Source organism: Carassius auratus, chromosome 50 (genome assembly GCF_003368295.1).
Source record: "Carassius auratus strain Wakin chromosome 50, ASM336829v1, whole genome shotgun sequence".
Taxonomy (NCBI): Eukaryota; Metazoa; Chordata; class Actinopteri; order Cypriniformes; family Cyprinidae; genus Carassius; species Carassius auratus.
The window spans coordinates 13713420-13766478 of NC_039292.1; the positions used below are offsets into that span (position 1 = coordinate 13713420).

At 37.0% G+C, this 53059-nt stretch overlaps 2 protein-coding genes across 11 annotated transcripts; both read right to left on the reverse strand.

Moving 5' to 3' along the window:
- Window positions 1–731: 731 nt before the first annotated feature.
- On the reverse strand, window positions 732–50890 carry LOC113067093 (MOB kinase activator 2-like). Of its 10 annotated transcripts, none has more exons than XM_026239334.1 (7): window positions 27431–27570; window positions 26994–27107; window positions 13389–13472; window positions 7864–8027; window positions 6520–6613; window positions 3469–3593; window positions 732–2054 (listed from the first exon to the last, which is right to left on the reverse strand). In XM_026239334.1, exons 2-7 carry the CDS (start codon window positions 27029–27031, stop codon window positions 1783–1785), a joined length of 777 nt encoding a protein of 258 aa, XP_026095119.1. In that variant the 5' UTR covers window positions 27032–27107; window positions 27431–27570; the 3' UTR covers window positions 732–1782. The 10 variants fall into 10 exon arrangements, with proteins under 10 accessions (XP_026095119.1, XP_026095120.1, XP_026095121.1 ...); XM_026239335.1 differs by having other exon boundaries at window positions 26994–27110; window positions 27431–27511; XM_026239336.1 differs by having other exon boundaries at window positions 27437–27453.
- Window positions 42766–49883, reverse strand: LOC113067092 (uncharacterized). Its single transcript, XM_026239333.1, has one exon. It carries the CDS (start codon window positions 47413–47415, stop codon window positions 43369–43371), a length of 4047 nt encoding a protein of 1348 aa, XP_026095118.1. The 5' UTR covers window positions 47416–49883; the 3' UTR covers window positions 42766–43368.
- Window positions 50891–53059: the final 2169 nt, after the last annotated feature.

Genomic DNA, 53059 nt, shown 5'->3' on the forward strand with positions numbered 1-53059 from the left:
CACACTGAGGGGTGACCCGGCCGCACCGTACCTAATTCAAAACGTTATATAAAACTATTATAAGTATAGTCTTCATCTCATGTGCGTGTAGCTGTAGGCTACACCATTCTACAGAAGCCCGTTTCCGCCACGGAATAAAAATGAAGCTAATTGCACATATTTTCTCCCTCGCTTTTATTCCACGACTGAAACAGGCTTCCATTCTATTAAGGTGATGCTGCACAAAAACACAGCATATTTATTCATGTGTAAAACATTTAAAATGACTACAAACGACTACTAGCTTATGTTACCTTTAAATTTGTAAGTCTGAACTAAGTTTCTAATGATGTCAAAACATTAATGACCTTGGTTGCATCCAAATCGAATACTCTCATGAATAGGTACTTATTCTGAATTTGTAATTACTCCGTGAATGAAACGAGTATGTTCTGCGTCGTATAAATGCGTGTAGTGTGAACGTATTGTCACGTGACCTACCAGCGCCAGTTGCGTCACATCATTGCCATTCATAAATCCTCTTCTGTGTCCACCGAATGCACACTTCAGAATCACGCCAGAGGTACGTCATCCGGGTACTTTGAGACTCCGCTTTTATGATAACTGTGAATCCGAACACATTTCTTTTTCTTCATGTTCACACTTTTTTTTTTTTTTTTTGCTTTCATTTCCTTTAAATTATTTCATAACATTTCATGTCTCAGTAATAAAGTAAACACAACACACCGAGGTAACGTGGCATTTCTTGTTTTAATCTGATTATATTTTGCAGAGCTTAAAATATCAGGTGGCTTTTAACTTAGATAATTAAAATACATAAAAAGAAAGCAAGAACTGAGGAACTCTGCAAATAGATTAAAAAAGAAAAAAATAAATAAAACGAGGAGGAGAGATGCTCTCTCGCTAAAGGCAATTATTGTGATTTCTTATACAGGTACAATCTGTTTCTTGGGAAAATTAATGTGCATCTTATACACACATGGGCTGCCACAATATTCATGACCTCTGATAACTTAAGAATAAAAACGTGAAATAAAAAATAAAGGTTGCGACTTGCGACGCTGGAGGATGTGCTCATCAATGCAACACAGCAAGTCATCTGCCATGCAACAGTGCAGCTTCTCTCGGAGCGAGCAGACATCCAGATCTCACTAACATCCTTGTCGGAAACCTACAAAGCACCATTCAAACCAGCAAACCCTTTATACATCATCTTAAAAAGCTAATAAGTACATACAGAACCATTGTAAATGATTTAAAGAACATAAAGCAATGAGTAATGATGGCTAGAATACGAAAAGGAGAGATTTTGCACTAGTTCGGTACAGTTTGATGTGAAATAAGGCTGCAGCGATCATAAACAGTGGTCGGTGGGTGACGTCACTCCCTCCACAAGGGGGAGCCAGAGGTCAAAGATAACTTTCTAAACATTGTTGCATATAAACAGATAATACCTTAGCTATAAATCTAAGGCACTGATGAGAGCCGAGCTGAAACACCATTCCCTAAAAGATGACGAAAACCTCAGAGCGCATGCGCAAAAACGCTAATAAAAATGCTAATTAAAATCTAAATTGTTCCTGTATCAATGAGAATGCAGACAGATTGTTTCGTCCTGTAGGAAACATTCACACCAATCTGTGCTGCTGCTAGGAGAATTGCAGACCACCGGCCCTCACCGTTATCTTTTGATCAGTTCTCATGAAGACGGTGAGAAACGGTGATAGAAGGGCCCTTCCAAGGAGGCCTTGCACGTTTTGTGGTCTTCCTGGAGTTGGAGGCTCATCTCTCGGTCACGTGGTTGTGTGAATGGGGCGGCAGGGGGGCGCACAGCACCTCCGACAGGTCGTCCATGATGCAGGTCTCCTTGGGCTCCACCAAATTGAACTCTCTGACGAAGACGATGAAATGTGCGTACAGTGTGTTCAAGTGTCCCTGCAGCTCCAGAGCCACGGTCTCTTTAAAGTGAGCCCAGTAGATGTGAGCCAAGACGTGAAACAGATACCGGCAGACCTTCTTCACCAGAGACTCGAACGAGTTGGGGAAGTCTTTGCCTGGAAGGAAAGAGAGAGATTTAGCATTCAGCATTCATCACTGACTGTTATTTAAAATAAAAAATAAAAGTAAATAAAAATGATGAATTAGTAAAATCACTTTAATGAAATGAACATTATAACAACATGCTAGGATTACCCCCTAAAATCTTAATAAAAGGTATTTATAGTATTTTGCAGGCCTTTTCAAACGCTGCAAACAAATGTGGAAAAGTAAAATTACAATAAATTAAAAAATCAAGTTGTTCATTATTTGTCATTCATTGCATTTATTGAATTAAGTAAATCAAAAATAAAATTAAATTAAAAAATCAGGTTTAAATAGGAGATTTATTGCTTGTAATTAAATCGATTGTTAACTGATTTTCTTTTTTAATCATCAAATATCTTGGATTACAAATTATATATATATATATAAAATTATTAGTGATTTTTAGTTTTATTAATATAATATTAAAGTTTCATTAATATTTTGAATTACATTAAATGTTTATATTTTCAGTTTTCAATTTAATATGAAAGTTTTAGTCATTTTGTTAAGTGTTTGTTTTTAATATTTTTATTCTGTAGTTTTTATTAAGGTTTAATTTATTTAGATTGAGTTATTTTAGTAATAAAATATTTTATTTTGGTAAAGGAAAACATTTTTTGTGGTTTTAGTCTTTTGAATACATAACACCTATAATTGTGTTTATATTTGTTGTTCGGGTAATCCGATACCGATACCAGTGAATGTTTTTCAATGTTTTTTTATTATTATTTAAATAAATGTAGCATTTATCTCTCTCGTGTGTGGAACTGATAATCATTCTTTCATAATCTACTGAATACAGACTACTTCATTATAAAGAAAAATAAACAAATATAAAAAAATATATGTAATATTCATAATCTGATAAAAATATATAAAACTAGGTTAGTGGATAATTCGACAGCAAAAGTTATAAAAAAAATCCAGACATTTAGTGAAAAAACTATATTTTGTGGGCAACAGATAAAAGTGTTGCACTAAATATGGTAAAATGTTTCACATTGCTATTTGTATTTTAAAATCCATTAATGAAAATCATTCATGAATGTATTTATATATAAGTATATACTATAAAATGAAAATACATGTCTTTAAAATGTATAGCATATTTTTAATAAAGTAACCACATAAGATAGATTCAATAGTGACAAACAAATACAGTGCAGCACGAAGCACAAAGGGAAGAGAAATTGATGTGTGGTGTATTATATCTGTGCAACAGTTATTGAAACCAGAAGAATTTCTATTCCCAAAACTCATTTTCCTCTAAAACCACTAGAGGGCGACACTAATCTAAGGAGTTAACTTCACACTTCTCTTGACTCCTTGAATGTAAACTCTTGTCCTTTATTATGGCTGCTAGACACCAGTGATTATACACACCGTATTTTGTGGGGAAGATATCTTCGTCCGTCACTAATTTCTGCACGAAAGTCATAACAAGGTCGACATACTGAGGTGCGGTGCACTTCGTCTTCTTCCCCCTCTCGTCGTACCAGTAGTATATCCTGTAAAAGTCAAAGACAGAGTCAAAATTAACTTATTCACATTTCAGAACAAGGTGTACAATTTACTGTTAAAACATGTACAGCTCCTATCAGCATTTTAAGGAGGACTGGCCATCGTGACATTGAGTTTGGGAGGGGAGCGTGGGTTCGAGGGGCTGTAGACATTACAAATCTCTAGGAATGCAAACTGAACGCATAACTGAACATAACTGACCAACGCTGATCATTCAACAGAAGAGCAGCCCACACATGAAACCAAATGGGACGAATTAAAGATCGCATGAACTGAAATAACCCTCACGGTAAACTAAAGCACTATTAGTAGTTAAACACAGATGCTACAGACGAATAATATCGGACAACCTTAAAACATCTGCAAACTACACAGAGTTACAGATCTGAGGGGAAACTTCGGATGAAGTCCAACCGGCGGCAGTTTAGTTCACAAACACTTGAATCTACCGCATAAAACTCTTCAACAAGCGTGAAATATTCAGATTAGACGGCCTACTAATCTAAAACATGGTTATGCATATTCATGAGCGAGTGTTTTACTCCAATATGTACAATAGAAACAAGTGGGTTTGTTGTTGTCAAAAAAAAAAAAATTTTTTTTTCATCCTTTAAGTTTTCAAACATTTCTACATTTTTATTAATTGTTTGTTTCGTTCACTCTTTTAACAAGAATCTGGTTTAAAAGACTGAAAATTCAAACAATGAAACATTTTGGGAATAAAATGCGAAAAATCTTTTTGTTTTCAAAAGGTTACAATTCTCCCAACACAAAATATGATGTGATGTTTACCTTGATTCTTTTCCCCCTCGTCACAAATCAAAAGTCTCATAATAAGCTTTTAAAATGGTTTTCTTACTAGTTAAAATGTACACATTCATATTTCGGTCCTGGCGTAAATGACGACATGATGAGGTCATAATTTGTCGAAAAAGGGATATAAATATTTACTAAATTAGTACTGAATATTTAACTTTTACTTCAAATTACAATAGTTTTATTCATTTATTTTTTTAAGTTTTCATAGTTTAATATAGAAAATCTATAAAGGCTAAGATGATAACATTTTGATAGCTTGGAAAAGACGTAAATCAAACGTAAATTCAATGAACGTCAACCCGTAGGAAACGGACGTGTGTGTATTTCAAGAAACACCATCATACTACGCACAGGCAATACCTCAACATATGACCCCATACAGAACATCAGGACTATGTGTGCGTCGCTGTCCCTCCCTTTAGGTCTTTTCATCAGAAATGGTTTCTCAATGGACCGAGCGCACCCATCCTCGTCCTGCGTGTTATTGTTAGTGTTGTGTGTTGGTAATTCACGTCCTTGAACGTTTGTCATGTTTCTGGTTCTACAGGGTCAGTCTGTAGAGATTCACGCCCAGGCTTCACTCCGGCCAAACAGGGCGGACGAGTCGAGCAACGTGAACAGATGGAGGCACGTATTTCTGTTGGACTTGTAGAAGGGTGATTTCTGCAATAACGGGCATTTTTCAAATGTTTGAAATCTGAAAATGAAACTTCAAACCGTTTCATGTTAACTTTTATGAACAGCCTTCGAGTGCGTTTTGGTATCAGGGTGGATTATTAATTTTGTGTGCGATGATAATAAAATTGTTCACTTATTTGGAGAAAATGTTTAACAAGACAGACACACTTTGTGAATATTTACTCAAATACTGAGTGTTTAACAAAAATTACAGTACTTCTTATGTTGTAATCAAATACAACACAATTGAGATGAAACTGTTTTATAGAAATTCAGTTCTCTAATGCTTAGTATGGTGCGAACAAATTTGTTATAAAAGAAAAATGATTGAAAAATGATTATAAAATAATTATAGTAAAATGTAATAAATACATAAATGTACATAGATTTTTTTATTTATTAGATATATTCATATATATATTATTTAATAACAATATATTATGTTTTTGTTTTACATTTAAATCATTAAAAACTTATTTCTAACAACACAAAAACAGTTTATTATATATGCATATTATACATTTAAATAATTTTTATAATAATAATAAATTATTATTATGAATTATACATTTATATTATTATTATTACTATTATTGTTTTTTAAGATATTAGGCAAAAATACAACATTTTCTGGATACTTTTCTGGTTTCAGTAGGGGAATGTGCACAATTGACATTCTGTGAAATTGAAATGTCACAATACTCTTAAAAATGAGTTTTTTAAGATATTAGGCAAAAATACAACATTTTCTGGATACTTTTCTGGTTTCAGTAGGGGAATGTGCACAATTGACATTCTGTGAAATTGAAATGTCACAATACTCTTAAAAATGAGTTTTTTAAGATATTAGGCAAAAATACAACATTTTCTGGATACTTTTCTGGTTTCAGTAGGGGAATGTGCACAATTGACATTCTGTGAAATTGAAATGTCACAACACTCTTAAAAATGAGTAAAAATAATGAGTGCTGGTCAAGGGACTAAAGCTGTAAGGTAAATGTTGTGATAAGTAACTCTAGAACTGATCTCTTTCGTCTCAAGTTCGGGCCTCAGCTCTGATCTTCCCAAACAGCTTGAGAGAAGATTCAACTCTAGGCCTTTAAGGTCATTTAACTGGATCCACCACAAACAAACTGATTCTGAGAATAGTTCAAAACAACATCTGAAAGCCAAACAAGCACTGGTTTCTGTAAGATGTGTGTCAGCTTTTATTCCAGTCATGCATTAACCCAATCAGACCCACAAACCCAGATTCATACAGAGCAACTGTGCTGATCAGGGATCTGACCTTAAAATGGAAAAATATTGTGAATAATGAGAAATATTTGATCTAGAAGCAGTTCTCTTGAAAAGAGGGGTTGTGGTTCTCACCCCAGGACATGTCTAGAGCAAGAAAGACAGACAAGGGAAACTTACGTGTTGCAGGCCGTCATGGCTTGACATGTGTCCCCTGTGCAAAACTCAGAGATTGTGCTATACTGCAGATTTATGAGATTGAAGAAGGTTGTTGCTGTAAGGGACAAAAAATAAATCAAATTAAATTTTAAAAAGGTGACATTCAAAAAGTACTAAAAATCTTTAACTGATATTTCCGAAGACCTAAAGCTTTACAATGGCTCTGTTCCAAAACCAAATAAGCTCCCTATGAAGGCAGCGTTTTAAGACATCACAGTCACGTTTATGGCGTGAAGTTTAAAACCAGCTAAACACAGTCTATGCTGCTTAGGTCTTAGCTGGTTTAAGCTGGTCCAATCAACCACCTTAAACTAGTTTTAATGTTGGTGTGTTATTAAACACTATGTTTTCGTAATTGAAAATCCCAATATGCACTGTGACAAGCTAGATGAAAGAAATCCACGTTGTTGATTATACACTTTGTTAAATGTCGATTCTGAACATATTTCATTCAATACCACAATTGACCGATAAATAACAGTTGACCATATACAAAAAATATTTCACACAACATTTCTGTACACCATGTTTTTTTTATTTAATTTAACTATGCTAAGATTAGCAACATGCTAACATTAAATGTGAAAAGCTTTATTGTTCACTAGGTGAAATTCGTCAGGGGTTAGTCTAAATCATTAACCCAAAGGATTAGCATTAGTTAGCCATTTCAAAGCTGGATTTGACACGGTTATTTGGCTCACAGGGAAATTTGTGTCCTGTTTTATTTTAATTGACGTTCATGTTGTTAGCTTAGCAACATGCTGATATCAAACTTTAAAGTTTTTTTTGTTTGCCAGGTGAAATCGTAAGAGTTTGACCAAATCACTAACTACAAGGATGAGCACTAGTAACAGGACAAATATTATATATATTTTGTTACCTATCTTGTCAGTAGCTTAGCAACATGCTAACATCAGAATTAAAAGTTTTATTGTTCACTTTAAGAAAATCATAAGTCCAGTCACTTAGAAGTATATAATTGTTTATAGGGGTCTGTTCAAATCACTAACCCTAAAGATGAGCGCTAGATAACTAGCAGCACTAAGTAACTACTTATTTCTTTTGGACATTTCTTTTTAAACAGAAAATAACATTTGTTTACGATAAAATTGTTAGCATTTTTGCAGCATTTACTATTTGACAATGTCATACTCTGCAAACAGGTTTGTGCTCACACACTAAAATGCGACCAATTTCCAAACTCCTGACTAACAGAAGGTTATTTTGGAAGACGGACAAAGTCTCTAAGCCTCAAAACACAAGGCAAACACTCAAAACGGCTGTAATGTTTGCTTGGGAACTCACTGTTGCTGGCGAGCCATTCGTTGAGGTCGATCTCTTTGGTGGGTAGCGCCACCAAATCTTTCAGGTCGAAGTCCATGACCCGCACTTTTGTGTACTCTGGGTCCATGTAGTGCTTCTTTTCTTCAGCGGGAGCTTTCTTTCCATTAGGCTTCGTTTTGGATTTCCTGCAAGGAGCGGAGAAGAGGAATTCAATAAGACAAGACACACAGAGTGAAGTGTTTGCCATTAGTGACTTTAAATGTACAAGTGGTTTTCAAACATGTTTCCCAAACGGTGTTTAAATGCCAAGACTAAAGATGTCATGTGGTGTAACTACCAAGTAAAATACAATATAGGTTTCTGACAACTTGAAACATGTAGGCTACAGATCTTCATTATTTAAAAGTAAAAAAAAAATTCAAAGTGTTTTTCTTTATTTTTATAATTCAAATCATATTTGGGGGAGTTGCACCACGTGACATTTTTGACAGAACTGACCTTGCCTCAAAATAAATAAATAAATAAAAATTATAATAATGATAATTTATTCAAATTATGAGTCATGAGGTTCTGCAGGGGTGCACCCTATGATGTAATTTCCTGTTTTATGCAAGTTGGCGGCACCGCATGACTTGTTTTGGTGGACAACTTTTTCAAATGATCATTGAAGCGGTTTGTAATATTTACAATAATAATAAAATATTCGTTATAATAGCTTTTCTGTTCACAAATTCAAATCTTTTAATGATTTCCTTTTCTTCTTTTTTTTCATATAAAAACAGTTGTACCGCTTAGACATTTATTTTCCTTTAGGGCCCCTAAACAGATTTGTACTTCCAGTGCTAGTTTTAACATAAATGCCAGAATGGCATTGCTGTGGCAGATCCAGATTACAGTGGCATTAAACATCTAATACATCCTTTCCTTGCCCCTCATTTCAACTCATCTTGGGTTTATTATTATGTTTATGTGAACAAATAAGGCACTTGTATGAAGAATTTATCTTTACTGCTTGTTCATTTGAACTCTTTTCTTCCCTTTAGCCTTAAAACAGGGCTGTTTGGCATCACACAATGAAACTCCCTGAATTTATTGCTCATCCACCAACATGATTTCCTGTTAAAGCCTCTCTGCACTGTAAACGCCTCATTCCCAACCTCAGGTTTCTGACCACCTTCACCAGTTCCTCTTTTCACACACAACAGACCATCGCTATCTCAGAGACCAAAGTCCATTTACATTGTTTTTCAATTGAAGCCAAGACAAAGGAGCGGTTTGTGGGATTGTCGGGATTCTGGATTGCTTCCGAGCGGGAAAGATCTTATCATCCATATCGAGGTCTTATCTGACTCGTGTCAAAGGTCTAACAGGGTTAATTATGGAGAACGGTCTGATCAAACATCATTGGAGTGTGGGAAGTCTGGTAAACTTCACATTTATTTGGATCTCATTCCATTTAACTACTCAGGATTAGTGTTCCCTGTAAAACAGGAAAGAGATGGAGATAAATCACAGCAATTACTTCTTGGGTAATGTGGTCAAAGATACAAAAAAAGAATAATAATAATAATAATAATAATAATAATAATATGAAAGGAAATAAAGACAAAGAACCAAATAAAAAAAGAGGATTATTGGTCTTCTCTCAACAATAACAAACCTTCGCTGAACAATGAACCACCTCATTATTAAAATGGAAACAAAAGAAGGTTATAAACATTGCAGAACCAGTTCTGCACCAGTGCTTTTGAAATGAATGACACCTACAATTATTATTTTCTTTTTGTTTTGGGATCCGTCCCAATAAGCAAGCAACCAAAACAATTTCACCATTTTATGTTTTAGGACACTGGTGGTAATACGTACGAATTCGTACAATCTCATTTATATGTTTTTGTACGATCTGCTTATGTTTTCATTCAAAACAAACAAACAAAAACTTTTTCAAAACTTTTTCAAAAATTTGGGGGTGGTTTTGCCTTTATCATGACAGGAAGTGAAGTGTGAGAAAGCTCCACAAGCCAGGATTCGAACTCGGGACACCCGAAGTGCAACAGCGCAATATAACATTTTATCTAAATCCAAGTTCTGTCATTTGTCGTTTGAACTCAAGCTGATATGATGACATCATTATTCACATGGTGCAGCTGACTGGTTTCTTTTCACATCAGCATCCACTGAGCTTGCTGCTCAACATTCAGATACTTGGCTAGTGCTTGCTGTAGTGGTATATTACCATGCTAAACAGAACTGTATTAACAAAGCACTTGCACAACTGATCTTAGATCAGTATAAAGGATCTAGACTGAAGGATCAACCATCCTTATCAAGTGAAAGTGATGCCAGCAAGCAAGCGGGCAGCTGTCAGGTCCAGCTGGTAGGAATTTGAACTGGAGGCTTGAGCCAGCTGGAAGATCCAAACATCTGCCATTTCCTTTGATGGATCCGTGCAGCTGAGCTCAAACACTGCTTCCCGCAAAACCCATCCCTCCGCTGACTAATAAAAGACTTATTTTGATGTCCAAAATTCAAAGATGATTTGTATTCTTAAAAGGTTACATACACTCTACAAAGTTTTGGGAGTGACATCTAAACATAAATGTAGGAGTGACTTCCCTAAATTCCATTCTTCAAAATAAAAGGAGTTGCTTCTGAACACACAATGTTGACACAATCAACATTACAGAAACATCTCACTGCTTTAAGCTTTTTTTGTTGTTGTATATTACTTTATTTGCGAATAAATCAAATCACACACCTCAAAAGTGGTGTGACACCGGATTAAACGCAAGTGTGAACCCTACCAAAGTAAAGCCATGAATGGCAATCTATAAATCTATGTTGAGAGAAGTGATTTTACTGTTTGATACACAAACACAGATGGGTGGATGATACAGGTCTTTGGTCAAAACATTGGCTTGGTTTGAGAGTCTGGAAACTACAATGCCTTTTATGGCAAGGATTTCTACAGGAAACTGTTATGAGTGGGCATGATATGTGTGTGTGTGTGTGTGTGTGTGTGTGTGTGTGTAACAGGAGGTACGCTGGCAGCTAGAAAGTTTTTCTTCCTCTTAAAATAAACTAGCTAATGGCTTGAGAATTTGCCCTCCGCCACATAATTCACAAAAACGGTGCTTCCTGGAAAATTACGAAATCCCATGAAGGCTAAAATAAAACAATGTGTGTTCAGATTTTTGGACGTACAAACTGTTTCTTGATGTAAAAACCAACTATACTGGGGTACTGACATAACATGCTGTTCTGGGTCCTCAAATGCATTTTCATGCTTTGCTTTCCATTGTTTTGTTTTTTTGTTTTATTAGAATCAAGCAGGAGAATCTATGACTTTCATCTTGTGAATACATTTAAAACATGAATTAATATAATGTGTGTTTATCTTAAAGCATGCGAAACGTTCACTGGTTTTCTTAAAAGGTTTGATGTGGATGAAGATCTTAGGGAACTTAATTAAACAATTTACTTCACTGCCAGGTAAACATCTTGTCAAAAGTAATTATTAAACGCAGCATGCTGTTCAGAATCTCAAAGATGATATATTCATGAGGCCTGACATTCTGCAACACACTGTGCACATTGTCATCCAGCATCTGCAAGCAACTAAATCATATAAACATCCCTAAATCACTCTGACTCAGAACAGGCCTGGAAACTTCAAAGATGCCATATGGATACCAAAACTACAATCTGGGAATTAGTAAACAGCAGTGAAACAATCCAGCACCTATACCTGAATGGGCTCTTTTGCTGTAGGAAAACATTCCATTATTCTGAAAAATATTGGAAAAGCACCAAAACACTGCCAGTGCAAGTTTCTCCCAAAGCTGCCATTGAGTTCATTCTCATAAAACAAGGACAAGTGTTGAAACCCATAAATAGTGACGATTGAAAGTCACATGACATGACAATAAAAATGGGGGGGGGGGTGAAAAGGAAGTTTCCATTGGTTAAAATTTGGCGCAAAAAGCACCATCAATAAAGTTGGTTTACAGGTAGTAATGGACTGACATAGCAGCCGGCTGCATGATTAACTGGCCAATATTTGTACATTTTGAAATGATCAACAATGGTTGTTAACTACTAATTAATAAGTGAATCAAAACAAATGTTCATTACATTTCAGAAATTCTGCGTAGATCACATATTTAAAAATTGCTATGATATTGGCCATCAATCATCCTGCTCTCTAGATATTAATATTAGTGCCAGAATTTATTTACTGTATAGTCAGGATAACTGTTAAAAAGGATTAATTTTTTTTTATGAGCATTTACACTGGTTTCATTTATACTGGTTACAGGGTGACTTTCAGCATTGCTGCTAAAGTACTTGCTGGCCTTTGGCAGAGTGTGTCTAGCCAAGTTTGGGCTTTTCTAGTTCTCATGGGCATCAGGAGTGTGTGAAGAGCCATTGAGATGACAGTATTGTGTTAAACACAGCAACAGCGCGATGGGGATGGTACAGCGAGAGGTCATCAGATCACCGCAGAGAGGTGGCTGAAGAGAGAGGTCTTTGAAACCATCCCCCACAAACACAACATTTCCAAATGAGTTTCAGTTTTACCCCTTCCACACTGATACATTAATGCAGTTATATGCCAAAAATATCAAGTGTCATGTTATTATTTATTTTTTGACAATCTAAAGAGGTAAAAAAAAAGAAGATTGCATTAATTTGACTATTTTTTCTATGCACTTGTCTCTATTGTATTCCAAAGAAAGTCACTGTAACAATCATTTTAGACATGCATTTTTATTTTATTTTTGTCAGAGGTTGCATATCTATTTATCATAAGACAATGTTTTTCCCACTAAGCACTAATCATCTAAAATTCCCGAGTGTAATAACCGGTGCAAGTGCACGAAAAAAATCAATTTTTCAAACAATTAAATTAAGCAGTGTATCGTTAAAAACTTTTCATGTTTGCTCATGAATATGCATGAAACACGTACTTTCTTTCAGCCAGTCGTATATCTACGATTGGAATATTATTATTATCGCTTCATGAACAAAATGTTTTTATTGTTCTAATTCTGCATAGGTCAAAATGTCTTTTATTTCTGCTTTTTATAAAAAAAAAAAAAAAAAATAATAATAATAATAATAATAATTCAATCAAACAATTTGCCTACATGTACTTGTTACTTCCAAGTAAAGTTTTGATCGAGGACCCGGCTTCTGATAGCCTACAATATACTATTAATATAATATAATATATATATATATATATATATATATATATATATATATATATATATATATATATATATATATATATATATATATATATATATATATATATATATATATATATATGCTACTAATCTTAATGTAATAAGTTAATCATATGAGATCCGTGAAACTGCGTTAAAAATTATATTCTCCTGGATGCACTACAGTGCTCTTAAAATGTTTAAATTATGCATACACATATATATTTATTAACTAAATATTGTTACTTTGTGTATTATAGCTCCTATGAAACATGCAAATCTACTGGATTTATAAAAACAGCAAATCTACGTTACCTTAAAACTTTACCAACAGCCTGAAGAACCATCTTGCAACTTAATCCGCTTCTGGGAGTTTTCTGGGAGTGCATATCCGTAGTGCTATAAAGACAAAAAATGGACTGAGTGTCCAAGGTGTTTGAACCGACCGGTCTTTACCCTTCCCTTCCGCAGATCTTTTCAAAGACTAGGTAGAAAGAGGATATAAAGTTCTTGCTCCAAAGTTATCGTTCTACTGCAGGCCAGCCAATCAGAACAGTTAATGGGCGGGGAATGTATGTTAAGGCCAGAAGACAGCCAATCATACGCGCGCGTGGGCGGGGCTTGTTGTGGGTTACATGCAGTATGCTCTCGGTCAGACAGTGTGTTTTATATTCCGGCCAATGTGGTGTGACCGGCTTCCGAATGAAGTTACTTCTTTACAGTTACGTTTAAGAGGAAACATTTACCATAATTACAAGACATTCTGAGGTAAAGTGACAATGCACTGTTTTTTTTTTTTTTTCAGATGAAACCTTGATAAATGCAACATCTTACTACCACCTAAACTCGACATAAATCAGACTATTATATTTTAAGAGCTACAAGTCTAATTGAAGACAAAAAAATAAAAACGAACTCACATTATCAACAGAAATTTTTATTTAATATTTAGGACATTTATAAATTCAAAGCCAAACACGACTGCCTCTGAATAAAGAAAAGTCAGAAAGATGATTATGAAGTGAAATAAGTCTTTATTTTTACATCAATAAACAGATATTTATATAACATAGCTGTTGCAGAAGCTATTTCATAAGTGGTATTTGGTTCGTCTTCCCATGAAGACCAAAAGGAAAATGTTTGATCCAGAAGCCAGTGAATCATAAAACCACAAGTTCCTGAAAAATGTACTCTGACGACAGACGATTAATAAAACTACCACATTTATAAAAGTTCCTCAAGGTAAAAAAATAGCATATTATCTCATCAATCTTCACATATTACGCAAGTTACTTTTTTTTTTTTTTTTTTTTGGAAAAATAAATGCGGGGCTGGACTTGTGCAATGAAACGGTATTTGTCAGCTAAGGCCCAAACAAAACCTCGTCTGATCCCACACACTTCATGAGATGTTTACTCACCACCTGATTCACGACAACTGAAACATACCAGCCGCATCTGCCATGTCTGATAACACAATTAAGTCACTGATTTACAGGACGTGCTTCCTGTTCAGACTTTACTTTCAGTCTAAAGCATTAAGTCATCTTCTCATGTGTCCAACTACCAATTATAGTCCAAAAACACATACTAGAAGACCAGACATCATGATGAGGTGGTGACATAAGGCCAGTGAGATGGGATCTGGCACAACTTTCCCACTTCACAAGGTGCATGGAAACAAACTGTGCACAAGAATATGAAAAAAAAAATATCACCATTTTTTTACGGTCACCGGTGGGATTAAACAGGTTATCGCATTTACTTACAGGTGTAAAAAAAATAAATAAATAAATAAATTAGTAGTTTCATCTGAAGATTTGGTTTTGGTGTTTTAAAACGTTAGTGTGAATCCTTTATTTACAGAGAAAGAATGTCCGGGAAAAGTCTGTAGATGGAAAAGTCTCCACACAAGTTCTACGATCTAAATATTCCCAAAAATGTCCGTTGTCATTTGGAAGTGTGTAGGCCTTCTTGCATTTTATGCCGTTACATTATGATGTTATATTCAGTGGCATAAAATGGTCTTTAAAATGAAATATCGCAATTATTTATGGGGCAATAAATCGTACAACAAAAAGTTGTTATTGTGACAGGCCTAGCTGTGCACTTAGCTCCCAAAGAAATTCCAGTTTTACATAATGACTCATCCCGGTTCATCGTCGCCTATCAATTACGTAATATTCACACTATCAGTTTACACTTGTAGAAACTATGGCAAGACACATGGACAAAAATCCTGCTGTAGTTAAACTAAATCCATTACAGCAGTTGCGAATAAAATGCAAATAAAATGAAAAGGTGTTGACTGCAGCATTAAATTTAGATCTGCTCAATGTTGCACCAAGAATCCTTTTCCGCGTTTTTACAGTGTTGCATGTTATCACCAGAGTCTGTTGAGTTTATGAACGCAGCGGCCAATCAGAGGCATTTAGAAGAGTTTTGTTCATTGCGCGTGTGTATACTCATCATAAACAACAAAGTGCAGATGGACGTATGATGTAAGCATCATTTTTTGAGAGGGCTTAAACTCACGCTAGACTCAAGTCGGGCATACTGTTCTTTGACAATTTAACGTTAAATGTTCTTCGCTCGCTTTAAGTTATTCGCTGCTTGGAAGGTACAGGTAATTAAAAAAAAAAGTGTATTTTTGTGCCATATTGTGCCTTTAAATGTAATTGTAGACAAAAGAAAAAAGTACAAATATTTTTTTTGCTGAATTAACAACCAGCTTCCAAAACAATTATTGTTTTTCTCAAACTCGATCATATGATTGGTCACATGGCTCGCTCGACTCGTTTGGTAAGAAAGTCAACGAACATTCCTCTTAGACAAAGCAAAAAGGAAAAAAAAAATCCTCTCCAACACAGCACATTAGGCCCGGAGCTAAAGCATCCAGATGAGTAATCCAGCCCTGCTCAAATGCAGAGAGCAACATGAGATGAACAAAACTGATAAAAACCTACCCACAATCCTGTCGCAGTGGGAGAAAAGACATTAAACTCTGCCAGAACCTTCCATTCTGATTACTAATATCATTTAAACTTGAGTGTAGAGAAGTTCATCCTTCATTAATCAGTGTTGATGATCGGGAGCATTTAAAATAATCGTTTTAAGCATTGTAAGAATCATGAGATAGCTACACCTTCATGAAATCAGTCCCACAAGCAATACTTTCCAAACATGATCTATTTTTGTTCTGGTCAGCAGAGCCACAAAAACCTAAATCTTAAACTAATTTAAAAGAGTTTACAGCCTTTTATTTTTCTGGTATGAACTGACCATTTTTCACTAGCAAAAGGCATTAAATATTTTTTTCAACATTCTGAGTCGTATATCAGCTCATATCCTCTGCTTTCCTGAAGAGATTTTGGAAGATGGCCATTTTTAGCATGGTCCTGCATCCTATAACACATTCCTGCCGCGGAGCTACTGCATGCACCAACACGCTCTGTCCTCGGCTAAGAAACACACGGACGGAGCAGTGAAAGCAAGAGATAGATGGATGGATGGATGAGGAAAAGAAAACTTTCAGGAAACATATCAGATCTGGTTTTTTTATTTTTATTTTTTTATGGCAATCATGTTACAAATCTTGCTTGAGAGATTCGGTTTTGTTTTTGGCTGAAATACACAAATTCCGGGAATGTGTAAAATCTGATTTTAAAACCGATTGTGCAAGTTTAAGTTCATTATATAATTTTTGGTTGTAAATGGTAATATAACAATAAAACCGAAAATGGCCCGGCAAATGTAAAAGTAAAAAGGCCAAAGGGGCAGAAAAAGAAAAAGCAAACGAGTTAATGAAGGAAAAAGTGCCACAAAGAGAAGCGTGTTGTAGCATGTTCAGAAGGCTTCACCACACACGCAGCATTCCAGCGGTTGGAGGTTCAGGTTCAGTTTGGTAATCTTGATACGGGGCAAACAAATCTACAAACATACCCTGAAGTCTCGGCAGATTAATCAAAATCTCAAAATAGCTGGTAGTTGCAGTTCTAACTTGCTTCAAAAGCAACTATGCAACAATTGTCCAATAAAACTCCCTGAATCAATACACAGTGGGAAGCCGGTTTCGCCAGTCAATAAAAACAACTTTATCTCACAATGCTGTTTTTTCACAAATTGTGTTTACATCTCATAAAATATTTTTAAGTAAACTCGCAATTTCAAGTAAAAAAAAAACAACTGATAACATCAAATCAAAAGTTAAAATGACTTGCAATAAACTCGCAATTGTGTGTTATAAAGTCAGAAATGCAAGATATAAACATGCAATTCTGAGAAATAAATTCAGAATTACAGATATGAACTCGCAATTGTAAGAAAATGGTGTCTTTTAGGACTCTTTTTGAGCTGGACTTTGTAACTCACAATTGCGAGTTTACATTTTATAATTCTGTGAAAAGAAGTCAGAAACACTATATCTCGCAACTCTGAGGGGAAAAAAATAACTGCAAGATGTAAACTATCCATTGCGGGGAACAAAAAAAAAAAAGTCAGAATTGTGAGATAAATAGTCGCAATTACCTTTTTTATTTTTTATACAATGGTGGAAACAGGCTTCCATAAAGTAGCAATACGATGTCAATGATAACTTGACAACCAATAAACCAATGAACAAAAGAAACCATCTTATTAGTGTCCATTAGGAAATCTACCAAATGTTGTCTATATACATATTCTGTTTTAGTTATTTTGTTGTTTAATTACTGTGCAAGGTAATTTAAATGTATCGATGTTTGTTTATTGGCACCAAATCAGCCTTTGGTTAATATGCTATTGCTCACTAGATGATGGCAGATGCTGCTGGTCCTAGATAACATGATCAGTTACATCATCTAATGTTAACTTAATCTATTATTTAGTTAGTTAACTAGTTATTTAATACCACTGTTAAAGTTTTAGCAAATCTCAAAATGTATATCCATTTTTTATATTGTGCATTATTATGTTGTGATGCCAAAATTCTCTTCAGCATCTAGCATTTAAAACAACAGGTTTTAGTTTTATGGTTTTATTTTTAGAGTATTTATTTAGACAACATAATACAGATTTCTAATGCTAGCCATTTATCTGTTATATAAAACAATTATCTAATATCAGCAAGAATTTTAGTTCCTGTGCATCCCTAGCAATATTGCTCATTAAAAACGGGTTTAATCATGCTGCTTTGTCACCTTCAGTTACAGCAATTTAAATAAACAGTCATTATGATTTCAAGTGGATTAGGATTATAGACGTAAAGATGGGACACAGATGTTAATCCAAGGCAACATCGATTGAGAGACAACGAGATAAAGCATTGGAAAGGACCGGCTTCATTCAGCTTGTGAAAGAGCCACTGAATGCTGGTAATTATGGAGGCAGAGCCTTTGATCTCCAGATTAGGAGCTAGGAAAAGCTAATCAAGGTCTTTGTTTGAAGGACAAAAAGATGAAAGATGAAGAGACAAGCTTCATCAGTGTAGACATCCATTATGTAAAGTAATGAGGTACATATGAATAGTCACAAACGTGCACAGGCACACACTAATTCATCTGAAATGGATGGCAAGAGTTACAGTAAAGATGTAAGAAGATCAAGAGCAAAAATAGCTGTGGGCTAAAAAACAAAAACAGTTATAAAAAGAAAAAAAAAAGACCATGTGATCCACAAAACCACAAGCTCCATCTGAAGGCAGAGATACAAACAGTGGATGACTCTTGTTTTTACAGTATAAAGTGCCTCCTACTGGAGAAATACAGAAGTACATCAACCAAAGTTGCTGGTTAGCATGTTCAATTTAGCCCCTGCTGATAAATACTGTAACTAAACCATTTGACTGCCAAAAGCATTTTCTCCATTGACGGCCATTTCTTACAGCATTTTGCCCACATGCATCAAACAAGCCTCTTTGTAAACGGTCCAAACTGGCCATTCTTGTATCACTCTTGCTTGATTTGTCAATATATTCAGTTCAGTCTAATAAAAAGACCTCTGTACAAGAGAGGAAATAAGCTGAGGGATGCCATGTTTCATGCTTAAGAAAAGGAGCCAAACATTTGTGCTGCACAACAAAAGACCTTCGGGGTGGTGAGTGGTGCAAGAGAAGGAAACCCTCTCTTATAGACAGCGAGTGAAATGCATATTGACTTTGAGGTGTCAAATGCCAAACAGTAAGGATTTTCTGACAACAGCAGTGCTCAAGCGACCGGACCACAGATCTGCGAGACGAACATCAGAACATGTGCTACAGCTGAATCACTCGGTGGTTAGTTTCTGTCCCAATTCCTTTTTTGGTAAAACTGTAATTTAGCCCTTAAGTGCTCTCAGACGCTCATTTCCTGATTCTGCCCTAGCAGGACTTCCACTATCATAGACATTTCTGTTCAGTGTTTACACAAACATCTCCACCCATCCCCACAGAGACAAACTGGAAACCAAAGATTCATTCAGAACTTTCCAGTTTGTAGACAAACCATTTATACTATTCATTTTTAATCATAACTTTAATAACAGGTCCCTCATTGCTGTGGTACATGCTCAGCTAACAGACTCAATGAAAACACCTCAGAACAACTGAGACTGAGAGCCTACTAGAAAATACAAAACACGTATAGTCATGTGAAGAGCTAAGCCTCGTGTTTTATTGGATGTAGAAATGTAAACAGCAGCCCAGCTCAGGTGTGAGGCTCATGGAAACTGTTATCCTGTAAGCAGCTTAGATTCCTCTGGGATAGAAACCCATCCAACCAAACCTCAGGAGAGCCCCTTGGTATCATCCCTGAGGATGTTGAATCCACAACAACTCAATGTTGTGGTTTGGAGCTTCACGTAGCTTTCCTGAACCTGATGCTGGTCTGGCCAAACATTTTCAAGCAGCAGTTCTTGAGACTTAGGCTCTTTGCATGCTTTCCAGCAGAAGTATGGATGACACAACTACATGTTTTGGAAGGAAAATTGGTGAGAGATAAACAGCTGAAATTAATATGCCATAGAAACACCTACTGCTGACTTTTGATCAACTTAAAGGGTTGGTTCACCCAAAAAAAAAAGAAAATGATGTCATTAATAACTCACCCTCATGTCTTTCCAAACCCGTAAGTCCTCCGTTTATCTTCAGAACACAGTTTAAGATATTTTAGATTTAGTCCGAGAGCTCTCAGTCCCTCCATTGAAGCTGTGTGTACGGTCTACTGTCCATGTCCAGAAAGGTAAGAAAAACATCATAAAAGTAGTCCATGTGACATCAGAGGGTCAGTTAGAATTTTTTGAAGCATCGAAAATACATTTTGGTCCAAAAATAGCAAAAAACTATGACTTTATTCAGCATTGTCTTCTCTTCCGGGTCTCTTGTGAGAGAGAGTTCAAAACACAACAGTTCAGTGATATCCGGTTTGCAAACGAATCATTCGATGTAATCATTCGATAGTTCTTTTTGAACCAGTTCACCAAATCGAATTGTTTTAAACAGTTTACATCTCCAATATGCATTAATCCACAAATGACTTATGCTGTTAACTTTTTTAATGTGGCTGACACTCCCTCTGAGTTCAACCAAGCCAATATCCCAGAGTAATTAATTTACTCAACCAGTACACTGACTGAACTGAAAAAAAGTCATAGTTTTTGCTATTTTTGGACCAAAATGTATTTTCAATGCTTCAAAATATTCTAACGGACCCTCTGATGTCACATGGACTACTTTGATTATGTTTTTCTTACCTTTCTGAACATGGACAGTAGACCGTACACACAGCTTCAATGGAGGGACTGAGAGCTCTCAGACTAAATGTAAAATATCTTAAACTGTGTTCAGAAGATAAATGGAGGACTTACGGGTTTGGAACGACATGAGGGTGAGTTAATTATGACATAATTTAGTTTTTTGGGTGAACTATCCCTTTAAGGCTGGAACACACTACACTACTTTTGCCCTGATTTTCCCTCGATTTAGAATTTGGATAAGTTAATGCTAGCTGCCGAAAGTCAGAGTCAGTCTGCAGATTTGAGTAGACAGATTTCATAGAAAACCACGCAGTGTATGATAGTCACAGACTCAGATTTTTTTAGCTTCAGACTGTGATCCATCAAGCCAGAGGATATCAAATAGGTTTTATATTTTGAGGCGATTTTTGATACAAATTTGTCACACATCTCCAAGCAAAAAGGCGTATATTTCTGTGTGAGTTTGCAGTGATCTCAAGGACTTTAAAGTCTGGTAGTGTATGATCCTCAGTCATTTAGTGTATGATGCCCAGTTTTTCCTTTGTGACTGTTTACAAAGTCAGTAAGTGTATGATGTCTAGCATTTTAAAGTCTGTTCAAATTTTACAATTTGAGTATTCCAGCTTTTACTAGTGCCTCCCTTTCTCAGAGCAAACAACACAAATTGGCCAACCCTGAATGAAGGGACCACCAATCTCTTTAGTGTTAACTTCTGTTCAATGAGTTTTACTCCTCCAGTGTACATCCCCCCCTTGATTTCAAAATCTGAAAATGGGGTTAAATGTCGAGAACTAACCTTTAAAACGTATGCATGCTGTGACCTTGATGTGCAAATGGAACTGAATGTGTCTGTCAGAATGCAAGTGTTCCTGAATGAGCGGGGCCCAAGCCATTTCCAAGCGGATGGCGTCACAGCTGCGACCTCTGGACGTTACCTAATAGGAACCTGCAGTGATGAGCAATACTGTGTTCCTCCTTTTCCTCCAACAAGAAGCTCTTGTCTGCTAAATATAGAAAGGCTTAGCACTGCAAAAAAAAAAAACTTTCCCATTATGAGATGTGTGAACATTATCAAGCTAAGGGAGTGATGACGAGTTTTGTGGTGATGGTCTTGTGGTAACCTCCCTCCATTTCAACATAATTTATCACAGATAATTACAAAAGAAATTAAAGGGGCACATCTGTCAAGAATGAACAACATCTCTAGGGTAATTAAACGAGTACTGGGAGGGGTGGACATGTGGTTTGCAGAGTACCGCCAAAACAGATTATGCCCTACACAGCTTAAGCAATCATTTATCCTTTGCTGATGTGATTAAGTGTTGAAACGGGTGGATGTGTGCGGAGTCTCCAGCTGAGGTAGGAATGAATGAAGTGACCTTCGGCTATGATGCTGAGCAAGCATTATCAGGTGCTCAGGATGCTGAGGCAGTGTGAGAGAGGCGTCACTGCAAGCCGATATATCGCAGTGGGAGGAGGCATTTACGTAATATTCACACGAGAGACTGAAGGGGGAAAGACAGAGGGGAACTGCAGGTCTGGAGGGGCTACAGATAATATGACAACATTATCCAACCATGACAACAAACTATGGAATAGGTAACTGATGGATGTGCAAATGTACTGCCTATTTATAAAAAGAAAAAACCTTAATGCAATTAAAAGGTAAGACATACAGTAATGTTCAAGTGCAATCTAGTACATCCTACCTCCACGTCTTTAGTTTTTATGTTTTTGTGGCTGATATGAATGATGAAAGTACAAATCATTTTAATCGCATTAAGACTAAGAATAAAATGGGTTTAGTGCACGTTTTCTAGAAACTTAGTATAAGAACTTGGTGCAAAACTTGCTAGTTTTCAAGAATAAAAAATAAGCATCCAAATCAGCATCCAAAAATTAAACCTACTTAAAAAAAAAAAAAAAAAAACCTCATTAAACTACTACTAGACAACAGCAATATGGTTAACAATACATTATTTATAGTTTGAACACAATGCTAATTTTATTCAAAAAGGAAACCTCAAAGATGAGTCTAGCCTTTTTTGATCGTCACAGGATATTGGCCCACAGCTAAAGAATGCAGACAGTAAGGAACCGCTGGCCAACACAGACCAATTAAATGACATCAGATTAAATAGACGCCCCAGTCAGATGGCTTCACAGATAACGGCGTACTTGAAAACCATATTAAGATACCTACACTCCCATAACAAATCACTTCCATGCAAAATCATGCGTAACATTTTGGCCACCTTTGAGGAAGCACTAAATGGAAAACTACAGGAACTCAAATCTGTTTACACAATCCCAAACAGGATGCAATTACAGATTTCGGGAGTTGGACTTCACCTAAACAAGATTAACAACACTATATTTGACACGGCATGAATTTTGCAAGGATGCATTTTCCATCCATTCAAGTCATGGTGTGGTCACGTACAACATTTCCATCTACACACAGTCAACTTGTCAGTACAGTTATTGCAACTTAAGCATAGCTTTGGTTATATACACAAGCGGTTATCTAAACATCAGACACTACAGAGGTTACAATATGTTTTGTGGACACTTACGATTGGCAATGTAATCTTGAAAGACTAAACAACACTACCTGACGACGGCGTTATAAAACCAAACAGTGAGTTTGTATACTGCACTACAAAGACATGACCTCCATCCACAACAGCCAGCCAATAACATCTCAGCCACAGAAGACAAAATACACTGCCAGATCAAGCAGAGTTTGGTTTTCTAGCTTGCCAAATGTAAACAATGACTCTGAATCAACAAGAGTCTAAAAGGAGACAGAAACGGTGGAAAGATGAAGAGGACAGAACAAAGGACAGATAGATCAGCAAAAAACAAACTCAACTTTTTAATCAAATACATCTGGGACATTTTCACATTGGCGAGCAGCCTTAAAAAACCCTGGAACTTTAGCGAAGTTATATATAGCAGCTCCACAGTAAAATAAAACTACAACCATATGTAAACGGAAAAAGGAAAGAGCAACTCTCAAGCAGTCCACATAAAAAAAAAAAAAAAAACACGCACTGGTCTGTTAGCTTTCACTAACTTTTGAAAAGCCCACTTGCTTAACTTTCCAAATCGAGGTAGAGGTCGAAACTAACACTGGAGAGGGCAAAGTCTGCTCTTAGCAATTGGGAAAAAGCAAGCTGGGAACATCGTGTCCCAACCAACATTGGTCTGTAGCCCCAACACTCTACAAAAAGTCATGAGCTGCACAGATATTGAACTTCAGATAATGACTCTTTCTCTTGCCAAAGACTCTAGGCGTCATCTTAGGACTGATTGCCCAGCATACTGTTAAGCACATCCTCAACTCCAAGGCAGTAGAGGACTTCTGGAGAAAAGAAAAAAACATGCAGAAGAGGAGGATAAAACATCCCCAAACTGCCAGTTTTGGTACCTGTAAAAGAAGCAGTCACAACACACAAGAACCCCCATGCAGCTTGTGAGGTCAGCAATCAGACGGTCCCGTCCTCTGTCGAGCCGGCTTTAAGATGTACTACAGGTAAGTGGCATCCGTTATAGCATGAACTCTTTGCATTGCATCTTTGCAGATCTGCAGTGGAGCCCCAAACGGTTTCTTCTCACACTTTCTGACCCCCTCTCCTGCTTCCAGTTGTTGGACAGCACACAGTCAGGGCCTTGTTAGGTGGCGATTTCCCTTGGTGCGGTGCAGACAGAACAACAGTTCAGTCAGCAAACAAACAAGCGTCCGCAGCAGGCGAGCACAACGCGTGCAGTCGTTCAGCACTAGCGTTTTCCTCTCTTCTGATACCCTCAGTTTCCCCCTCCCATCTTGCCTCTCTCTCTCTCTCTCTCTCTCTCTCATTCTACCGCTGTCTCAGTCTCCCGTTGGCTCTGACTTTGAGGCGGGAGCACTGGGTTGTCAAATAGACTTGCTGGAAACCGATGACGGCTCACTGCAGGAATTTTTTGAGCCAGGAAATTTTTAAGGGCCTCAAACAGCTCCTTCAAATGATACCTTTAGTGAAATGTTCTTCCCATGAACGCTTTGTGCTCTTAAGAAAAAAATAAATAAAATTTACACTCATCATAGGTCAGTACCTAGAATTAAGCAACCAATGTGAGGGAAAACACATAACTCTGGAGGCAAAGCTATTATATAAAAAAAATTAAAAAGACAAAAAAAAAGAAATACAAAAATAGCACTTTTCTGGCACAAGGAGTTACATTGAAAAAAACAAACAAAAAAACTGAAAATTGATAGTCTCTTATTAATATAAAACCAAATAAAATAAAAATGTCTGGTCATTAAGCAAAAAGATTCCCCATCTCTCATTTTTCAGACACAATTAGACCAAAACTCGCAGCACTGGTTGAGGTTCACATCCTGATTGGCTAGCATGCATGATCTGGTTTTGTTTTTTTTCCATTTAACCTTGACTTGTCACAGATTTTATACCTCCATATTCCAAAATTAGTTATTTTTTCTTCATGTGAGAGAAAAGAAAAAATAATGAAGAATCTTCCTGCACTTTTTCCACATGCCAGTTATGGATGGGAACCATGCCTGTCAAGCTCCGAACATCACAATTAAAGCACTATTACTGAGGTCCACATGGCTTGTGCACTTTATTCCAAGTCAAACAGACCCAAATGTATATAGTTATACATTGACAGCATATTGATATCCTACCCTTCTGTCAATGACCAGTGTGTCAATGTTCCCAAACCAACATTGATGTCATTAAATATGGCCAACGGCAACTTAACTGTATTTGCCTGTAAATCTCATCGGTTCTTGCAAAAGTGCAAACAAACCACGTTGTTTCTAATACACCAACCAAGCACATAAGATCTTCTGCCTAGAATATTGACAACACCAATTATTCTTATTATTTAAATCCATCTTTTGTGTTCAATTAAATGTCAGATTTAAAAACACACACACACATACATACATACATATATATATATATATATATATATATATATATATATATATATATATATATATATATATATATATATATAATTTTTGATGGCAAATATATATCATTACCTCCAAAAATAAATAAGGGTCTACTTTTTTTTTCTATATGCATGTAAATATGCAAAAAGATAATCAATTACCCAACCACAGAAACAGATTACATCACCTATTGTGTCAATTTAAAACCACTGAGAGGAGCTAGACCTCAGACATCAGTTTTAAGTCTGAACCCTCTCTGCATTAACAAAGCAGCAACCACAGTGATCTTCCAGACTCGATGACGTTATCCCTACAGGCACAGACTGATTACGAGGCAGAAGCTCTGGAGACTACAGCATCGGTGTGATAACATCCTTCCCTTTGTGATGAGAAAGCTGCAGAGAGGACAAGCGTTTTCCAGGAAGAAGCAACATTTTGTGAGATCACCGGGGGAAAGTTCCATGGAACATTTAGATAGTAGAAATTAATCCTGCATGATCTGTAAGTGCTAAATAAAGCATTCAATTTAAACCCAGAATAAGGTTACATGAGGAAACAACTAGTGTGTGTGTGTGTGTGTTTCTTAAACCGTGCAAGAAAACATTGTAATTAACATGAGCGCAGAAAGTGCATGTATATTGTGTGCTAATGATCTGACAATGACTGGTCACTCAAAAAGCCTAAACGCTGGACTCCAATGAATAACAGTTGCGAGGAGGCTGTAGGAACGGGCGATGCTATGCGTTCGTTTCGGTTCTCTCAATGGAAATGGGAGAAAAGTAACACCCCTCCCTCCTTAAAGCAAGATTTACAGGTTTACTGGTTTATTCCCCGAAATAAAACCCAACACCGCCGGAGTTTCATGGTTTCGTTAAGAGAAAACGTGGATGTTTTAAACCATGTAACAAGTTCGTAAACTAAACAAACGCTGCAAAATCAGTGCATGTGGCAGCAAGCGTTCGTTACACATTAAGCCTTACTAAAACACTAGTATTTGTAAGGTCAGAGTCAATTTAAACATTTTTGAAAGGGTCTCGTGCAGTTGAAACGCGGACAATTCAAACGCGAAACACATGTGGCTGTTAGCGGAATGGAACGTAACAATGAAAATCGAACGTGAACGGTCATCATGCGTTTAAAAACCAAACAAAACCAGCAAACTCTACGTTTAGCGAAAAAAAAAACTGAATATAAGTCATTCGCGTCAATGAACCCACGATTATGCCCGTTTGATCTTAAAATGCTTACCTGTTTAAGGTGTACGAACCGTTCCGTTTGAACCTCATTCTGGTTGATAAAAGTTTGACGATTAAATCCAGAACTGTAAAATATGAGGCTGCTGAAGCAGTATGTTACAGTGAGCTGCTGAAACACAAAGAGAGGGGAGTCCTGAGTACGAGACCGCCTCTAATGTCCGTTTGTCTCGGTAGGACTGGCTTAAAAACAGACATGATGAGAAGGAGATTAACGACAATTCATTGTGTGCCTGTTAACTTATTTAGGACAATAAAATGTTCTGTCTCAGATACGTTTCTTTTGGAGAAGCCACGGCAAGACTGCGCATGGAAACTGGCAAACAAAGAACGTTTTATCAAGTGTGTGTTTTAATAAGCCGCGTTTAAATATACTAATGCCTGGATTTATGTGTGTACAGAAGGAGAGAAAGAAAACTGTTGCGGTCATACCACCACCTTCCATTCATTTATCTTCTTCCAAACAGTGAAAGCTCAGAGGATCCGTCTACAAGATAAGTTTTAGCTGTTTCCCAAGACATATCTGGAAGAGCTAAAAATAGCCATAATGATATACTTTAGGTTGGCCTCAACCACGAGACCCCACCCAATACAACAACACCGACTGGTTCCACTTAACTTAAAGTGCCAGACTAAAAATAGATCCAGCAGTACATCTCCCAAAGCAACACAAAGAAAAGAGCACATTTTTTCACTTATAAGGAAAAATAGATAAAATTACTATAAATCTAGAAATTATATTTTTGCCTTTTTGTGTGCAAGTTTAAATATTATTTCAACCAAAAAATAAGATGACAATGTAATCACCCTCCAAAAATGAGTTTGTTTCTTCATGTAAACAGATTTGGAGTAATTTGGCGTTACATCACTTGCTCACCAGTGGATCCTCTGCAGTGAATGGGTGCCGCCACAATGAGAGTCCAAACAGTTGATAAAAACATCTCAATAGTCCACATGACTCCAGTCCATCAGTTAATGTTTTGTGAGGCAAACAGCTAAGCAATGACTTCAATAATGCATTTTAACTTTAAACTGTTGCTTCTGAACAAAATATGAGTCTATAATCTATAAATATGCTTCCCCCAGTGGAAAAGTCCATCCCCTGTTGTCCTCTCACATAAAAATTACTGGAGGATTTTACAGATACTGATAACTAGGTTGGACCACACTGGCCGATACCAATTAATGAAACGATAGATTCTAAAATGCATCATGGAACATTGATAGCAGAAGCAACTGTAACAATTTGTATTAGTTGATGTTGAAATTAATGCCCACTAACAAGGAACATTACTTAAACAGATTTTATTAATTAATATTACAATGTTCTCAACAGTCATGCTTATAGATGGCTGTTTTTCAATGCCTTCTCCAAGGCCATTGTAGGTAGGCCATCACACACGGTGGATATGTTGCGTTCAGTTCAAGCAGCGATGTAAAATGGTTTATTTAAATCACCAAAATTTCAGTTCAAGAATGACCATAAAATTGACATAGGTTAATTTTAATTTTGGCATAGTTTGGAGCCACAGAAAGACAAATGTTTCGCTGAAGAGATGCACAATACACAATCTTCCAGCCCAGGGTGAATGCACATTAAAAACGTCTTGGGAATAATATAGCCAAATGTAATTCAATGGAAAACATTGCATTGCCAGCACTTAAACTGTCAGTAATCAAAAAAAGTCCATGGGCAGGTTATTGCTGACAAGATACAACATTTGATAAGGAAAAAGAAATAAATAAAAAGAAGAAAAAAGAAAAAGAAAAATCATGATATCATCTGTCAAAACTATCTATCCGAATCAGGAAACTAATCAGACTTATAAACACTTTTAGTGAGCATGTGGGGAATAGTAATAAAAATATAAACATTTAAATAATCTTTTATTTCACAACTCTCGTAATTACGGCTTTTGGCAAGTAATTTTCACGTGTAAATGGTGCTTGATCCGTGCGTATCTCTCTCCTGACTCTTTTTCACGAGACACTTTTTCACTCAAAAAGCAATGTTATGAATAGAGGTCTCATATTTTGCCTTTAAGCAATTGATTTGTTCCTTACAAACAAGGACACTGGACTCTCATTCTGACGGCACCCATTCACTGCAGAGGATCCACTGGTGAGCAAATGATGTATTCTCTGGATGTTTTACTTTTTTATGTCTTGTTTCACAAATAAACATGAATTTGAACTGAAATGACATGGAAATTATTTCTGAGAAATAAGAATCCATCGATATATATTATTGTTATAATAATTTTAATAATATTAATAGTAATTGTTATAATATTATATAGATCAGTGAATACATTTCATCTTTCAGTGTGATGTAACCACAAACATTCCCGAATGTGTTGGACTCATGAAACTCCTCACATGTGGCTGTGTTTCATTTCCGTGAGATGCCATTTAATGAAATCCTCTTCCTGACCTTCCGGTTCAAATTCCCATTCAACATCCCATAGGGTATGGCGAATTCAAAAACACACTCATAACTTGAAAGGGAGCCCGTTCTTACAATTGTAATCTTATAGACCCTGCAGTGTGTGTCTTGCGGCGATCACATACAATATGATGAATGCATTTCTGTCTTTGTAGTGGAGTCTCTTGGGGAGAGCTTATAATTCAACAGGCTGGCAGGACCATCATTATAATAACAGCTAGCTGGCAGTGTCCTGAGTAATCGATTCCTGCGGCTGCAGTCTGCAAAGAGTTATGCAATCCTCAGCGAGAAGCATAAGCGCACCGGGACAAACCAGCCATACAATCCTGGGACAGACTGATATTTACAACGCAACAAGGACACACATATACCGGTTTCATAAGAGCAGTACATTGTTTGTGGCTAATCCCAGTGCTTGATGGCAATATGACGAATTTTGAAGCTGAAAAGCTAGTTAATATTATCATATTTCAAATTATTTTGAAATACAAGGCTGCTTACTCTGTATCTGGGGCAAGAGCTCACTGTTTTCAGCAGAGCTAATGCTCAATATTATTTCAGAGACATGCAGTTTTGGGAAATTTTGCTTGCCAAACGGTTACAAAACGCATAGGGCAAGTCTCCCGCATACACCATCCATCACTAGGGTATGAGGTAAATGTCATGTCCGAGAGCAAGATGGAAGACCAAGAAAACTGCTCAGAGGAGAATAAAGTCAAATATTCCATCATATAAAACAGCATTCAAAAGTACGTTTGTTCAAAACACAAAAAAAGAAATCTGAGGTCCAGGGTTGCCAGGTCTGCAAAACAAAATCAGCCCAAATGCTCTCTTTCTCTCTCTCTTTTTTTTTTACACGGATTCCTCCGTGATGGATCCCAGGGGTCCACTCCATCAAAATAGCAGATGGCTTTATATCTATGCTTTATATTGATTTAATTTGTAATACTTATAATTTATATATAACTTATAATAATTGTATTTATTTTATATATATACACACACACGTTAGATTTTTATGTAATGTAATTTCATATTTATTAAATATTTATTATAAATATTTTAAGATTGTTCTAGAGAACCCAGTGTGACAAATGAGACAAAAATATATACTTTGTCATTTATTTATTGAGAAAAATGATCTAGTGTTACAAATCTGTCAGTGGCAAAAGTATGTGAACCTTTGCTTTTAGTATCTGGTATGACTCCCTTTTGCAGCAATTACTGCAGCTAAACGTTTCTTGTAACTGCTGATCAGTCCTTCACAATGACAGAACCCCTTCAACTCTGTGATGTTGGTGGGTTTCCTCCTACAAACTGCTTGCTTCGGGTCCTTCCAAAACATTTCACTTAAGTCCAGACTTTGGCTCAGCATTTCCAAACCATCAACTTTGTTCTTCTTTTGTTCTTGTGTGCTTGTGGTCGTTGTCTTGCTACATGACCCACTTTCTCTTAAAACTGAGTTCTTGGTCAGATGTCCAGAAATTTGCCTTTAGAATTTGCTGGCGTAATTTGGAATTAATTGTTCTCTTAATGATGGCAAGCTGCCCTGACCAGACCCAAACCATGATACCATCACCATCCATGATTCACAGATGGGATTAGTTTGATGGAATGCAGTGTGGTCTTGTCTTCCAAAAATATCGCTAGGTCTAGGTCTCATCTGTCCACAATACATTTCTCCAGTAGCCATCCAGCTTGTCCACGTGGTCTTCAGCAAACTGTAGATAAGCAGCAATGCTCTTTTTAAAGAGCAGTGGCTTTATCCTTGTAACTCTCGATCATCGGATGCTAAATGCACTTTTGCAAGTTGTTTGAACTGAAATGTGTCTTGGGAGTGTGTGTAAACAACCACCCTCTAATGATAAAAAAAATAATAATAATAATCTTTATCCCTTTCTCAAATCAAGCCGATCTCAGATGCCTGTCTTTGTGATGTCACACAGACAGGCCCCTCCCACAAAAGTTTGATTGACAGTAGGGTTTCAGCACAGAGTGGACTGGTGTCTTACCATACGCCTGTTCCACACATACTCCGTCTGCAGTGTGTATGCAGTCCATGTGTGTTTTGTATGTGGTGCAGAAGCAGCACAGTTTGCAGTCCGCTACTTATCCCGCGGCTGTTTAGTCCACAAATACAACATTTGTTCATTATTTTGATTTCAAACCATGTAAAAAAAAAAAAAAAAAAACATGGGTATGTAAAAAAATACGCAACGCATACACACTGCAGATGGAGTATGCGTGAAACAGGCGTTAGACCTGCCCTCAGTGATGTAGACAAGAATGTCTCCTAAGCGATTGAGCTGTTTTGTTGTTGGATGTAATAATGAACATAGCAGTCCTCATTTACTCCCGACATCTGAGCTGCTGAAAACTCAGTGGATTACATTATTTTCTGAAGGGAATGCGCCCCAACATTTAAAGGAAAATGCTACAAAATGACTTGCTCTGAAAAGAGCTGTTTTTGACAGGGTAAAAAATGTGTTTTTTTGTACACTACCTTCGAGAAATTACAGTACAACCAAACTATGTCACAGACTTTTCATTAAGACCCTAAAGAATCATATCAACTTGTGGAAAATGGCCATTCGATGACCACTTTTACATTGTGAGAAAGGCTTTTAGTCGCTTAGAAGTTACCCTTGGTTTCTTTGCAAGCCTGCAGATTATTACATGTCTTCCTTTTGGAGTGATCTTTGTTGGTGAACAACTCCTGCGGAGGGTAACAGGGGTCTTGAATCTCCTCCATTTGTACACAATCTGTCTGACTGTGGATTTGTGGAGTCCAAAATCTTTAGAAAGGGTTTTGTAATCTGTTTTAGCCTGATGAGGTACCGAGAAACTGTATTTTATTGGACTGGTACGTAATTGGGCCTGATAAGTACCGATGATGGTACGTGAAGCTCTTAAAGGGACAGTACTAAACATACTGCAGCTTGTCATTAAAGTGATAGTTCACACAGTCATGTATTAATTTGTATTTATTCTTGTGCTGAACACAAAATTATACAGTTTGAAGATTGTGGGTAAGCAAACAGTTTCTGGTCCCCACTGACTTTGATAGTAGTGAAAAAAAAAAAAAAAATTCACTGGGGACCAGCAACTGTTTGCTTACCCACATTCTTCAAAATAACTTATGTTCAACAGAAGAAGAAACTCATTCAACTTGAGAGTGAGCAAATGATGACACAATTTTAATTTTGGGGTAAACGATTTGTTTAATGTGAATAAAATAAAACACAAAGAGAAAAATAATTCTTTGCTCTTGACTGAAGAACATTAATACAGTTGCTAAAGTTCAGAAGTAATAAAATAACTTGAAATTTTCTACAACTTTATAGCATTTTGCAACAAATAGTATTGATAACAGTATCGGTATCGGTAAGCATGTAAACAATACCCGGAGATCACCTTTGTTCGTGCCATGATTCACTTCTACAAACACGATCAGACTTTGATAGATCCCTGTTCTTTAAAGGAAAATTTTCCATATTTCCATATCATGTTCTTCCCTCAACTCAGACGACTTGATATGTACCTGTATAGTGGAAAATGGAAAAACGGTGGCATTTTTCTTGAAATACAACAGGGCAGGGAAAGACACCTGTTCGATTGAATGTGATTAAAACATCTCTGAAAAGATGGACTCTAATTTCACCTTCAAATTATCTAATCCTAGAGATTCACATAATTTTGCCACTCACAGATATGTAATATTGGATAATTTTTCTGAATATTATCATAAAAATATATATACAAATATTTAAATCTCATTTGTTTGATTGGGTTCTCTTTGTCTGCTTTCAGCACTTGTAAAAATCTGATTATGTTTTGAGTCATATTCATGAAGAAATACTGAAATACTATATATATATATATACCCGTATGAAGCTCAGGACCTCTGCTGTTGCGCAGTACTGCGTCTCATAATCATAACAGGCCTAATCACAGCAGGAAAGATCAAGAATAATACATCAAATATTATTTATATTTGTTGTCTCGCTAACCTAATTAACATAACAAGATTTCGGCAGCAGAGTCAACACTATGATGAAGCGAAAGACGATTCCCAACCCTGATTATACCAGCAGAGTCAATGAAATCTCAGACGCCATGAACTATTTGGCGCCAGGAAAAAGTATGAACTTATGTAACTCAATTTATGTTTGGATAAACAGCTGAATAATGTGATATTAGTTTTCACACACGTTTAATATGATAACATCAGTGGGAGGCTGAGTAGAGACTATAACAGACGCAGTGTACCTCTCACTCCTCTAGAACATTCCACTCATGACTTCCCATCATGCTCCAACAACACTTTTAAACTATGGAAGCATATTGGTAGCAATATTCAATTTGGAATGTAATATGCAAAACGGCAATGCATTTCTGTATTTACATTTACATTTTCTAATACATTTGTGCAACATTTGGTGCAAAATGAAAATGAAAATTAAATGACATAGTTACACAAATCGTAATCGTAAAAATGTCAAAAGAAATTTATGTAATTTAAATATTTTAATTTTGCACCAAACCTTCCACAAATGTATTGGAAAATGTGAATACAGAAATGCATTGCCATTTTACATATTGCATTGTCCTTTTGCATATTACATTCCAAATTGAATATTGCTACCCATATGCTTCCATATTAAACAGAAACGAGCCGTTACATCTTTCATTTTGCTTTGAAAGAGCCTGGTAAACTGTGAAAATGAACCATCAAACTTAAGAAATAGGTGGTATAAATGTATAAATATGCCAAAAAATAGGCAAGAAGTGTATAAAACTTATTTGACAGCAGTAGCATAAAAACATACTTTTAGAAAGAGAAAGCAGTTATGATTGGAGGTTATGAAGTGCTTCCATCTAGTGTATAAATGAGGACATAACATACTTTTGGGGGGTACAGGAGACTTGGGAAATATAACAGATCAAATGAAGTACTGATTTTGTGTGTTTTATGTCTATTTTTCTCCTTCAATGTATGGAAAAGAGCAGCCCACACATTCTGCTAAATGATTCCTTTTGTGTTTTTAGCAAGAAAGCAAGTCCGATGGGTGCACTCACACGAGGATGAGTGAATGATGACAGGATGTTTTTCTTAATTTGGTGAACTATCCCTTTAATAGCCCTACCACCATCCGCATGATTGATTATGAAACTCCTCATCAGGTGGTTTTCTTCATGTTTCTGGTTTGAGACTGAACTATGTGGTTTTTGCCGGTAGATTCAGTGTAACTGTTTTGTCTTTTTGCAAATATCCTGTAATCTAGAGCATAACACTTGAAGTCATTTTACGGTGTATGGTTTCATTTCTGTTTCATGCGCTGAATACCTGACACAAGGAGTTTCACATAGTTCTCCCAACACATTTCAGACAAAAAAGAAGAGAAAGAAGAAACTGAGGAAACCCCCATTTGCCCGGCCGACTATTAAATCAATAAACACTAATCGTTGAAAATACAACTTAAATCACAAGTTACACCAAAACTGTGCGAGATTAATAGAGAACAGGAACCTCAAGGTTCAAAAACAAGACAAGCAGTTGTTGTTTCTGTCTGTCTGGGGTCATTTTGGGGCGTTCTTCAGCTGTCAAGCTTTTACTTGCTAAAGACCACTAAGACAACTGTTCTGTGCTGCAGTCAAGGCCAAACACACTGCATCACACTTTGCACAATGCTTCCCTTTGAAAAACAAGCTTCTTATACAGAGTATCAAGTAAGAACGACACTGACGTACTGTAGATATATGCAATATATGGACGTCTGTTCTGTGTAACAGCCACAGCATTGTTACATTTCACATCAGCATGCGAGTAATTCAGGATCCATATTGTGAATCTCTTGATGGATTATTTCCTGTCTGAAAAGAACAAGATTGGTTCTCAATAGTGACAGTTTAGAGACCACATCCACAGAGCACCTCTTCAGCGTTTTCTATCGCTCTTTTGAGTCTGTAGTTCCTTTCAGATGTTTAGCAATGAATACTTTTGCTTTTGGAATGAGCGGGAACGGATATGAAAGGAGAATCAAGAAAACTCCCTCAACATTTGTATTCACACTCACTACTTTCTCTTTAATTACGATAATAGTAATAGCATCTGAGGCAAGGGGCAGTTTATAAATAAAAACATTTTTTAAATAAATTATAAAAATAAATTAAACAAAAACACAATAATCATAATAATAAATAAAGTTTAAAATAAAGAAATTAAAATTATCGTTTGGTTGAATGTAAAAATAAATTAAAATAAATTATTTAATAATTAATTCATCCATATATAACTTCTTATATTATGATAAACCAAGTCCAGACATGCCTCTACCATGCATCTGACATCTTTATAGCCTCATATTTGTTGAAATGGTTTATTTCTACTGGTCAGAGACTTTGTACGTGGCTCCTTCTTTTGCTGATTGGCGTGATGTAACGGGTAGACCAGTAATATCAGGACCTATGACTGCAGCTGTACGAACGAGCTTTGGGGTTGACTCAATGCCAATGGCACAGGAATGTGAACTTATCTGACCTTGTCTTGCTGTCCAGTGGCTGGATGTATTGCAATCCTCCCTTTAATAATTACCCAGCACACAAGTCAAAGAAGTTAAAGGTGATATTGGTTAATAAGCAAACGGTTTTTGTCCTGAAATGAATGAATGTTACATTTATTTTTAAATAATTTATTTTGAAACTGATTGCTGAATAAATATGCAATGATAAATATGTAAATAAATAAATAATCATAATTAGTTATTATAATAGTGTTTTCTAATAAAGAAAACAAAATTAAATAATTGTACATTTCAAACTGCATGATTGTACAATATGTGTGTGTGCGTGTGTGTGTGTGTGTGTGTGTGTGTGTGTGTGTGTGTGTGTATATATATATATATATATATATATATATAAAACCTTTAAATATGACACATGGCATTTGGTAAGGTGGTATATTGAAATCCCTTGTTTTTATTTGTTCATGGATGATCTTTCTTTTGAGTTAAATGAAGGTAAAACTTGAAAACGGCATTTATCTGCTGTTGCATTTTGCATGCAACTTTTAAAAGGAATATTAATTGAGAGATTACATGAAGAACAATCAATTCTAAAACATTCAAGTATAAACAGACTTTTAAAAAAATGGTGAATATCTTAATATTGATTAAAAAAGGTCCATGAACACATGATAGCCTACATCAAGACTCGTTATGCAAGACGTCCAGTATGCATAAAATATGTTTACAGACATTAGACATGCACCACAGACCCTGAATGAGGATGAAATAACAGCAAAAACAGTAAATGAGAAAACCAGTAGAAACTTCCAAACACACTTATTTACTTTTGTACAGTAAGAGTTCACTGAACTGTCAAATTCCTTTGAAAATATTAAGCCGTTGTCAGTGGCAAATCTTCGCTTGTGATTACATTAGAAAGGCCTTTAAATAGCTGTTTATGCTTTATGTGTATATTAAGAAACTTTGACAGCAAAGGTTAATTATTTTAAAGCTGCCGAATAAAATGTCTTATGTTACACATGTAACCACGATTCCCAAATAAAGGGAACAGGATGCTGCGTCCCCTAGAGGGCACTATGGGAAAAATGCTCTGCAGAGTGGAGTGGAGCTTAGGCTACCATCGAAGAAGACAGTTGCAGCGGCGCCAGCGGGCTGGAGGAAGAGGGAAAAAGTAGCGGGAAGTGAACTTCGAGAGTATAGTAGATGAGTGTGATGTGCGATGATGGATCAGGATGCCAAAATGCCAAAATCACCGAATTAATCACCAACCAAAACCGAGGACATTATGCTGATATTTGAGTAAATGGGAGTCCACCCAAATTATGCCTAATGCAAAATTAATTGTCAGGAAAAACGAAGTTTCGCAGCACAAAATTATTATTAATATTAAATTATTATTAATATCACCTTGTTCATAAAAAAATCACTTTTAACATATCAATTGGTCTGTCATTATTTAATATATATTGTGTAGTTATAAACTCTTTAGACTGTTAATGATTGGTGCTTTTTTTTTAAGTTTGTGGATAAGAATCGTGTAAAAAAAAAATCCCTTATTTTGCGGATGGATTCCGGGAAATCTCCCTTATTTTCAATGTTCAATGATGACAGCTATGGCTCTCAATAGATGGCCGATCTTACAGCAAGCCTACAACTTACAGATACCTCTTTAGACGCACTTAAACAGACAAGAAGAGGAAGACGTACTTTACAGGAGCCCTTTTAGAATAATCCAATCTGAGTTATATGTAAAATTGTCTTTGCTCTTCCAAGCCTTTCAATGGGGGTAAGCGGGTGTTTGTTGTCAACAGTTCAGAAGACGTGAAATAAAGTGCATATGTAATAAAGCGTCCTTCACACTGGGGGCTGAATAAAGGCCACCTGAAGCGAATCCATGCTTTTTTGTAAGATAAATATCCAGATTTCAAACGTAAAATACACCTTTTTTCTCACTTTGGCTGACTGTTGGGAACCGAAAGACGTGCAGGACGTTTCATTACAGATGCACACATTTTATTTCACATCTTCTGAACTGTTGACAACAAACATCTGCTTACCATCACTGAAAGGCTTGGAAGAGCAAGTACAATTTTTTATATAACTTCGATTGGATTATTCTGAAAGCAGAAAGTCACATACACCTAGGATGATTTGAGGGAGAGTAGAAGATGGACGAATTTAAGAAGTTCAAAAGAACCTGACATGACATGGAAGCCAAAAGACATGATGATGTTTTAATAATGACAGCAGAATAAATATACGCCCATATGTAGTTAAAATGAGTGAAAGGACAAGACATACTGTACCTTTGGACCCAAAAAAAGAGAAAGAAAAAAAAGCCAGCATCACACGATCTTCTGTTTAATCAGAGCTCATTGGCTGACAGAAGGCATTGCTCTACGACAGCCCATCACAAAGACTCTGACAAAAGGTCAGGGCATAAGCGTTTGTTTTTGGTTTTAATAGACTGATTGTGGCTGTCAAGAGTCTGTTTGAGCCAACACTTCATAAGCTACCTCAAGACTTTTTTAGAAAGTTCATTTGTTGACTTTTTGTGTGCTGATGTTTGCTTAACAGTTCTAATGACTATGTGAACCCTATGAGCTAATTGTTAGCAGTTCACTTAAAATAAAACAGGTTAACCCAGTCACAAAAGTTTATCTGTAATCACAAGTCAGTCAGTGCACTACACCTATATGAATCCTATTTGAAACAATAAAAGAAAACAAAAACTCTGTCTAGTTTAAGTTAAAGGAACTATTGACTCTTATGTAGTTACATCATGTACTAAGACAGACGGAAAATAAAAAGTTGTGATTTTCTAGCTAGGAAATATACTCTCATTTCGCCGTAATAATCAAGGAACTTTGCTGCAGTACCATGGGTGCAGCAGGCGCAATGATATTACGCAGCACCTGAAAATAGTCCCCAGCAACCCTGCTATTGCGGCAACTACACAAACTAGCTGGGGATTGCGGTTCTCTCAGTTGGTTGTGCATCTTTTTGTTCCACACTTTTTCATTCCAGTCAACTTTCAGTTAACATGCTTGGATACAGCACTCTGTGAACAGCCAGCTTCTTTGGCAATAGCTGCGTTTCCACTGTCGGGCTAAAAGCGGGCGTGCTAGTGCGTGCCAGGGCCAGCCGCGTTTCCACTGTCACTTCAAGAGCTTGAACGTGCCACGTCGGGGTTTCCTCGGGGTCAAAGGCCAGTGTTTTTTGACCTGATTAAAAGCGGGCCAGAGGGGGCTAGAGGAGGGGCTATGAACAAAGGCGGAGTTTCTTTGCGTGTGGAGAGCGTCAACACCGTGGATCAATACAGCTATAACACCAGCATTAAAAACTTTTTAAAAATAAGTTGAGCTCAAAACTTACTTTCAGTCAGCAGCGAGTGTTTGAAATAACTTGATCTGATGTGGATTATAATCACCATACAAGGTAGAAATATTTATAAGCGATGCAAAAGACTATGCATGCTAGGTTTTAACATTACCATAGTAAACATGGTAAATGTGACCGTTTGAAGAAATCAGACGTCAGCTTCTTATTCTCTCTCGCAATCGTGTATTTATTTAGTAACATTTTATCTGTCATAAGTCTCATCTCGTTTAGTTTTTGTTTTGGAGCTTTTATAAAAATATAGAAATTATTCTTTCAAACAATCTTTCTAAATGTGACATACATGGGCTACTGTGACTTCAAATAAACAGAAACCGACTCGACAGAATAGTAGACTATGTTCATAACTCTTTATTTCTGTGCGACTATATAAAATTATTTAATAAATTAATAAATTAATTCTTTATGATGCATCACCGTATTATAGTAAAACATTGATGCTTTTGGATTTAAATATTTAACAAAGCATGCAAACAAACGGCCGCTTTTATCATGTGCATTTTGTGATCGCACTAGTTCCAGTGACTTATTTCTTAGTTTTCCGATAAACTTCTCTTTGTTTGTGAAATGATGGGGTTGCATGACGTTGTTCCAGAAAGGCGTTTTAGTGAAGCGCATTGGAGCTTCAGACTCGACAGTGGAAACACTGCGATATTTGGCCTCGTAGCTACTGGCCCGAGGCTATTAGCCCCATCCGGCCCTTTTTAAGCCCTGTGGAATTGTGGGAATGCGGCTAGTGAATGTTTGTGGCTTACCCTCCTTGTGAAGGGTGTCAATGATTGTCTTTTGGACAACTGTCAGATCAGCAGTCTTCCCCCTGATTGTGTAGCCTAGTGAACCAAACTGAGAGACCATTTTGAAGGCTCAGGAAACCTTTGCAGGTGTTTTGAGCAGATTTGTTGATTGGCATGTCACCATATTCTAATATGTTGAGTGAATTGATGTGGGTTTTTGTTAAACTACTTCAGTCTGTGCGCATTGAATTTATTAAATACACAAGTTTCACAATTTGAGTTGAATTACTGAAATAAATGAACTTTTCCATGACATTCTGATTTATTGAGAAGCGGCTGTAGAAACTCTTTAGTCAATTTTGAGCGAGATGCTAACGGTCTAATCAGATTCAGAGTGGTGTGTTTCTTTAACTTGTCTAGTTTAGAAATAATAGTTTGTCAAGTTTAAAATTTTACTTAATGTATTTCTTATGATTTTAAGAGCCTATTTCTATGTTTTTAATATTTTAAGATAAAAAGTATATTATTTAATGAATATATTGACATATTAATTAATAAAAAAATAAAAATAAAAATCAGTTGTGCCAAATGACATTTTACAACCTGTACTTGCCTTGCCTTGTCAGAGAATTGTAAAATTATAGAAATGTATTGATCTTGACAGTCATTGGGGTTTGCCATGGGTTTTCACTATTATTATTAAAAAAAAAAGTTTTGTTTTATTTGCACATTGGTTGCACCATGTGACTTTGGCGAAGTTTTGTGATTTTTTTTCTTTAAGAATTAATGATAAAAGATTGCCAAGATACTTATTTCTTTCATGAATTTTTTAAATTATGATACAGACAATTTTTTCTTTATGTACAATATGAATTAATTCATAAATTAAAAGCATGCACATCTTAGAAGAGGTACTCAAGACACTGTATTTATGAATTAGATTTTTTTTATGTAGTTTTGAATAAATTAAGAGTTTACAAAAATGAGTGTCACTGACCCATAAACAAGCATAAGGTGCAATAAAACATATTTATTGAAATAATGCATCATGTATATGGGAGTGAATACAATAGAGAGCTTAATATTACTTAACATTTGGCTTGTTTTGAAATGTACTGGCACTTTCAGTTCTGCACTAAGTATAGAATTTGCAAGCAAACAAGCAAGCAAGCAGCAATGCCAAGTAAAACAAACACAAACACCACTCACTAATCACAGTTTACTTCCTTTTTATTCCATGTACAACACTTACTGTACATTTGTAGAATCACTGTCTACTAACAGTCTACAGGAAACAAATACATTTGAAAAATATTATCTACAAATGTTTACACAATATAGCAAACTATATAACTAATAACTAATAATTAATCAACACACTGGTGGTGGATGAGGAGATACCCCCTGACAATGTAAAGCGCTTTGAGTGCTTAGAAAAGTGCTATATAAATGTAAGGAATTATTAATTATTATTAATAACTTAAATTAATAACCAGTCATAAAATCTTGACCTGGAATAATAAATATCACGGCTATTGCAAAATCTGACACAGTTCCAATAAAGCACTGCTCTGAAAACAATGGCTCCCTCCACCCGGTGGACAGCACTTCCTTCCCTCCGGCCTTTCTGTTATCGCTATTTTTTCTACTTAATGGAAATCTCCACTCCAATTAAAGTTCTGTGCTCCATTCTATGTTTGTCAAGTGCCCTCCTTGACATCAATAGCTTATAAAGTCTGTAAAACTATTGCTAGCATTCAAGCAGGGATGTAAACCTGTCCCCTGACAGAACCTGACAGTTTCTTTGCAGAACTTTTTCCAAGAAAATTAGACAACATAAAATTTGATATAAAAATTCTGGCTGATACCAATAAGCTGCTTTCACTGACATGATATTGCCAATAACCAATAAAATGTAATTATTGAAATGTGATTGCGATTACCGATAAGGTGATAATTACTGACATGTTACGGTCAATAACCAGTAAGCTGAAAATTACTTATATGTTATTGCAGATAACGGATAAGGTGGTACTGTAATTACTGACAAGTTATTACCGATAATCAATAAGCTGAAAATTACTGAAATGTGATTGTGACAGCTGATAAACTGCTAATTACTGACACGTTACTGTCGATAACCGATAAGCTGAAAATTACAAACATTTATTGCCGATAACAGATAAGGGGATAATTACTGACATTATTGGCAATAACCAATAAGCTGAAAATTACTTATATGTAATTGCTGATAACAGATAAAGTGATAATTATTGACATATTATTGCAGATATTGGATAAGGTGCTACTTTAATTACTGACAAGTTATTACCGATAATCAATAAGATGAAAATTACTGAAATGTGATTGTGACAGCCGATAAACTGCAAATTACTGACATGTTATTGTCCATAACCGATAAGCTGAAAATTACATACATTTTATTGCTGATAACAGATAAGGGGATAATTACTGACATTATTGCCAATAACAAATAAGCTGAAAATTACTTATATGTAATTGCAGATAACTGATAAGTTGATAATTACTGACAAGTTATTAACGATAACCGATAGGCTGAAATTATTGACATGCTATTGCCAATAATATCATCCAGTCCTGATATATTAAAAATTATGTAATATCAATCAATACTGTCGGATATCGCCAAGTAGTAAGGCACGAGGACACAGGATTGCCAACAAAAAAGGGTTTTATTTTTCCCAAAAATAAGAAAAAGGTCTCAGTTACAAAATAAATCAACTTGTTCTAACAAATAATCTAGCTAGACTTTAATAAAGTAAACAAAACAAGTTTTAATTCAATATAACGAAACTTAAGAAGAACTGAACAAAACAAAACTAACCCCCTAAATGAGACAACAAACAGGTATTTATCACAGACGGTGAGCTCACTTAAACAAGACAGGGGAAAACATACAATCAACACTTTATAAATCAACAAATTAGTTACAAGTTATCTAATCAAAGTAAATAGAGTAACAAACAAAACAATCTAATAATACAAAACAACAAATATTAATAATAAAAATAGATTGGAACCAATCAGAAATATAACTTCATTTCTTCACCCCCCCCATGACATAGCATCTAGTTGGTATCGTCCAGTGGAATGCTCAGACCATAAATATTGACTGCCGCACGCGCCTCAGCCTTTTGTCAGTCAAGACCGCGATGACGGAAAGACGCACACCTGAGTCAACGCCATTCATCCAACCTCCATGCCACGGTAACTTAAACCTTATCAATGTGTGGCCACAGATTCGGCCATCACACACCCCCTCCCTTCAGGCATCTCGTGGATACAACGAGAGAAGTAGTCAGCGGTCACATTGGACTTGCCCGGAACGTGCTGGACAGTGAACCGGAAAGGCTGCATAGCCAGATACCACCGTGTGATCCTCCCATTGGTATTTTTCATCCTTTCCAGCCACTGGAGAGCTTTATGGTCCGTTTCCAACTTGAACTCCCTTCCAAGTAGGTAATATCTCAAGGAGTCTAGGGCCCATTTAACTGCCAAACATTCCTTCTCTATTGTCGAATAGCGGACTTCCCTTGGAAAGAGTTTGCGGCTAATGAAAGCCACAGGCCGTCGCTCACCAGGTGGTCCCTGTACCAACACAGCCCCTATGCCCCTCTCAGAGGCATCCGTCTGCACAATAAATTCTTGATCAAAGTCTGGACTGTACAGCACAGCATTTTCTCTTAACGCCGATTGAATATCTCGAAAGGCCGTCATCCTTTCTTCTGACCACTGGCATTGATTTGGACATCGAACCCCCACCATATCTGTCAACAGGGCAGCCCTGCTAGAGAAGTGAGGGATAAAACGATTATAAAATCCCGCCATTCCCAGAAAGGACCTGAGTTCCTTACGGGTCTGAGGAATGGGAGCTTCCTCTAATGCCTGGACCTTTTTGACTTGTGGTCGCACTACCCCGTTGCCAATGACAAAGCCCAGGTAGTCGGTTTCCGTCCTGGCTACAGCACACTTGGCAGGATTCACTGTGAGGCCTGCTTCTTGCAGACGCTGTAGAACCTCTTGAAGGTGTTGAACATGCTCCTCCCAGGTAGTACTGTAGATGACTATGTCATCCAAATAAGCTGCAGCAAAGGTTAGCCCATGTAACACCTGGTCAATAAGTCTCTGAAAGGTAGCCGGTGCCCCATGCAGGCCAAAGGGTAAAACCCGGAAATGGAATAGCCCCCATGGTGTCCTAAATGCTGTTAAAGGACGGGCCTGTTGTGTCAATGGTATCTGCCAATACCCTTTGGACAAATCGATGGTCGTCAGGTATTTGGCTTTGCCCAATCGATCAATTAAGGCGTCTATACGGGGAGTAGGATATGAGTCAAACTGTGATACAGAATTCAAGTACCGGAAGTCAATACAAAACCGGATACTCCCATCCTTTTTCGGTACTAGGACCACCGGATGGCACCACTCGCTTTTAGAGGGTTCAATAATTCCCAGTCTCAGCATCAAGTTCACTTCCTCCTTCAAGTCCTCTTGGAGTCTCTCAGGTATTCTGTAACTCATACGTCTAACAGCTGCATCAGGTTTTAATATCACATCATGTTGTATCAAAGATGTCAAACCAGGATATTCTGAGAAGGTTTCAGGGGTACATAGAGCTCTCACCTGGGATTGCTGATCTTCAGGCAGATGCTCCAGATGAATATTTCCAGCTACTGGTCGAGGCAAGTACTGGTCTTCCCATTCCTCCTCCTCCTTCACATGACGAATCATCATCACTTGCGCTCTCTGCTCAGGTCGGGATACCCACTTCTTCAAAAGGTTGACATGAAGTACTCGGCTAGCACGATCTTGCCCTGGAATGACCACTTCATACGTGGTGGGACCTAGCTGGTTCCTGATCTCGAAGGGGCCCTGCCACTTGGCCAACAGCTTGCTCTCCTGACTCGGCAGCATCACAAGTACTCTGTCTCCAACCACAAAGCCTCTTTCCCGTGCCGATTGGTCGTACCATGTTTTTTGGTGCTTCTGGGCCTCCATCAGGTGGGTTTGAGCCAAAGTCCTCATTTTCTCCAGACGTTCCCTCATTTGCAAGACATAAGACACAATTTTAATAGGCTCACTCTCACCATGGTCTCCTTCCCAGACTTCTTTAAGTAGTGTCAGAGGTCCCCGAACTTCATGGCCGTATAAGAGCTCAAACGGAGAAAACCCGGTAGAAGCCTGGGGTACTTCTCTATAAGCAAAAAGAAGATACGGGAGCCATTGGTCCCAGTCCCGGCCAGTCTCACCAACAAATTTCCGCAGCATTTGTTTCAATGTCTGATTAAATCGTTCTGTGAGCCCATCAGTTTGAGGATGGTAAGGTGTTGTCCGCAAACTTTTAATACCCAGCAACTGGTAGACTTGTTTCAGGAGATTGGACATGAAATTGGTCCCTTGGTCAGTGAGAATTTCAGCTGGCAGTCCGACTCTGGAAAAGAACTGGACTAGACAATTTGCAACATATTTAGCTTTGACAGACTTTAAAGGAAATACCTCTGGGTACCTCGTAGCATAATCGGTGATCACCAGTAGAAACCGGTTACCTGCACAGCTCTTTTCCACAGGGCCAACGACATCCATGCCCAGACGTTCGAATGGTGTACTGATTACAGGAAGGGGCTGGAGGGGCACTCTTGATGGACGTTTGATGGATACTTTTTGACAATCAGGGCAACTTTTACAGTACTGGGCAACATCCGTTTCCAAGCCGGGCCAGTAAAAGTGTCTTTTGATACGTGCAGTGGTTTTCTTTTTCCCTAGGTGGCCAGCCCAGGGAATGGAATGGCTCAGGTGAAGGACAACCTCTCGAGTATCCTGCGGAACCACCAGCTGTTTTACCAGTCCGATCTGGCGGTAGAGTATGCCCTGTTCAAATACAAAATGCTCACCCTTGTCATTAGTGGGTCCCTCCCCTGTGGTCTCCTGGTTTGCTTTCTGTAGGCAAACAGCAAGACTAACATCTTTTTGCTGTAATGCAATTATGTTAGTAGGCAGCTGGACATGTGGGGTTAGATTGCATGTGCTCTCTACGGGCAATTGGGAGGCATTATACTCAAGCTTTGCTCGTCTCTTTTGACGTTTAGATTTTCTTGATTTTGGAATGCCCATCGCTAAATCTACGTCATAAAAGGGCAGTGTCGAAAGAGTCTGTATCGCTTCTTCCGGCTGCTTTGCCATGGCCCTTGTTATCACTATGTTGCACTGCTGCACGGGCTTGACCAGATCTAGGAGCACTGGTAAATCACGACCAAGAACTACGGGATACGGAAGATTATCTGCTACCCCTACTTCTAACAGGTAGGTTTGACCTTCAACCCCAATATATAGGTCTGCAGTGGGCACCATTCTTTCCTCCCCATGTACGCAGCAGATGGGTAATTTATTATAGGCCCTAATTAAAGATGGAGCCACAAATTTCCTGTTCACCAGAGTCTGGTCACTCCCAGTATCCACTAGGGCCTTCAGTTCTTTCCCGTTTACGGTCACCGTCTTGATCTGTAACAGTACCTTTGGTTTGGTTATCTTTGCTGCACTGCCTCTGGGAACATAACACAAGTTAGTTAGTTTAGCAGCATTTTGTGGGCAGGCTGGCCTTGTGTGGCCCTCTTGTCCGCACTGGAAACAAATGACTGGTCCTCTTAAAATGTTATGCCGTCTAACTTCTGGAAAATCTCCCTTGGGAGACTTACCCGCCCCAGGCACCGGTTTCTGATGGAACGGGGCCCGTCGGGAGTCACTACCAGTTGTCCAACTCCACGGTTGATTCTTTTTTCTTGCAGCCACAAAGACATCAGCTAATGACGCGGCATCCGTTGCGGTCCTAGGGTCCCGTTCCCGGACCCAGACCTGGAGTTCAGGAGAAAGCATGCGAAGATACTGTTCTAGAATGATCATTTCACCCACCTCTTCGATGGTTTTCTCCCGGGGTCTAATCCACTTGCCATAGAGTTCCTTCAGCCTTATGTACAGTTCTTTTGGACTCTCGGATGGATTGACATCTAAGGAGCGAAACCTCTGTCTATAGGTCTCTGCACTGATATCGTATTTAATGAGGATGGCTGCCTTGACCTTCTCATACTCGATACAATCATCCAAATCCATATTAACATATGCAGCCCTTGCTTTGCCAGTCAATAACGGAATCAAGTGAAAAGTCCAATCAGCCTTGGGCCAGCGGCAAGCTGTGGCGATTCGCTCAAAAGTTATTAAAAAATGCTCTATATCATCAGAGTCAGCTAACTTTTCCAGTCGAGGTTCACGAGGCCACATTGGTCCAGAATAATCAACATTAGGGTCAGCATCCCTTGTGTGGGAGGTAAACTGGTGAGGAGAACGTCGGGTTCCAGGATCTGCATCTCCACCCTGGCCATCAAGATAATCTAAATTAGTCGGGCGTGGCTCAGGAGTAAAGGAGGTACGAGCCTGAACCTCAGTCTGTAATAAGCTGAATTGATGTTGGAGAGCTCTAAATCGTCACTCCTGTTCTCCATACTCCTGCTTCCTTGCTGCCTCCCGGACATCCATTTTCGCCATATGGGCTCGAAACAGGCCAGTCAAATCACCCAATGATGGTTCTCTACTTGCCGCCTCCTTTTCCCCATCAAACACCTCTTTGTCTATAGTCCTCTCCTCATCTCTTTCTCCTCGCTCAGTTGGAGCAAGCTTAAGAACTCCTTTCTTTGGCGGTCGACTCATAATTCCTCAAAAAATATAATTAAACAAGAGGGGGGGGGGGACAAAAACCTGTGTCCTCTACTGGCTTATCCCACCGCTGCCACCATATGTCGGATATCGCCAAGTAGTAAGGCACGAGGACACAGGATTGCCAACAAAAAAGGGTTTTATTTTACCCAAAAATAAGAAAAAGGTCTCAGTTACAAAATAAATCAACTTGTTCTAACAAATAATCTAGCTAGACTTTAATAAAGTAAACAAAACAAGTTTTAATTCAATATAACGAAACTTAAGAAGAACTGAACAAAACAAAACTAACCCCCTAAATGAGACAACAAACAGGTATTTATCACAGACGGTGAGCTCACTTAAACAAGACAGGGGAAAACATACAATCAACACTTTATAAATCAACAAATTAGTTACAAGTTATCTAATCAAAGTAAATAGAGTAACAAACAAAACAATCTAATAATACAAAACAACAAATATTAATAATAAAAATAGATTGGAACCAATCAGAAATATAACTTCATTTCTTCACCCCCCCCATGACATAGCATCTAGTTGGTATCGTCCAGTGGAATGCTCAGACCATAAATATTGACTGCCGCACGCGCCTCAGCCTTTTGTCAGTCAAGACCGCGATGACGGAAAGACGCACACCTGAGTCAACGCCATTCATCCAACCTCCATGCCACGGTAACTTAAACCTTATCAATGTGTGGCCACAGATTCGGCCATCACAAATACCAATAAATGTAACTAACCAAATGATAAATAAATAAATAAAAATATAATATCGACCGACTGTAATACAATATTGACAAAAGAAATCTAATTGGCCAATAACCAAGTTGGTACAGCTACTTAAAATAAATAACTAAATAATAATAATAAGAAGAAGAATAAAAACATGACTGTTATATTCTCCAAACTTTAAGAAAAATACCCATCTCATCTGTTCGTTTTTGTACAATTTACTTACATCACCTACATTCCATTTTTCGAAACCATATTTTACAAAGTGTCGATTCCTTAAGATTGGTTTGTAAAAAGAAAAAAGAAAAAAAAATCAAGTAAAAAAAAGTCCTGACCTTAAATAATTTATTGCATAATATTCAGTGACTTCCATGTTGCCTTTGCTGATAAATTTGCTTGTATGTTTGAATAAACACAGTTCAACCCATCCTGGATGAATCACAGGGCAGAAGCCAAAATGGCACTCATACAAGAAATCAAAACAGGAAAGGATTTGGCCTACCAGCCTGCAACAGCCAGCATGATGCTTTATGTGGTCAAAACAGACAAAAACAGAAGCAGCATTTCAACAGAGGATGCTTATGTAATTAGATAGGAATGTGAATGTATAGTCACTGTCTTTGGACCTGTTAAACCAGCTGTATGATGGCAATAAACCCATAGGAATGCCTGACGATGCCTGACCTTCTGTCTATAACCAGAGGCTGAAGCCACTTGTGATCTAACTGTCAGACAGCAGAGAAACACCCTCAAAATGATGCTCTGTTGCATGTCACATCTTGCATGTGCTTATTCTTATAGCTTTTACTTTTACATATGTGGCAACTGCTAGTCAACACCCTGAAGGCATTGATGGGCGACATCTCTTTGAAGTGACAGTGACCTCAAGTTATTTTCAGCGTTGCTGATTTGACCCAACATGAGCAACAGATAGTTCAACTTTATGCAAATGAGCAGTAGCATAATGGGAGAGCTGGTGGGAGCTCTTTGAAATCAACTTTGCTCAGAAGACAACAATTAAGATGATTAAAATCTATGGAAAATCATATTTCCACCAAGGGGAAAAAAAACGGTAATTGCGCCTATTTACCTTACAATTGTGACTTTTTCTTGCAAATGTGAGATATAAACTCAGAATTGTGCAATATAAATGTAGAATTAAACTTGTAGACCTGCATGAAGGGAAATATGTCAGCTGAACTAAAACATGTTAGATGTACAAAACAACCCTGATACACCATCAGTACAGAATCATGAAGATACATCACACAAAATTAATATAATTCTTGCTTTTGTCCATACAATGAAAGTCAATGTGGTCCAATGTTGTTTTGGACCCCATTCACTTTCCCTATATGACCATTGTTTTTCTCCAAATATCTTCTTTTGTGTTCCACAGAAGAATGAAATACAAGTTTGAAACCTCATGATGCATTTTATTTTTTGGTGAACTACCCTTTTAAGATAAACCAGCCATTCATACAGTACTTCAGATGCTCAAACTGCACGCTAACATGTAACTCAAATGAAGTTTAGATGGAGAAAAACTAGAGCTCTTGCAGTCAAGTTAATGTAAAACTAACCTCCTGATAAAGACACCTGAGAGAAAATCTCAAATCTAAAAACAACAACAAAAACTTCCAATCAAAAAGGAAAGGTCTTAATGGATCTGTAATACATCAGTGATAAATATATAAGTCGTCTGATCACTTCTTGACCTAAAATAACCTGACAGGTCAGGTGTTGTTCCTCATGTGGCAGGATGTCCTGAAGAAAACCACACAAGTAGTACAAAGTGCCATGTTCTGTTTAAAGTTATGGACAATTTTAATGTCAGACAATATGCTACAGAATGACTGAACCACTTTCTGTTCAATTCAATACAGTCAATAAACTGAGTTTATATTCCACTTAATTTTAAAGCTCATTCACTTTTAAGAAAAACTCATTTAATTTGCGCTTAAATGTGATGTGGCTTAAAACTCCTCAAACTCAAACGTGATAATTTATAAGTGCCCACAATATTTCATATTGCACTCACCCCATCAACCAGTCCATGCTGCTGGCAGCTGATCCACGCCAGCTCTGCTTCGACTTTAACCGGCTGCCTCAAATTACATCCAGGGCTGGATTTGGTCTTTATGGAGCTGTGCCTAAATGTATAACAGTTCTGGCCACGGAGCTGCTCCTGATTGATATGAATGCTTTCTATTCTAGGGCTCAGCTGTCAGTGCTGTGCTGGTCGTGCTGTGGGATGCCGCCGGTGCCCCGGTGCTCCGCTGCTCGTGTCTCGATGTCTGTAAGGCATGAGTGTCTATGCTCGGGTCCCGCTGCCGCTTGATTTCGGGAATCCGGAAGTGAACACAAGTCTCTCAAATCGCAAAGCGACTTTCTGCACTGAAAGACGGAACGAGCCAAAAAAATAAATAATTAAATAATAATAATAATAATAATTATTATTATTATTATTATATATATATACTAGTACATAGTATATATACAAAACTAGTACGCTGCCTAACTAGACAGGAATATATATATATATATATATATATATATATATATATATATATATATATATATATATATATATATATATATATATATATATATATATATATATATATTCCTGTCTAGTTAGGCAGCGTACTAGTTTTGAGACACAACCACTAAGTAGTAGTATTATTCAATAGTTACGAAGAGTGCTGTTTTTTTTTCTTACACTCTTTAAAGTTTATATATATATATATATATATATATATATATATATATATATATATATATATATATATATATATATATATATATAGCATATTTCAGAATTCATTCACGCTTTTCAGGTCTGTTCAGTTAATATTTAACTGATACATATTCTAGAAATATGCTATGTGTTTCTTTATTTATAATTTCATAAACTTCACTGTCCAGGTGCCGACGTTCCAGTCAGGGAATAAATAACAATCTCTCATTTCACCAACAGATGGCGCTGTAGACATGATTAAGTCATTGCGAACGCGACTGGCAGCACATCTCCATGGCAGATTTTCACACATTAATGCGGTATTCCAACCCTCCCCGAAAGGTTGATGTTCCAGCCTTTTAAAAATATATATCATTACATTTCATCAGTCATTTTTTATAGATTGTTTTAGTAATGTGTTATTTCCTTTTTTCTTTTTTAATTTTACACATTTAAAATACATAAGTTTGCATTTATTAATTATCAAGGCAAAATTAATTCACTAATAGTGGCGATAATCTCACGAATATGTGCAATTCTATCATGAACCGCTAGGGGCTCGCGAACACCTGCATGCGGAACAATAAGTCTTGTGTAATTGGTCATTTGTTGCGACATTTTCACTCTAGAAGATGTAACTATACAACATTTAGCCGTTTATTTTAAAGAAAAGACTGTAAAGATTCAGCTAGAATCGAGGAAAAAACTAATTCTGACTGAGGTTGTCAGAAGATCCTTCTTTTCAGATTGTGTTTATGTGGGGTCGAACAGCTGAAGACTAAAAGGAGAGCAACTTGAAGTGAACATTTCAAAATGTACTTTATACTCCACTTTTGTGCATTTTAAAAGAATAATTCCAGCTAAAAATTAAAATGTGACTATCATTTAGGCTAAGTGGGCCACATAATAAAGTTAGCAGAAGCAGAATGACATGCCACTATTTTAAGGGCTAATAGCACCACCAGTCAAGTAGTTAATAGGGTTTATTGCTTTATATTGTTCATGAAGTCCTTTTACAACTTTGTGTGAAACACAGAGCGAATATAGGCTATAGCAAATATATATTCAAGCATGCCATCTCAAGATGTGTCAAGCCAGTTTCAATGACTTAGCTCGCATGTCTCCTGAAATAGTTACTTAAATCTCTGCTGAAAAAAAACAGCATATGCTGGTTAGGTATATGTTTTGATGCTGGTTTATGCTGGTCCTTTGCTGGTTTAAGATGGTCCTTTGCTGGTTTAAGATGGTCCTTTGCTGGTTTAAGTTGGTCGTTTGCTGGGTTAAGATGGTCCTTTGCTGGTTTAAGCTGGTCCTTTACTGGTTTAAGATGGTCATTTGCTGGTTAAGATGGTCCTTTGTTTGTTAAAGCTGGTCCTTTGCTGGTTTAAGATTGTCATTTGCTGGTTTAAGCTTGTCATTTGCTGGTTTTAGCTGGTCCTTTGCTGGTTTTAGCTGGTCCTTTGCTGGTTTAAGATGGTAATTTGCTGGTTTAAGCTTGTCATTTGCTGGTTTTAGCTGGTCCTTTGCTGGTTTTAGCTGGTCCTTTGCTGGTTTAAGATGGTAATTTGCTGGTTTAAGCTTGTCATTTGCTGGTTTTAGATGGTCCTTTGCTGGTTTTAGCTAGTCCTTTGCTGGTTTAAGATGGTCATTTGCTGGTTTAAGCTTGTCATTTGCTGGTTTTAGCTGGTCCTTTGCTGGTTTAAGCTTGTCATTTGCTGGTTTAAGCTTGTCCTTTGC

Excerpts from the sequence above, each read along its gene's own strand:
- LOC113067093 (XM_026239334.1), bottom strand. The coding sequence starts at position 27,031 with ATGAGGTTCAAACGGAACGGTTCGTACACCTTAAACAG. Across the intron at positions 8,028-13,388 it reads GCTGTTGGTAAAGTTTTAAG|GAAATCCAAAACGAAGCCTA; the intron begins GTAACGTAGATT and ends CGCTCCTTGCAG. Across the intron at positions 3,594-6,519 it reads GCCATGACGGCCTGCAACAC|GATATACTACTGGTACGACG; the intron begins GTAAGTTTCCCT and ends TGACTTTTACAG.
- LOC113067092 (XM_026239333.1), bottom strand. The coding sequence starts at position 47,415 with ATGTGGCCTCGTGAACCTCGACTGGAAAAGTTAGCTGACTCTGATGAT.